The sequence below is a fragment of the Microcaecilia unicolor genome, chromosome 3, assembly GCF_901765095.1.
Source record: "Microcaecilia unicolor chromosome 3, aMicUni1.1, whole genome shotgun sequence".
Lineage (NCBI taxonomy): Eukaryota > Metazoa > Chordata > Amphibia > Gymnophiona > Siphonopidae > Microcaecilia > Microcaecilia unicolor.
Genome location: NC_044033.1, coordinates 414,455,762 through 414,527,850, shown reverse-complemented (window position 1 = coordinate 414,527,850; position 72,089 = coordinate 414,455,762). Strand labels below are relative to the sequence as shown.

Below are 72,089 nucleotides of genomic sequence, written 5' to 3'. Positions count from 1 at the left end.
ACCTATAAGGGTTTCTCTGTTGTTTTTTTTTTATTATTCTAATTGTTACCTCTGGGGTTCACAAACTTTTTCTCAGCACTCTAAATGGGATTAGATAACTAGATACAGTGAGTGGAGTGGAGTGGAATGGGTAGACATGAATCGATTATTTATTCTTTCCAAAAATACTAGAACTAGGGGCACAAAATGAAGCTACAAAGTAATAAATTTAAAACTAATCAGAGAAAATGTTTCTTCACTCAACATGTAATTAAACTCTGGAATTCGTTGCCAGAGAATGTAGTAAAAGCAGTTAGCTTAGAAGGGTTTAAAAAAGGTTTAGATGGCTTCCTAAAGGAAAAGTCCATAGACCATTATTAAAATGGACTTGGGGAAAATCCACTGCTTATTTCTAGGATAAGCAGCATAACATGGATTGTACTTTTTTAGGATCTTGCCAAGTACTTGTGACCTGGATTGGCCACTGTTGGAAACATGATGCTGGTCTTGATGGACCTTTGGGTGAAGGGTGAACATGTACTTAGCACCTGAAATACCTGACATGGTAGATGAATATGATGAGAAATATGAGCACAAATTTAAAAATGAGGTCAAGAAATGGTAACCATCACCTACAAACACATAACAAGAAAAGCACTGTATCAGCTCTGTAATATTTATTTCAAATTCCTCTCATAACGCTGTGCAAAGGTTTTGACTAACCCAAAAGAACCCCTTTTCAATGATTTCATCCCCATGTGTATTCTATTAGGGATTCTGTATTGATATACAGTATAGGTATCATTACACAACTCAAACTTAGCTCCCACATCTGATACCTAGTATTTCAAATACTAAACAAACAGAAGATCAAAACAATTCTCCAAACGGGTGGAACAGTAACAGCTTTTAAGAATATTAAGACAGATTTATGGAGGAATATGATGTCAAAACTAAATTCTGAACTTTGAAGAAATGGAAAAGGAGACAGAAACAGAGAACTTTTGATGGATAGCAAGAAATAGGTTTAACAGTGGTAAATTGCCTCAAGAGAATCAACAATCACAAGCATGAAATTGGAAAATATAGGAGTAGAAAGCGGAGAGGAAAATTGAACACTAGAATGGCATAAAGAGATAGGTTTTCACCCCTGATCCCACAGACTTTATAAAAAACTAAAGAAATTTCCTTTTGATTTTCAACAGAACAAGACATGAAGATAAGTAAGTAAATAGCCTTCTGGTGATTCCCCTCAGAGCAATTAGTATTCCACATTTTTAACACAATAGCCAATAATAACGACCTGTAAAAAATAGAAAACAGTTAGTATTAAACACAGTAAGGTAATCAAATATCACATAATATGAGGCCATAGCGCAATGTATTTCTTTGAACAATAAAATATTCTGATTCCCATGTTAGACTGACATGATGAGTGAAGCATAGCACTTGAAAGTCAGTCACAGATGTACTGCATTACTTGAAAAAAAAAGGTATCACTTTCAACTTGCTCATCGGCCCTCATTTCCACATCGAACAAACAAGAAACCTTTTGTCTGGATGCAGCATACAAATAATCAACAAAAGGGTGCAATTTGCTTTGAAAGTACACATGATTACGAGATGACTACAAATGAAGACAAATCATGAAAGTCCATGAGTGTGTACAGTTTTTAATATACTGATGAAGGGAATAAAATGCTGACAAAAATGAATTGCTAGAGGAATCAGAAGACAGGGGAGTATTAGTGATGTGCAGGTGAAACATTTTAATTTTCTTTACTTTCCTGTGATGTTTACAGAAATGAACATTTTATTTTTTTTAATGTATTTTTATTTTAACTCAAAATTACAATTGCTAATATTGCTTGGAACAAATTGTATAAAAGAAAGTGTAACTAGGTATATACTCACATATGTGCTTAGGCACACACTGTTATGCCAGCCATAGAGCTGGTATAATTGTGTATACCTAAATGCCAGAGATACGTGTATATCTTACAGTATTCTATAAGCAGGGCCACCGCCAGATAGAGCCAGGCCCAGGACAGGGCAGCCACTGCTGCCCCTCCCCTACTTGGGATGCAACCGCCGCCCCCCCCCCCCCCCCACCACCACCACCACTCAGGATGTAGCTGCTCATACCGCCCCTCGCTGTTTCATTTACTTCTTTGTAGGGTGGGAGGAGCTCAATGACCACTGATGGAGTAAGGAGATGTCATTTCTTTATTGCTGTAATGGTCATCAGGTCATTTAGGGCACTTTTTTGTGGCTTATTCGTTAATAAAACAGGTCTAGATCAACACGTCCAACTTATAGCCCTGGATGTTTTTGTTTTGGTCCATAATGGCAAAAAAACGTCCAAGTGTTATGAATGCCAAGATCCTGCCCTTAACATGCCCCTGACATGCCCCCTTGTGATTTGAACGCACTTCTGACAGACTTCATAGAAAACCGTCTAAAATTGGTTTTTAAAATGCCAATTTGGACGTTTTTGTGAGAAAAATGTCCAAATGCAGATTTATGCCACTTTTTCTTTTGAAAAGGAGTCCCTTCAGTAACATAGTATATGATGACAGATAAAGACTCACATGCCCAATTAGGCAGCCAGAGTTGCAACTGCCACTCCATACAGGTTACACTCTGTCATGATCAAATATTGGCATAACAAAAAGGGCAGTCACACAATCATGAAAGAGTGGTTTTATAATTTTGGATAGTCAAATTTATTGTCATTACTTGAATAAACCAGCAATCTAACAATGTTGCAAACTGGCATTTCACTTGCTATGAACCCTTAGGTGACTGACAAAAAATGCACACTTGTTCTTGATCTGTTCCTGCTATACTCGGATCAAAGAAGAGCGACCAAAATGATAAAGGGGATGGAACTCCTCTCGTATGAGGAAAGGCTAAAGAGGTTAGGGCTGTTCAATTTGGAAAAGTGATGGACGAGGGGAGACATGATTGAGGTCTACAAAATCCTGAGTGGTGTAGAACGAGTAGAAGTACATCGATTTTTTACTCGTTCCAAAAGTACAAAAACTAGGGGACACTCGAGGAAATTACATGGAAATACTTTTAAAACAAATAGGACAAAATATTTTTTCACTCAACGAATAGTTAAGCTCTGGAACTCTTTGCCGGAGGAGGTAGTAACAGTAGTTAGCGGATCTGGGTTTTAAAAAGGTTTGGACAAATTCCTGGAGGAAAAGTCCATAGCAACTGCTTGCCCTGGGATTTGTAGTATGGAGTGTTGCCACGATTGGGCTTCTGCCAAGTACTTGTGACCTGGCTTGGCCACTGTTTGGAAAACAGGATACTGAGCTAGATGGACAATTGGTCTGACCCAGTATAGCTACTCTTATGTTCTTATGCCCAGCACTAGTCTTACTTCCCAATTGCTGTGAAAGCCCACTCCTGCCCATCCAAAATCGGGACACAGACCATGAAAGTCTGCCCTCTTTTGCCATATTTGGGATACATACCATAGGGGGCTGATATTCAGACCATGGGAGTTAGCCAGGCTAACTCAGTCCGCAGTGATGCCAGATATTCAATGCCGGGCCATTTCTGTTGACCGGTATTGAATATCCGGTTTAGTTTTGGCCAGTTTGAACTTAACTAGTCAAGCCAATATTTGGCGCTGGCCGGTCAAGTTTGAAGTGGCCTAACTTATACCAGGTATGCACGCAGGCAAACATGGTTGCCAAACTCACACTGGAAATCAGGAGATAGCCAGTTATATCATGTGATATAACCGGCTATCCACTAGTCTCTAACCACAAATTTTCAGCATGTCATGGCTGGCCATGTCCCGCTGAAAATTCACAGATAGCCAGCAAAGTACCATTTAACTGGTCAGATGCCATTCCTGTCCCGTTAAATGGTTTTGAATATCGGGGGGTAGAAGTCCTTCCCTACTACTGGAATTGCCATCTGAGCACTGACAGGTTTTTGGTTTGATTTGTTCCTTTTTCCATATAAGGATCCTTTGTGTTTGTGTATACCTACCTTTAAAATATGCACTATGTAACATATGCACATATCTATAGAAAAGTGCTTAGATGCATATTTATCGTTTATTAGTTTTTTCTATACTGACATTAATTGCGCAACATGTCAAAACAATTCCTTCTAAAACTCCAGTAGCAGAGGATTCCACAAATAAGGCCCAAAATAACTAAAAACCCTCTTTCACATTCCCGTCCGATATTCAGCTCTTTTTAATGTGTCAAAAATGGCCACTGACTAGTTAAATAGCGTTTTGGCGGCTAACTGCAAATATTCAGCAGGACATAACTGGCTATCTCTCACTGAATATTTATGATTAGCACCTACAGCTAAATTGGCTATATCGCACAACTTGTCCAGTTAGGCACATATATTCAGTGGCTAACCGGATACGTTTAGTGCTTAAGTCTTACCACATAAATAGCAGTCCTATCTTTAACCACTAACAAGTTACCTGGCCAGCACTGAATATTAGCTTAACTGGTTAACTTTTTAGCGGCCAAAAAAAACCTCTGGATATTCAATTCTGGCAATCGGATATTCCCCGGCATTGAATATTCAGCACTGCCCACAGCCGGCTGAATATCAGGCCCATTAGCTCTAAGGGGGATGTTATCAGCATGGGCTACCATCAAGATGGATTATTTTACTGTTATCCAGAGTGTGAGGGAGCGAGTAGTATAGGAGCAGGTGTCCCTAGGAACACTCACTCACTGAAGGTACAGGTTAGCCACAGTAGTTGGCGCTAAGAGGATGCAGTTTAGCTGCCTGAAAGCAGGTGGCACTAAACTGCCAAAGCAGGTTCTGAGTCAAAACGGCGGGACACAGAGGGAAGGAAGGTTAAATACCCTGAGAGAGTGTAGAACCAGAGAGGCCTCGAGGCAAGATGTCTCCAAGAGACAGAGCCCAAGTTCAGAGATCTCCTGGACGGAGGCTCCAAGTGAAGGAATTCTCTCTAAAGTGCTGACTGAGTTGCAGTACCTGTGGGGGAGTCCCAGGGAGTGGCCTTAGCTCAGAGGTTTGCATGAGAAGGAACAGAAGACTGCAAAGGTAAAAGAGTGCCTTTATTTTCTGTAAATCTTAATGGGGTTGCGGACCAGGGTTGGAAAGAGTCTGTGACAGGGGAACAACTTCATTGTTTTCTACCAATAAAGTTTTCTTTGATTATACACTGCAAACTGCTTGTGTCTGTGAAATCCTGTAGCCAACCACCAGTCACACTCACATAGGGTTAACAGTAACTAGGGAGCTCATTTTCGAAAGAGAAAAATGTCTAAAAAGTGGCATAAATCAGCATTTGGATGTTTTTCTATGAAGTCCATCAGATGTGTGTTCAAAACACAAAGGGGGCATGTCAGGGGTGGGATTTGGGTGTTTCTAAGACTTGGACATTTTACAGCCATAATGGAACACAACAAAACCGTCCAGGACTAAAACTAAGATGTTTTGAGTTAGACCTGTTTTTATAACGAATAAGGCACAAATGACCAGATGACCACTGGAGGGAATCAGGGGTGACCCCCAATACCTCCCCAATGGTCACTAACCCCCTCCCACTCCCCAAAAATGTGAATAAAAAATATGACTTCCAAGCCTCTATGACAACCTCACATGTTAGAGCCAGGTCTATTAGAGCAGCATGCAGGTCCCTGGAGTAGTGAAGTGGTCAGTGCAGTGCACCATGGCTTGGGGGACTCTACCTTTGTGGTGGAAACCGTGGGCCCTACAAAACTCACCAGAAACCCTACTGTACCCACATATAGGTGCCCCTTTCACCCATAAGGGCTACTGTAGTTGTGTACAGTTGGGGGTAGTGGGTTTTGGGGGGCTCAGCAGACTAAGTAAGGGAGTAACGGTGAGATGTGTTTCTGGGCACATGTTTTGAAGTCCACTGCAGTGCCCTCTAGGATGCCCCATTTATCTCCTGGGATGTCTGAGGGACCAGTGTACTAAAAAAAATCCTGGTTCCTCCTACATCCCAATGGCTTGATTTTGTGACTTGATTTTGTGAACTTGGACTTTTTTTTCTTTTTGAAAATGGACCAAAAAACAAAAAATTCAAATCACAAAACCTTGTTCAAAACAGTATTTTCGGGGAAAAAAGATTAACGTTTTTCTTTTTTGAAAATTACCTCCTTTTCTATTTAGATTTTGGACATTTTTTGCAAAACATCCAAAGTCTGACTTAGACGTCATATCGAAAATGTTCCTGTAGGTCTCATTGCATGTGCTGAAATAGCAGGGGTTAGTGGTAAAAATGGTAACTCATGCTAATAACTTCCCCCCTAATTGTACCTTAGGCATTGTGAGGAATGGATAAAAGAATTTGATCTGAGAACCTCAATGTCCTGCTCTAAAAACCCATTTATTCAAACAAGCCTATCCAAACGATCCAGATTAATCTCATGAACCATCTACCTAACACATACCCCCATGATAACAACATTGACCCAGACTTCATCTCCCACCTTACTCCCCTCTCCATTGCCTTTTTCTACCTACTCATCTCATCTATTATTCTGGTATAATTAACTTTTACCCTCTCTAACAATAGTCTGTATTCCTTTTACTATGTAAGCCGCATTGAACCTGCTTTGAGTGGGAAAGCGTGCGATACAAATGTAATAATAAATAAATGTACCTAATCATTAAAGGGCCATTTTACTAAAGCTTAGTGAGCACCAACAGACATTAGTGTGCACTAAGTTCCACATGGCCCATATGTATAAAATAGGATGTGCAGCATTTAGCGCATACTAAGCTTTAGTAAAAAGTCCCCTAATTTAGCAAAATAACTCAGGTATCCAAGATTAAAACTTTTAAAATCCAACATCAATATTTTAAAAAAGAACCATGATTCCATGGATAACCAGTAAAGCTTGAACAAACTATCAATTTGCCTCACTGCAGTATTTTGCACCACTTGAAGATCGTGAAGGATAGCAGGGCCAGCCTTAAGCAGGGACACCAGAGGCAGCTGCACAGGGCCTTTTGCTCCTAGGGGCCCCACGCTTCACTGAGTCAGCTTTGAAACCAGCATCTGTCTAAAAGTTTAAGCTTCTTCTCCCTTTCCATGTCCATCTTCCTCTCCATCTCATTCTCTCTCCCTCACTCCTCCCCCTTGGTAATTGTGCTCCCACCACACTGCCGGCCAGCCCGTACATCTCCTCCCTCTCACTCCCCCTCGCCCTATGGTTTCACGATTCTGAGAGGAATGGCACTATTTTATTACCTTTCCAGCAAATAAAGAGTTCTATTTAAATAAATAAAATCCCTGACATCTCATTTGGATTCTTAATTCTCAGACAGGGCCCCACAATTGCTAATACTGACCCTGAAGGCTAATTCCTGCAATCCCTTGATAAAAGAGTGTTAAAATAGTCCAAATTTGTAATAGCTAATATTTTGGACTACTTTCCTCAAATCACCCTCTGTCAACTATGGACCCAGCCACCTAATTTTCCTTAGACAGCCAAAAGAAGATATAACTACATTCCTTGCTTTAGCTACGCGTGAATTAATTGATTTCATGTGGATATCCTGTTATGAGTAAACAGTGATGCGGTGTACAGCAGCAGCTTAACTGCGCTGCCTGAAAGATAGCTGGAGATAATATAAACCAAGCCAGTCAGTTCTATCCATATAAATTAATCTAGCATGACATCAGCATTAGCACCTGGTTATTGGCAATTAGTCATCCATTAACTTTTCAGAAGCACAGGTATCAATTATATTTTCTCAACTCCATGGCAGTCATCCAATTAGCAAACCCTCGGCAGTAAAATTTGCTGATACAGCTGAGTAATATAATCAACAGAATCAGCACAATTTTTACATGCTGCTTTTCAGTCTCTCTTCAACCTCTCTCTACTAGCTAATCTTGCCTACTCATCTCCAATGTCTACGTTTGCTGACCTTTCCACTGACGGCACTTATTGCCCTCTCCCTACCAGTTCTGCTCCGTAAGATAGTCATACTGGTTATTTTCAATCAACTGATATTACCACCTGTCAATCTTTCAAATAGTCAAGTAATTCTGTGCTGCAGTTTGATTTCACTGGAGACCATTTTATCAACTAACTGTCAATCTCTTAGTCAGCTCATAGACTCACAGCTACAGAAGCCACTCTCGTCAGTTTGACAGCAGAGCCGCAGAGCGTCTGTAGTGACTTTGACATCCTGCAACAGCTTTGTGGGTTTCAACAGTCCAAAAATAGAGGGCAATGACAAGGGCGCAGAGAAAAGCATAGCTCAGAGCAAAAGCAAGAAAACTTGATCAAATCTAAGAAATAAGCAATAAGACAGTGGTTCCCAAACCTGGTCCTGGAGGCACTCCAGCCAGTCAGGTTTTTAGGATATCCACAATGAATATGCATGAGAGAGATCTGCATGCAGTGGAGGCAGTGCAGACAAATCTCTCTCATGAATATTCATTATGGATATTTTTAAAACCTGACTGACTGGGCTACCTCCAGGACCAGGTTCGGAAACCAGTGCAATAAGAGATAAAAACATTAAAACTAAAAATGAAATCAAAGTTAAAAATCAGAATACATTGTTTTCCAGCAAAGTTCTTGCACCCATAGCCATTTCGGGGGTAATTTTATAAATCTCCCCCCCCCCCCCATGTAAGTCAAGATTTATACATGGAATAGGGCTCTTACAAAATAGTGTGCAGATATAGGTGCCAGTAAAAGGTGGCCCACAGTGTCGTCAGCACGTGGACGCTGCCACTATTCTCCCTGGTTGCACCACTGTGTTTACAAAATGTCTTCCGAGACTACCGTGGGAAGTCTCGGCAGCCTTTTTTGTAAATATGGCGCCACACCAGGCAAATTAGAGGCAGTGGGTGGGCAAGATAGAGGGGATTTATTTCCTGCCCCTGAAGAAGCCACAGCCACTAGACCACCAGGATCCTTCAAGGTGAGGGGGACAGCAGCAACACAGTGGGAGGAAGGCAGCGCAACGGGGGTGGAGGTACTGGTGGCGAAGGCATGATCATGGCAGGGAGCAGCAGCATCATCATCGCGGGGGATGACGGCAGTAGCATGGTGAGGGGTGGGGCGGCAGCATCATGGCAGGGGGTCCCAGAGTTGTCTCAGTGCCGGGGGCCCAGTGTACTCTCAGTCCGCCCCGGCTCGATGGTAGGGCTGATTTGCCGTCTGCAAAAACCAGCGGTAGCCCTATCACTTTCTTGTAAAGGAGAAGATTCTATATTTGGCGCCTAAAAAAAATCAGTGCCGACTAAGCATATTCTATAATCGGCACCTAGGTTTAGGTGCCGATTATAGAATACGCTTTGTTTATATTTCAGTGCCTAAATCTGTGTGCATCTATTTACACCAACTAAAATATGGCATAAATCCCGGCACATAGATTTAGGCGCACTGGGCCATATTCTATAACTAGGCACCTAAATTTCAGAACACCCATAACGCCCACTTCCCTGCCCATATCCACATCTCTTTTTGCCTGCATGCATTAGAAGTTCGGCACACATCTTTACAGAATACACTTAGCGAGTTGTGTGCCTAAATTCTAATCAGTGCCAATTAGTGCTCATTATTGCTTGTTAAGTGCTCATATCAGCGCTCATTAACTTGTTAAGCCAATTAAGTTATGCGTGGTATTACAGAATCTGCACCGATTTCAGCACCTAAATCTAAGTGCACTATATAGAATCCAGGGGAAAAGGGCCCCATACATAGGTAAAAAGTAGAAATAGAAAAAGTGTGCTTGCATTTATGTAGACCACTCCTAGATGTTAACCATGGGTGTAGTTTGGGCTGATATTTATCAATAGAAATCAAACAAAATAAAACATGGAAAAGAAAATAAAATGATACCTTTTTTATTGGACATAACTTAATATATTTCTTGATTAGCTTTCGAAGGTTGCCCTTCTTCGTCAGATCGGAAATAAGCAAATGTGCTAGCTGACAGTGTATATAAGTGAAAACATTCAAGCATTACTATGACAGTCTGACAGGGTGGGAGGATGGGGGTGGGTAGGAGGTATGCATGGGGACATCAAAGCATATCATTGATATTCTAACAGGATGGGTGTGGATAGGTGAGGGGTGGGGTGATCAACAGAGACACCCCACCCCTCACCTATCCACACCCAGGTTAGCACTGGAGCTGTTACTTAGGAGGCAGTAAAGGCTCTTCCATGAAATGGCCACATGGCAAGTCTGCACAGCCATTTTCTTTATTTTAAATCCCGCTATGGTAAAAGGAGCCTCGGTGCATGGCAAATCCAGGCACCAGCACCACCGTAGGGCCCCTTTTACTGCAGCTTGGTAAAAGGGGCCCTTAGTGTTGACACAGCACATTCATTCATTTTTGGCCTTCCCTACCAAGATGGCCACCGAATAGGGGGACGGGGAATCATCGGCTCCCGTGGTCCGCCGGTATTTGGCCGCGGATTGGCTCAGCATCACTGATCCTGCGCCTCTTTTGATCCGGGGTGCCGTGGTGAGCCTGTTAGGCTACGTCCGGTTGCCAGTGTCGGCAAGTTTCCGCCGTCTTCGTGTGCCTGCCGCCGGCCACCAGCGGCTGCCCGCTCGGGTCATTCGTAGCATGCTAGCTTGCAGGAAGTCTTAGCCTGCCTTGCCGGATCCGGATCCTACGGGGAAGCGACAGCTTTCGATCTTGGCGAACTAATGTCCCTACTGCTTTGTATTGATGTTGCCGAGCCCGTCGGCATCTTGGGCCCCGCCTTCGTTGAGTGCCATCAGCTGTGCGGCCGAGCGCTGTCTATCTCCAGCGTGGACCGTTGCAGCTGGGCTGTTGAGCTGTTTGGAACTGCGTCTCCTGGCTGCTGCAGCCATCGTCTGAGCAGCTGGAGTGGATGGTTGACGAGCTGCTTTCGGCGCTTTCTGCAGCCTGCTGTTCGACTCTCATCACATCCTGCCCCACACGGTCCTACTCGTGGCATGCTGCTTCTTTCTCCTGGTCGAGCTGTGATATCTCATCTGCACTCTTTTGGATTGCCTTGCAGGAAGCTGTTCTAGTCGTTTCAGTGCCTGGACTCCACCTTTGAATGGTCGGTCTTGGATAGCCTACTTTTGTATCACCTCATCTTCCTTTCCCTCTTTCTAGCCCTTTCCACTTTTCTTCATCCCTCTTCCGTCTATTCTTCTTTTGAGATTTGTAATTCTCCCAATGTAATTTGGCCTATTCTGCACATTGTAAGCCACTTTGAGTCCGCACGACTGTGGAAAAAAGTGGGGTATAAATGTTCAAACATAAATAAATAAGCCGCGTAAGCGTCAATGCACGCCCAACGAGTGCCAAAATGGAGATACCACCCGACTACCACATGGCTCTTGTGGTGATTTCATTTTTGCCGCATGTCCATACATGTATCTGAAAAACATTTTTTTATTTTCAGGCATGCATAACGGAAGCACGCCAAGTGGCATTTGGCATGCGTAGGTCATTACCACCAGGTTACCACGTGAGCCTTTACCGCTGGGTCAATGGCTGGCGGTAAGGTCTCAGACCCAAAATGGATGCGCAGCAATTTTCATTTTGCCACACATCCATTTTCGGCAAAAATTTTAAAAAGGCCTTTTTTACAGGCGCGCTAAAAACTGGATCTGCATACACCCAAAGCCCGTGCCTACACTACTGCAAGCCATTTTTCAGCGCGCCTTTGTAAAAGGACCCCTCACTGCTTTAATCTTGTTATAATCATAAGTCAGACGCAATCATGTTTCGAGCCAAAGCTCTGCATCAGGACATGGCTATATACTGCTGCAAAATTTCAAAGCATCACAGGAATTCCTTTAAAAAAAAAGTGGTTTCTTTTAGAGAAAGCACACACATTCTCCCTGATTATAAGGGTTATGTTGTCCTGATTACTCCAGGGCAACATAACCTTTATAAAATAAGCACCTTTTCTTGACTTCTCACCTAAGCATCCAGTTATAAAATTATCAATTTTTTATTAGGTAGCCTGGGTTATTTACTCCCTACTGGTTAAACCTAATTGCTGGGGCAATAGTCCAAAAGCATTTGAAAAAAATGAGCAAGAATTTAAAAGAAATGTACCCAATGGAGCACTGGAAGCCAATGTAAGGCAAATGTAAATAAATGTTAATAGAACATAAGTACCTGTGCATCAGCATATTGGGACAGACCAAAGTTTCATCAAGCCCTGCATCCTGTTTCCAGCAGCAACCAATTGAGATCACGAGCACCTGGCAAGATCCCAAGGGCCCTGTTTACTAAGGTGCATTAGTGTTTTTAGCGCACCTACACTTAGCACGCGTGCTAACCATGTAGGCATATTGTTGGTACATACATGGTTAATGCACGTACATGGTTAACTCACATTAAAAATGTTAACGAGCCTATAACGCTGCTAAGTAAACAGGGCCCAAAAGAGTAAAAGATTTTATTGGGGTTATCCCAGGAATAAGAAGTGGATTTTCACATGCCAATCTTAATAATGGCTTAGGAAGTTTTCCTTTAGGAACTTGTCCAATCTTTTTTAAACTCCGATAAGCTAACTGCTTTTACCAGATTCTCTAGCAATAAATTCCACAGTTTAATTACATGTTGAATGAAGAAATATTTTCTCCGATTTGTTTTAATTTTACTACTTAGCAGCTTCATTGCATGCCCCCTAGTCCTTATATTTTTGGAAAGAGTAAACAAGCAATTAATCCTCCATTACCCCAGCTGCAAAAAATGTGATCTATAAGTCAGTTTTCACATCAGGATTCCCATACCTCTGAACCAAGTGGTCAAATTCCCTCCTGAAAATAATCAGATGAGAACCTAATTACTTGAAATTCTGTAAATATCAAAGCCTTTCTGTTTAAGCAATTTCTCATGGATGGTCACAATTAATATCAATTCCTAATCTATAATGTATAATAATTATTTCAATTTTTCAGTTTTACTTTAATTGTTATTATACATGGTTAACTCTCGCCTGATATCTTTGATTGTCCCATAGAGTCCTTATCTACAATATAAATTTTAACATTTAATGTTCAATTGCTTTGTTATCATAACTTTAATGTACATTTTCCACATCTTTTTTTTTGTACTGCTAATTATAATAATCTGTTATCTACATTGAACCTGATCTATTTGGGATAATGTGGGATATAAATGAATGAAATAAAATCAGTATTTTACAGACCTCTATCAAGTCTCCCTTCAGTCATCTCTTCTCCAAGCTGATGAGTCCCAGCATCTTTAGTCTTTCCTCATAGGAAGTCAACCTATCTCCTTTGTCATTTTTTGTTACCCTTCTCTGTACCTTTTCTAATTTTGCTATATCTTTGTTGAGATGTGATGACCAGAATTGTACACAATGTTTGAGGTGCAGTCGCACTATGGAGCAATTCAAAGCCGTTATAATATTCTCAGTTTCGTTCTCCATTTCTTTCCTAATAATTGCTGATATTCTATGTACTTTCTCAGCCACCGCTTTACACTGAGTAGAGGGTTTCAATGTATCATCAGCAATGACACCTAGATTCTTTTCCTGAGTGCTGACTTCTGAATTTCTACTAACTGAATTTCAATTTAGCAAGCCTTTAAAGAGGTCTCCTTAACAGGTGGGCTTAAAAGGGTGGAGGGGCGGTGATTATAGGTACATATCTTGAAGCTGCCTCCTGTAATATCAGCAGTCACTCTCACACTTAGGACTAGATTCTATATATTATGCCTAAAAAATTCAGCACCGAAATGAAATTTGCCTAAGTGTATTCTATAAAGTATGCCTTAATTTAGGCGTACTTTATAGAATAAGCCTAAATTTCTATGTGATAGATAGAATATGCCACGCGCTGCTCCGTGTGACTAAATTTAATTGTGGGCAGTTATGCCAAGTAAAACCTGGTATAAATGCCGATGCCTAAATTATGTGCAGACCGGGTGTATTCTATAACAGCACGCATAGATTTTAGAAACACCCATGACCCATCCATTCCACGCACATGGCCAAGCTCACTTTTCAATTAAACAACTTAGTATTTACATACACCATGTTACAGAATATGCTTAAAACAGTTCTGTGCATAAATTCTAATTAAAGCCAATTAGTGCTGCTAATTGGTTGTTAACATCCAATTAGCAACACTGATTAGCTTGTTAACTAATTAGCTTATGTGAGTTGTTATGGAATATGCTTTGATTTCCACGTGGAAATCTCAGAGTAATATATAGAATCCCGGGGTTAGTGGGACATGTAAAGAATAGAAGATTAGAACATTTTGGAGTATACACCTCTCACACGCAGAAAAGGGGGAAACCCAAGAAGCAGTAGAAATATCAATGTCAATAGAATGTACAAATTTCTGGAGTATGTTAAAACTGAGGAACATAACCTTTGCTACTGGGAGTTAGGAAAAGGAATCAGTCTCTGTATTAGAATACTATGCACGTAAATTTCCAAGCAATCTGATATGGGCTTGATCGTTCTTTGGTCTGTCCCACTGTGGTGCTTTTATGTTCCTATAGCTATTACTTGAATGGTAGAGCTAGTATGGTCAAATATCTTCCCAAGGAAAGTTTGAGAGAAAAGCTGATTAACTGGATTTTAACAAACCAGCTGGGATATACTTACTGGAAATCAGCCTGGATAATTTAATCTCTTGCTACTGGGCACAAAGAAATTATATTAAGGGAACCGCAGAGAACAGTATCTGAAGCCTGAAGGGGGGTCAGAATAGAGTATATTATTAATCCCCAATAGCAAGAGATACATACATTCAAATATTTGAAAGATATTGATATACCAGCAAACCTTTTCCGCAGACAGGAAGGCAATAGAACTAGAGCTCATGAATTGAGGTTGCAGGGGAGCTGACACAGGTATAACATCAGGAAGTATTTTTTCATGGAGAGGGTGGTAGATACCTGGAATACCTTCCTGCGGGAGGTGGTGAAGATGAAAATGGTAACAGAATTCAAAAATGCGTGGGATAATCACAAAGTAATCCTGTATGGAAAGAGAATGGAACCAAACAAGCTTAGAAGTGCTTAGATGGCAACTCCAGTAATTGGGGAAATAAAACCAGTGTTGGGCAGGCTTCTACAGTCTGTGCCTTAACCATGGCTGGATAGATCTGGATGGTCTGGAGTGGAGCTTCTATGGCAGCTCCAGTAATTGAGGAACAAGGCCAGTGCCGGACAGTCTTCTATGATTTGTGCCCTGAAAATGATCAAGGTGAGGTTCCATCTTCCTGGAAGAAGGTAGTAATTAAACCTATTTTGAAGCAAGGCACATTAGATGTTCTGCAGTTGGAAAACTAAAAGCCAGTTTCTAATTTATGTTTATTTAGCAAATTTAATGGAGAGAGTGGTATTGGACCTGCTGGTGTCTTGCATTGAAACCACAAAGGTGCTACATCCTAGACAGGCGGGTTATCGCGAGGGACATAGTACGGAAACTGTTTTGGCAGGTTTTTTGAGTGAGGTACATTTTATTAGAGACTGAATTTGAGTTCAGCATTTGATTTAGTGGATCATGGGCTGTTGCTACGTAGGTTAAGGACTATTGGAATTGGAGGGTTGGTGTTAACTTGGTTTAAGAAATTCTGGTCTGATCATACTTTCAGAGTGATATGTGGGAACAAATACTAAGAGATTAAAAATCTGGATTCTCGAGTGCCCCAAGGTTTGGGAAGCCCAGGCCAAATAAATTCCATCAGAACATGGAATAAGGAACCGACTGAAAAAAATAAGAAACAGCATAAGGAATGTCAAGTCAAATGCAAAGCGCTGATAAGGAAGGCAAAGAGGGACTTTGAATAAAAGATTACGTTGGAGGCAAAAACACATAGTAAAAAAATTTTTAGGTATATTAAAAGCAAGAAGGCGGCAAAAGAATCGGTGGGCCACTAGATGACCAAGGGGTAAAGGGGGCAATCAGGGAAGACAAAGCCATAGCAGAGAGATTAAATGAATTCTTTGCTTCAGTCTTCACTGAGGAAGATTTGGGAGAGATATCAGTGCCAGAAAATGAATAAAATCTCTATAAACCTAGAGGATATAATGGGGCAATTTGACAAATTGAAGAGTAGCAAATCTCCTGGATCAGATAGTATTCATCCCAGAGTACTGACAGAATTGAAAAATGAACTGGCAGAACTATTGTTAGTAACATGTCATTTATCTTTAAAATCGAGTGTGGTACCGGAAGATTGGAGGGTAGCACATGTAAGGCCAATATTTTAAAAAGGCTCCAGAGGGGATCCGGGAAATTAAAGACTGGTAAGCCTGACGTCGGTGCCAGGCAAAATGGTAAAGACTATTATAAAGAACAAAATTACAGAGCATATTCAAAAGCGCAGACTAATGAGACAGAGTCAACATGGATTTAGTGAAGGGAAATATTGCCTCACCAATCTATTACATTTCTTTGAAGGGGTGAACAAATATGTGGATAAAGGCGAGCCGGTTGATATTGTGTATTTGGATTTTCAAAAGGCATTTGACAAAGTACCTAATGAAAGACTCCAGAAGAAATTGGAAAGTCATGGGATAGGAGGTAGTGTTTTTGAAGCATTTGGTAGAGGCTTCTTCATTTTGGGCAATGTGAAGTGCTGCTTGATCTGCCATTTTTTCAAAGCCCTTAACCCTCACTTGAAATGCTGTTAACGATGCAGTGATCATTGCTATTTCCATCTTTAATTTGCATGTCATTTCAAAATGTTTGGATGATAGTCCCCTGAGAGTGCGAAGCTCTTCCAACATGGCGTCTGCCGAGAGATAATTTTTCAGGAGTCAGGGGATCATATTTTAAGCATTTTGCTCCAGCTGGAGTCAAGTTAGGTGGATCATTTTTCGATGGTTTGGTAGCAGCCATTCTCCATGGAAAGTACCGAGTACGAGAATTTGCTCCACTGCAGATTTTCATGCAAGAGGACGTTGTTCTAGAGGAGGACTGAATCAGACATCCATATTGGCTCGGGCTTGCCAGCACCTCCCCTCCCACCCGTAGCACGCTTTCCAATACTATCTTTAGAAGTTTCCAAAAATTTTGTGAGATCTAGACTATCTGGTGAGTTCAAATTATCAAAATCGCCCTCTTCATTAGGTACCCTTATTCCTCTAAGAAGATAACACAAAGACTTTTTTAATGTCTAAATTTGATTATAGAAATGTGGAGACGTATTTTCACAGCACTTAGACTTACAAAGTTCTATAGGTTACTCTGCAGGGTTATCAGCTTCTCAGCTGAAGAGACTTCAGACGCTCCAGAATGCAGCCACACGGTTGTTAGGGAAAGCACATTATAGGGATCATGGTACGCCAATATTTATTAGATATCACTGGCTTCCTATAAAGTAAAATATCAATTTTCAAATAGAGCGCTATTTGAATTGACCCTACCTTACTTGTTTTCATTAGCTATTTCTTATGTTCCTAGTAGATCTTGAAGGTTACTAGGAGACAATAGAATGGTGATTCTGCATATCTTCAGGGCACAGTTGGCGATCACTAGGGACTATGCATTTTTCTGGAGGGTGCCAGCACTTTGGAATGGACTTCCTATTGATTTACGGAAAGTGGAAGCTTTAAAGCATTTTAAAAAGACAATTAAACCTTTTTAATTGTGTATAATCTGTCAAGTTGAGGTGTTTTGATTTAGCCAAATATGCCTGTAGGCTATATATTTTGATATACTATAATGGATATATATATATATTTTTTAATGTGAGAGTGAATTCTTGGGTGACTATCAGGCTTATTTTCGAAAGACAAGGACGCCCATCTTTCGACACAAATCACAAGATGGGCGTCCTTCTCACAGGCTCACCCAAATCGGTATAATGGAAAGCCGATTTTGGGTGTCCCCAACTGCTTTCTGTTGCGGGACGACCAAAGTTCCCAGGGGCATGTCGGAGGCGTAGTGAAGGCGGGACTTGGGCGTGCCTAACACATGGGCATCCTCAACCCATAATGGAAAAAAAGGGCATCCCTGACAAACACTTGGGCTGTCCAAAGAGGTAGTTTTTGCAAATTAAGCGTGAAATTGAGAAGTGCTCCTGGTGGGAATAGGGGATCCCAGCCTGGGAGCATGAAGAGCTGTTCGGAACTAAATGTGGTACCCAGAGAGGTATTTTAAACCAACAAGAAGAAGGTCCAAGTCTCCCGTAAAAACCACAAGGAACAACAAAAAGAACGGAAGATAACCAAGATAGAACAGATACAAATCACAAGGAGTAAGAGCACCAAAAAAGTTTTATTAGGACCCTACATGGTCCGTGTTTCGGCCTACAGGACTTCCTCAGAGAGGTATTTCTTTGGAGGAGAGGAGTGTGGACAGACAGGGAGATCTGATCCAAAAGGAGATCTGCTTGTTGCACAAGTACTGCAGGCACAGCCTTAGATTGTTTCACCTAGAAGGATAGGGATGGACAGAAGGAGCTGTAAATATGTACATATTGTAGGATTATAATTGCATTAAAAAGATACACTATATCCCTACATTTGACTGAATAGAATTTATATCTGATATCAAGTTAGATGACAAATTAAAAATTGACTGTTTATTTCAAAGAGGATTTAAACTGTTGAAGAATCTTTAGTAAAGTTTGTTTGTATACACGTTGGACTGGAGTCTTTTCTTTGAGTGAGAGTGAAAATTATTTACTCCCAGACTGGGAGAGAATACAGAGAGAAAAAGCCCCAGTTCAAAACCCTAAGGTCTTCCAGATTTTTATCCAGTCCCAGCCTACGCCCAGCTCAGTGTGTGAGACCGGAAACATTGCAGTGCTTTTAAGAAGAAATAAAAGATCTGTTTCTTTGTGGCCCTGGTTTCAGATGCCCCTGACCCACAATAATCTAGCTGGTGCCTGGACTGGTGAGACCAGGGATACAAGCGGTTAGCATATCTGGGTTTAAAAAGTCCATAGTCTGTTATTGAGATGGACATGGGGCAAGTCACTGCTTGTCCCGAGATTGGTAGCATGGAATATTGCTACAAATTGGGATTCTGCCAGGTACTTTTGATCTGGATTGGCCACTGTTGGAAGCAGAATACTGGGCTAGATGGACCATTGTTCTGACCCAGTATGGCTATTCTTATATTCTAATGATGTCATATCAAAAATGCCCCTCCCTATTAACATGTGTGTTTTCATGAGCATGCATTCAGCTTGTATGGCGTCCAAAAATTTAAAGTGTGCGTAAATCACAAACTAAGACTGGTACCATTTGTGGGCACCAAAATGTTTTTGAACACATACATGACAAAAAAAACACACACAAGAAAATTGCTAAAACATTATTTGAAATAAAGACTAAACAAACTTTTTTTTGCCAGTACACATCCCTATTAAGTCCTCCCTTGATGGGAATTCACCATAGGCAAGGGGTCAAAATATCAGTGTTCAGGCCCCAGATGTTGGTATGGAAGTAACAGGCCTGTGTTCATTATGGTAGATGGAAAGCCAGTCTGCTCAGTTTATCAGTGTATTGCTGCTAAGAAGTATTCATTTTTGTATTCTACCAATAAATATAGTACAGCAGTAATGCTTTACCACTCTCTGAAGGGTAATACACAGATGAGAGGTTGCATAGTTTGCACTGTAGAAGAACATAGTTGCATTCTAAAACAATGATAAAAGAACACATAGCATAGTGCAGGATTTGCCTGATAGTGTGGGAGGCTGAAAATCAGGAAAAGCTGGTTTGAATCCCACTGCTTCTCCTTGTGATCTTGGGCAAGTCATTTATCCTTTCACTGCTTCAGCTACAAGCTTAGACTGTAAGTCCTGCTGGGACAGGAGAATGCCTTCTGTACCTTGCTATTGAAAAACACATGAGCTAAATCCAATCCTAAAAGAAAAAAAAATTCACAAGTGGTCAAGCTTGAATGGCTAGCAGGTCTCCTTTTGCACATGAAAAATGAAACAACAGGTTTATGTGGTGAAGTTCAATACAAAGTAGCAGGATTTCTTTGTTTGCAAGACGAATTTATGAAGATTTTTTTTTATGTCAGGGATAAAAAAAACTGTGCACTATCATTTGCCATTAAAGCATTGTGTATGTTTCTATGGGCTCCTTTTACTAAGCCGCGGTAAAAAGTGGCTTGCGATAGTGTAGGCACAGGTTTTGGGCGCGCGCAGAAATATGTTTCAGCGCATGTACCAAAAATGCCTTTTTTAAAATGTTTGCCGAAAATGGACGTGCGGCAAAATCAAAATTGCCGCACATCCATTTTGGGTGTCTGACCTTACCACCAGCCACAGACCTAGCGGTAAGGTATCTGCACAGTAACGACCTACGCGCATCAGATGCCACTTGGAACACATCTTGGAGTGGAGGAGTGGCCTAGTGGTTAGGGTGGTGGACTTTGGTCCTAAGGAACTGAGTTCAATTCCCACTTCAGGCACAGGTAGCTCCTTGTGACTCTGGGCAAGTCACTTAACCCTCTATTGCCCCATGTAAGCAACATTGAGCCTGCCATGAGTGGGAAAGCATGGGGTACAAATGTAACAAAAATAAAATCCACTACGCACTCTGAAAATAAAAAGTATTTTCCAGATGCTTGTAGCAGATGTGCACCAAAAATGAAATTAGTGCAAGAGGCACACGGTAGTTGGGTGGTACATTCATTTTGGCACGCATAGAGCCTTATGTGGCTTAGTAAAGGGGGCCCTCTGTTTCTAACCATCACACATGGATAAGGCTTTAGGGGTGTTAAAAAGAGAAAATATATGGGGGTGGCCAATCCAAATAATATAAGAGGAATCCAATTTTATTATAAGAAGATTGTTTTTTTAATTACTTATAATGTCAGCAAATCACTTCTTCCACTCATTCACCTCTTACTCTGTAATATCCAGTTCATGACATTTGAAATTCTATGAGAAAAATTAATAATTAGATTTTAAGTATCATTTTGTTCTTAGAGCAGTAGAAATCAGGTAATTTACACTAGCTATATTTCACTTAAATTATAAAGAGATCGATTTGTTTCAAATTAGTCTCACTCCTCTCTCATTTTCCCACAGTCATCTCAGTACTGGTCAATAGTTCCTTGCTTGGAAGTAATAGCATATAGCTCTTGTCTTCTGATGTAGATGTTTCTTTGTCATTGACTATAGAAACCAGAGGTTACTGCTCAGATATAGCTGTAAAGGGAAGGCTCCTCCATAGCAGCTTACGGGATTTCTGATATTTTGGGGGCTCATTTCAAACCTTTTTGTTATTAAACAATTTAATACTCATAAATTGATTTTGCATATGTTAATTAGCATGTGGCCATTAAGGAGAAAATTGAAATTGTGGCCATTTTACCACTACGAGAAAGTGGCCTCAGCAAACAGGAAACCAATGTGCTAAAAATGGTACAGGCCACTTTTTAGTGCAGCTTAGTAAAAGGGTCGTTCAAACTAAAACATAAAAACACCAAAGAACTGCCTGGGAAAAAGCTTGCTTGAAGCTGAAGAAAAATCATTTGGACATATACTGACTGAGGCTTCATGCCCATTTCTTTCAAAATAGTTGTAGAATTTGTCAAAAAGGGTTGAATGTTGCCTCTGCCTTTTAAAGGACAGCCAACTGTATTATCCATAGCTCAAATGGTAGGGGCAGCATACACATTTACGCAAAAGAACCTATATGTATTTGAAAAACATTCTATGCCATTATTTCATCTATTTCTGTGAAAGGCATTAACCGTTATATAATTATGCATAATTTAGATTTTTTTTTCAGTGCATTATTTTAACATTTGTAGCTCATAATTCCCTGCAGTATATAACTTGATATCTAGCAACAGAATTTAGGCCCCAATGCTCAGAACAAACCATTAGCTTTCAGCCACTGCTTTACCGAAGTTCTGGAATTTTCTGGCCTTTTCTATGCCATTACACCGTGCACAGAAGCAGTGACGAAAGTATTAATATGAGGTCATTAGCATTTTGTACAGTGCTCAGAAAACTAGCACACAGAAAAACCATGCCATAGCAGCTAAAACCTACAGACAGCTCCGGAGATGTTGCTGGGGTCCCTTGCAGACGTTCCTGTCAGTGACTGAGCACTGATTGACTTAGGCACTGACAGGAATGTCAACACGGCAGCACGCCGCAATCCCTTACCCCTAAACACTCCAGAGCCCAAGACTCCCCCGCCCAACCTTAAAAGAAGCCCTGGTGATTCATCAGACTCCTCCCCCCTGAACCTTTAAAAACATCCCTGGTAGTCCGGTGGACCCCCCCCTCCCAACCCTCCCACCTAAACAAATAACCTGGTGGCCCAGGGAGCCAACCAACCTCCCCATAGTAAACACTGGCTTTGGTGGTCTACTGTAATCCCCCCCCCCCCCCCACCCCACTTCCCCAACCTCTCCACATACCTTGAGTTGAAGCCAGGAGGAATGCCTAATCCCTCCTGCCTCTGGGCCCAACCTCATCAAAATGGCAGCACCCAACCACTGCCCAGTGCCTCCTGGGATGCACTGGGAGGGGCTAATTACCATATGAACTCCTTATATGGTACTTAGGCCCCTCCCGGTGTATCCCAGGATGGATCGGGGGGGCTGAAACATCCAAGGCAAAAAAAAGGACGTTTTTATCTAGACCTGTTTTAATCACATCCAGGCTATAAAAAGGTGTCCTGATTAAGCAGCTGGCACTGGAGAGATGAAGGCATGACCCTCCTTCATCTTCCAGTGGTTACTGACCCCCCCCCCCCCCCCACACCCCTTAAGAAGTGAAAGAGATAGTGGTTACCAGGGTGTATGTCAGCTTCAAGTATTATGGCCATTCCTAATAGAGCAGCAAGCAAATGTAAGGAGTAGCCTGGTGGTAAGTGCAGTGGATTTTGAACAATGAGCCTCAGGTATAACTCCCACTTTAACTCTTTTATTTCTGTACAAATAAGTGAGCCCTTCTGACACATAAAAATGACTACTGTGCTTGAATTTATAAGACACCTGTGAGCGTGATGGCTATTGCAGTGAGGTACCTTTAGGTACAGTAGATTTGATCTGTTCCTGGAGGGCTCACAATAACATAAAAAGGATTAAGGTGGGATTTCTACCTGGGCCCCATTGTTTAATGTCCACTGCGTTGCCTATAGGCTGCCTCTCTGCTCTGCAGGGACGTCTGTGTGGCCATTTTGTACAAATGATGGCAAATGTTCTTGTACCTGCTGTTTTGGCGTTCATGTTTTGGGCATTTCATTTTGGAAAATGACTTTTTATTTTGAACATTTTCAGCAGAATGTCCTTCTCATCTATTTTCAAACAGAAAATCCTGAGCAAGTTTTCTGCTCAAAAATGTCTGTGAGATGGATTTTTTTTTTGAACATTTTGAGCAGGACATCCCAATTCTCACATGGATATTCTATCGAAAATGCTCCTCTATGTTTCTATTTAAACATGGGCAAGCCACTTAACCCTCCATTGCCCCAGGTACAAAAACTTAGATTGTGAGCCTGCTGGGGATAGGAAAAGTGCCTACATATAATATATATGTAAAACATTTTGGTTGTACCATAGAAAGGCGGTGTATCAAATCTATGACCCTTTATCCTTTTGCATGTATGTTACCATTACATATTTCTTTGTGTAACTGGTGAATAAGCTTTCTAAAATTACCACTATAATGTACCTGGATTTTCTGAAGACTTTTGGCAAAGCCAGCGTAAAGGACTAAATCCGCCATTTCCAACCCAGTCCTTGGGGCACACTGAGGACTAGATTCTATATATCATGCCTACAAATTCAGCGCCAAAACAAAATTTGCCTAAGCGCATTCTATAAAGTATACCTTAATTTAGGTGTACTTTATAGAATAAGGCTAAATTTCTGCACAGTTTTTAGAATATGGCGAGCACCCATCCACGTGACTACAATTAGTCACGGGCAGTTATGCCAAGTAAAACCTGGTGTAAATGCTGACACCTAAATTAGAAATGTCCATGACCTACCCATTCCGCCTCCCCTTTTCAACTATGCAATTTAGAATGTAAACACACCACATTACAGAATACGCTTAGCACGTACATTCTAATTAATGCCAATTAGTGCTGATAATTGTTTGTTAAAATCCAATTAGCGCTGATTAGCTTGTTAACCAATTAGGTTATGTGCATTGTTATGACATATGCTTCAATTTCCACATGAAAATCTTGGCACGATATATAGAATCCGAGGGTTAGTGCCATCAGGTTTTCAGGATATCCACAATGAATATGCATGAGATAGATTTGCATGAACTGCCTCAATTGCATGCAAATCCAACTCACGAATATTCGTTATGGATACCCTGAAAACTGGATGAGCCTAGCAGGCATATTTTCGAAAGAGAAGGGCGCCCATCTTCCGACACAAATCGGGAGATGGGCGTCGTTCTCTCAGGGGAGGTTGGAGGGATCAGCACACAAGATAAGGGAGCTATGCACCTGGAAGCAATTTCTGAAGTCCACTGCAGTGCCCCCTAGGGTGCTCGGTTAGTGTCCTGGCATGTGACGGGGACCAGTGCACTATGAATGCTGGCTCCTCCCACGACCAAATGGCTTGCAATTGGTCGTTTCTGAGATGGGCATCCTTGGTTTCCATTATCACCAAAAACCGGGGACGACTATCTCTAAGGACGACCTAAGGACGACTATCTCTAAGGTCTACCTAAATGTTGAGATTTGGGCATCCCCGACCGTATTATCGAAACGAAAGATGGACGCCCATCTCATTTCGATAATACGGATTTCCCCGCCCCTTCACAGCCCCAGGAAAACTTGGGCACCCCGTTCGATTATGCCCCTCCACGTGTACCCCGAGGACTAGGTTAGGAAAGGCTGGACTAAATAGGTTATCAAATCTGCGGATGTTGAAGAATGTCAATTAGTTTTTAAAATACATATTGTACATTATGTTAGTTGCAATCTGCTTTGGGACTTAATTTAGTTATAATCAGAGTATCAAGTGTAAATAAAAGGAATAAGGGTGTCCCAGAAAACAACAAGGCAAGCGATCTGCAAAATCCAACGTAGAAAACAAACTAGCAGATCAATATAATGTCCAAACAACTTTATTGAAGATACCGTATGTAAGACAAATGCCCGACACAGGCCGTGTATCTTCATTAAATGAGAGCGGCCTTTTACAGCCGCTCTCATTTAATGAAGATACAGATTAGGTATGTGTTCTCAATTTTATGCTTCCTAATGGTTTTACAACCTAAATTTTCTCTCTTTATGTCTAAGCCAGTGCCCTTTCTTTGCTGGTATTTTACAATATATATGTACTATAGATGTTTATAATTTGTATTTTTTTAATTCATAATGTTGAGGTTTCTGTCATATTTATATATTTTATATATATTTATATGCATATTTATGTGTTAATATTTTTAAATTATATTTTATATTAAATGTTATTATATGTTTATTTTAACACATTTTTACACGTTCATATTAATTTTGAATCCAAAAGAGACTCTCAATGTCTATAATTCATGTCTCTGCTTTACATGTATATTATTATTTATATTGATGTTTTATGCACATTTCTATAGAGATACATATTTTCTATGATGCTCTATGTTTTATAATTTGATATGTTTGTTGTTTATTATAGCCCCTGACGCAGCCCTATTGTTGGGTGAAACACGGCCTGTGTCGGGCATTTGTCTTACATACGGTATCTTCAATAAAAGGAATATGTCACAAAATTATTCAATGTTGTTAAAGAACAGCAGATTGTCAGGGGTTACAGTTGGATGTTGAGAGACCACATGGCAGATAACATTTAATATGGACAAATGCAAAATTATGCACCTATGGAAAATAATTCTAACTACTGGCGTATGATAATGGGTCCCATATTAGCTACCACCCAAGAAAAAGATCTTGGAGTTATTTGGACAATATAAAGGTAATTTTGTAAAGCCTGCCCCATGTGCATGTTTGGAGTCTAGAAAAAAGTACGAAGGGCTCTCGGGAATGGAACAAGCGTGCTTTATTAGTGACCAAACACGGGCCTTGTTTTGGCATAACAAATGCCTGCCTCAGGGGTCAATTCCACCAAACAACACTTAGAGCCCTGTTTACTAAGGCGCATTAGTGCTTTTAACACACCTACTATTAGCACATGCACTAACCTTGTAGGCGCCTATAGGGATATTGTAGGCGCGTACATGGTTAACATGCGTTAAAGATGTTAACGCTCCTATAATGCGGCTTAGTAAACAGGGTCCTAGTTGTAGTTCAGAATATATATGTGGTGGCTCAACACAATAATAGTTCACACTTAGAGACTGGAAATCAGTAACTGGAGAGGAGCTGAACACCAAGAAATTGTGCCATGTGCATGTTTTGCATATGGGAAATAGCAGTTATCAAAATGCGCAAGGATATACATTCCTGCAAGTACATGTGCTGGCAAAAGAGGGTGTACATTTATATGGACTGCTTATAGGTATTCCTCAAGTAGTGTTTGGGCAGAGCTAAAGCAGAGTTTGTTGGTGCATGTGTACTTTGTAAAATATGCATGTGCCTGCACTGTTCTCACAGAAAGTTACAACTGCTTTGGATCAGATATAACCTTGTGGAAGAACATTTTGTGTGCTACTAGGTATTTATTTATTTTTATTTATTTATTTGTAATGCTTATACCCCGCACTTTCCCACTCAATAGCAGGTTCAATGCACCTTACATATTATATCAGATAAACAGAGTAACATAGGGTGGATGTAGCTATAAACTGATGAGTAAAGGGGTGGTCGATTAGGTATGGATAGGTAAGATGGACAAGAAGGGAGGAAGGTAAAGGTAGGGGAAAAAGGAGGAGGGTGTATATTGGGAATGGCGTATTGTTGAGTATGGGAGGATGTATAGGGAGGGGAAGGAAGAGGGATGTGTTAGAAAGCACATTCTAGGTTCAGTATCATTCAAGGAGTCTGTTTTATAACACTACATACACACATTAAGTTGCATTCATAAATAGACACACAATAAGAATGTTTTAGAATTTTTTTGTAGATGCTGTGTTATCAAATTTCAGCGATGGAAGTTCATCTCCTGCACTGCAGGGACAGAACAGATTGTTTTACAGTTTCTTATAGTACTACTACTACTTATCATTTCTATAGCGCTACTAGACGTATGCAGTGCTGTACATATTCTGAACTAGATTCAGTAAATGCTGCCCAAATATGGGTACAAATAAATGTGCGCTGAGTGCTATTCTATAAATGGTGTTCTGAGTTGGATGCCGTTTATAGAATAGCGCTGGGATTCATGCCCAACTTTAGGCATGAGGATTTGCACCAACTTAAACCTGGTGTAAATACGTAAATTTGTTGTGGATCCCCTGAATATGCATCTTTAGTGAATGCCCCTCCCATGGCCAGGCTTAAAGATTTGCTTCACCCCTTTATAGAATAGCACTTAGAAAGATGCTTGTGCAAATCCAAATTGTTGCCAATCATTGACTGTTAGCACCAAGTTTTTGGTACTAATCAGCTGGTTACTCAAATTGTGTGCACTAGTTGGATGTTGTTTATAGAACCTGGGGGGTATATGCTTTCTCTGTCCCTAGCAGGATCACAATCTAAGGTGTCTTTTGTACCTGGGACAATGGAGGGTTAAGTGACTTATCCAGGATCACAAAGCGTTGCAGTAGAAATTGAACCCAGTTCCCCTGGATCTTAGTTTTCTGCACTATCCACTAGGCTACGCCTCCACTAGCCTTGTGAGGCTATTTCATACACAGAAAAGGGTCTTTTTTTTAATGCGCAATCACATTGAGATGAGTATATATACATATACATAAAGATGTATATAGAGGTTATCTCCTTGTAAATCAAACTCAAATATAGAAAATGAGGGGATATCAAATAAAGAGCATCTATGCATCTGACTGTAGGAAAAGACTTCAGTATTGTTATTGAGGAAAAGGCCTTGAGAAGCCCCCAGCCTAAATATTAGCTTCGGGGACTGGACTTCCTCATCATCGGCCAAAAACCTCTTTTCTTTTTAACTTGTCTGGTATAGTAGGTTAATTAGCAAAGCTCCTTAGCTTTCATAAATTGTCTTTTGCTTGTGCAGGTCTTTCTTGCACCACAACCACGACCTACAATGACCGCCGTTTCGGAAACCTGCCTCAGGGTTCTGTGGTCCGCGTGTTAACCTGGTGAGCAGAGAAAAAGAGTTACCTTCTGTATCTATTTATAGAACTATCCCATAAAATATATACATATACCACATGTAGGCATTTGCAGGGACAGAGTTAAGATGTATGCACATGTAATATGAGGGGAAAATCCGCAGATGCGGAAAACTGTATATAAGTGCACACACATTATTCATGTACTTTCCTTTTATATATAAATATATATGTTTAATTTGTACTGTACATTGCTTGATTTTAGACCCCTGAGGCAGGCACTTAGCTGAAACACGGTGCTGTGTCGGGTCCTTTATTATATGTCGGGTTATTATATGTCAATCCCCCCCTGTTGTTTTAGAAAGAGCCCTGCTAGCTACACTACTACTTATGTGTGCACATGTAATACCCCATGGAATGGGTATTACTAGAGTTGATAGATTTTTCCAGATCCCTGAGGGGAGGGAGGTTCCTGCCAGTGGGCTGGAATGTTGGGATGTCCTGGGTGGAAGTCCAGCCCAAGAAAGGAATATTAGAATAAAATGCAGAAAGAAAGTGCCACATAAAGGAGTTAAGCTTCAGATGGACAAGGGAAGTCCAGCCCGGGAGTGGGACCGGGAAAGGAGGGAGCCTACCTGGGAGGCCGGAGTGTAGCCCAGAGAGGTACACTGCTGGAGGAGAGGACAGCCAAAATGGACTGTGCTTGTAATGGAGAGAGTGGAGGAGTAGAGTATAAGATACCTGGAATTTATTCCTGTCACGAAAGGATGGGTAATGGACAGGAGGTTCTGTAAATATCTAAGTGTGAAGCAAGTCAGAAAATGAAGTGAAGTGGATCGTTTCATCTCACCAGTGGGAGAATGGAACTGTAAATATTCAAGAGTTGACATGTTACTACCTGATTGCAAAAGTTACAGTAAATATGGAGTTGCATTTCCGTAAGACCTCTGGAGCTCTGAGTGGTCTTTGGAGAGCAAGGAAAAGAGTGCCTGGACTGAGAGAGAACAGACTCCTTGGTGTTCCCCATAGATTCCCAACACCCTGGATCGCTATTCCGGACCATTGACCCACTCTCAAGTTCGCTGATTGGAAGTTATGACTGTATGAGTGATTTGAGGGGCAAAGGATCAATAGAGCCCCGGTAAGTGTAACCTAGACCATTTTGGTACCCCAGAACCAGATTGAGCAGACAGAAAAAGAGGTGAGACCTGGGTTACATAAAGCAGGTGTCAAATGTGGGACAATTGGTGAAGAAGAGTTGAGCTGTTGACAGGAAGGGGAAATTAAGCATCAGAAGAGTGAGAGCGTGGTCTAAACTGTTTCGTTGTTGCTTTGTGAGCCCGGGTGGGACCTGGAGCTAGCCTGCGGGGGGGGGGCAGGACCACCATATTTAAAGTTGAGCTCTATTGGCGTGGGATGTGGGAATGTATTTTACAAAGGCACAGGGGTGACCTTTTGGACTTTTCACATAGACAACCACTAGTAAACCTATGCTACCTCTAGTAAAACCACACTGCCTTGGATCCTGCAATCCACTGGATTCCAGAAATTGTGTTAGCCTCTGTTATAGCAGTGTTTCAATTAATTTACTCACCATAAAGGTCAGACTAACTGGCTTGTAATTCCCAACTCCTTTATTGTGCCTCATTGATTCTTCCCCTAAGAATAAGTGTCTTATTTAGCAGTTCCCTCTGCATTCTTCTTCGGATCTATGATTTGGTTCCCCGTCATCATTAGCTGGATAAGCATGCAAAGATTTTCTATAGTGAGAGATGTATAATATTGCTTAAGAACATACTATTTTCTCTGCAATTACTTTATGAAAAAGAGTAAGTACAATTTTACACTTTGTTATACACAAGGTTTAATTTGTAGACAAAAACGAATTGGAAAACTGGAGATGGGAGAAGGATAGGTCAGGGCAGGAACAACAAGAGAAGACAGGTTGGATTAGGGACAGTGGTGTGCTGGAGCGGGCTCTCACGGGCTCGCGAGAGCCGTTCGTTAAGTTTTTAAGAATTTTGGGAGCTGGTTGTTAAAGTAGGCCTCCCCATGGCTATTCTAACAACTGACTCCCAAAATGTAGGCTTGGGTCCCCTCCTGAATTCTCTTTTACTTTGCTGGCAGTGATGCTGGCCCCACCAGCCAAGTAAATAGACTGCTGCTGCTCCCTGCTCCTTGTTTCTCTGAGCATCAGGCTGGGACTTTTCATGCAAGCGCAAGAAGGTTCCATCATGCTGCTCAGAGCCAGAAACAAGCAGCAGAGAATGGTGGCAGTCCATTTATTGGCTGGTGGGGCTCGGCAAAGGTATGCCTAGTGTGCCCGCACAAGGGAGGGGAGAGAGAGGCATGTATTCCCCCCTCCACCCAAATTTCAGGGCCGGCTATGTCCGGAGAGAAAGCCCGTTGTTAAAATTTTACCAGCACACCCCTGATTAGGGAGTAATATAACTGTTCTCTGCTCAGCTCCAGGCTCATTCCTCCTCTGCCCCCCCCCCCCCCCAACCCCTAGGTTACCTGGAATGAAAGGCTGATCATACTTGCTGTTCTGGAGTCTGAAAAGAAGTGAAAGAACTATATTTGAGGCTGTTCCCTCAGATATTAGGCTCTGGATACATCTACAAGTATATCTAGAAATAAAACGTGCACAGAGTTCTCCGATGCATAACATGAAATTTCTTCCTAAGCTCCTGCATTGACTTACATAGTTCTGGAAAAATCCACACTTTATTCCCCAATAATAACATATGATGATTATCACAAAAAAAAAGTCGCTGAATCATGTCACAATTCTGAGGAGAACAAAAGCTACTAGCATCAGAATTCTTGACCTCCCTTTCTCCCCCTTCTTGAATATGCCAGTCAAATTAAGACCTTCTACTGAGTAATTAGGCCCATTGTCTCTGATGCATCCCTTCCTCCCCTTCCCAGTAGAAAGATAACCATAGCAGTAAGGAAGAAACCTCCCTCCAGGATTTTCCAAACCTTTTGCTGATGTTTTTTTAAATGATCTAGAGAAATGACCAATGAAACTTGAGCAACCTTCAGCACCCACAATTTCAGGCTCCTAATGCTCATCTCCAAATTTGCAAGCCTTCACTGGTTAGTGTTATCTTGAATTAACCTCATTTGCATAGCCAATTAAAAGGCTGATGGACAAAGTTCCACAGTCCTCCCAAGATAGTTACTGGCTTCTGTCTCATGAGACTTAATTAGCTGCTAATTTTCAGAGGTAACTACCAGCAAGGAAACAGCTTTTTCTAAAGATGCTAGTACTGTATAACTGCTAACCAAAATGATAATGTCAAGCTTAAATAGAGAAATCCAAGCTAAAAGGGCAGCTCTAATGAATTCAGCAGACAGAGAAATGTGGGAGCTCATTCCAGATGATGCTGCCATTAGAAGTACTTTCTTTCCTCCTGGGCAATAACCTACTGACCCTTTAGATGAAACTTCCCCTTCATTGAGTGTCTCCTCTCCCTGCAAGAGAGACAACAGCATCACTGGTGACAAAAGCAGAATTTTATCAATAGTAGGAGACGCAGAGCATATGGCGAGGCTCAATGATGCTTTATTAGCCATTCCAATTCCAATCACAAGTAATATCTCTAGTATTTCTGTATGCTGGCAGCTCAAAAACTCCAGGATCAAGATCTGCCACAGAATCAACTGTGATGAGGGGTTCAAGTGATTTCCTCAACCAACACCTTTGTACATACCCATAAACTGCAACAGAGAAAACAAGGAGAATAGCAGGAAAGAAAATCAATCAGAAGCTTCACCATTCACATCAGCCAAAATGTTGCTTTCTCCCTGACCGGTTTTAATTTAAGTTAAAGGAAAATGTATTTATCCAGTAGAAATGTATACATACCCAAAAGTATCCAAGGGATGTAACAAGAGGCACAAACCTTTGACATTCCCTTCAACAGGACCCATTTCTGCATCAACAATTAAAGACAGGTGTCCAATATGGCCAAATGATGTCACCAATGAGTGGGTAGAGCCAGCATAAGTTTAAAAAGGGCAGGCAGTGCCAAGGGAGGCAAAAGGGCTTGACGAACAGAGGCACGCTTCATTTTCAAACCCCTTCCTCCTTCCTACAAGAACTGGCAAAGTAAAGCTGATGGAAAGTCATACTTTGAGTATAAACTGAGCCACCTTTTTCAGAGAATATTGCTTTGTTTTTTTTCTAAAAAGGTTCTTTTAAGCTTGCCACCATCCAAGCATTTAGTTTTTCAGGAAAATTCTCATGTTTATCCTAAAGATCATGACTTAACATGAAATTTTCCAATTGTCTTCCAGCACCTGGGTAGTACAACTCTATCACAGGGGAAAATCAGGATTGACTAAATTTGACGTTTCCTGGTATATAGATGTTATGGCGAGGATTGAGTTGTAATCTTCACTAAGTTATCTGCATAGAGAGAAGATGTCTTGCTAAAGCCCCAAAAATTAAAATCAGCAAAGTTACTAATAGAGGTAAAATGCTAAAAAATGGTGGAAAAAAATTTTGAAACTAAGAAGATGATATTCAAATATATATATACATTTGCTGATAGGGAACGTATAAATTGTTGTTGTTTTTTTTTTCAGCTGCTATACAGATAACATCAAGTCAAAAATCTATCTGAACAATAAGGGGATAGGTTTGGGGAAGAGCCACTATCTGGATGAGTTGTTCAAAAAGGGCACTTCTATAACAGGGTGCCTCCATTTATGTGAAATAATGTACAGAATACCAACACTTTCTCTGATTAAGTGTACACTTACATATATAACTGGCAGTAAAGCAACTATGCACTATTCTGTACCGGTGCACAAAAGTGGCAAATCCCCGGATTCTATATATGGTGCTAAAAATTGCACATGCAAATTTGGGTGTGTACCCAATTTGTGTGTTCAATTTAAGTGAGTAACGAGTGTATCTCACCTTTTAAAGGCCTGAGGCCTGGATAGGCCATGAACCATCTTTTCTGATCAATAAAAACAACAAACTTTGCCTGACCCAAGTAAAACCAAGCTTCTCCGGGTCCCTAATACAAGTGGATACATACCTGACATCAAAATCCCTTTTGAGAAGTATGAACTCCCCCTCAAATCACAAGTCAGAAACCTTGGAATACAGTTAGATTCAACACTTACTCTGATTTCCCAAATCCAAGCAACCTTCAACAGTTGCTTCTACTATTTGCGACAATAGCCTAATGTAGCTGTTAACTTGTAATCTTCTCAGGAGTGTTGTAGTTGTAATCACATATGCATATATATTTATATATCTATTTTGTGTAATCCTCAGTATTTTTGTAACTTCCATGCGTATTTGCTATTTTTTATTATCTATAATAAATATTTCCACATTGGCGTTATTCCTTCTTTGGGGACAGCACAGCTAGAACCATAGGGCCACATTAAGAGGCCATTTTACTAAGCTGCGGTAGGGCCTACGCGAACGCAGTGCACACCAAAACAAGACTACCACCAGGCTAAACACATCCCCAGCGGTAATTTTGGATTTGGCGTGCACACATTCTGGTGGTAGAAATTATTTTTTATTTTCTACTGCGCGTAGCATTTCCGGCATAATCGGCAGTCGGTGCATGATGAATGGTTACCATGCGTGTAGCATGTGAGACCTTACCACTAGATCAATAGGTGGCGGTAAGGGCTCAGGCCATAAATAGGCGCACACTAGTTTTAATTTTAGCGCACACCCATTTCCTGGCCCATTTTTAAAATGTCCTTTTTCCCAGACATGGTAAAAAATGACCCGGCGTGTGCCAAAAACACGTGCCCACACTACTGCAGGCCACTTTTTACCATGGCTTAGTAAAAGGACCCCTAGGTGCAGTCATTCTTCTTACTTAAGACTCCACAGAAATTATTATAAGTGATTTTCTGTCATTATAATTGCACCTACATGAGCCAATTAGTGCCACTAATTGGATGCTAATAATCAATTATTGCCGTTAACAGCAACAATTTGTATTTGTGTGGGCATCTTGGTAAGCGCTATGCTATCAAGATGCACACGCAAACTTTTTAGCACACAACTGAAAAGGGGGCATGGCCATGGGAGGGGCATGGGCAGGCAAGGGGCGTTCACTAAAAATGCATGCAGTATTATAGAATTCAGGGGATCCGCGCCAAACTTACGAGGATTTATACCAGGTTTCAGTTGGTGTAAATCCTCAAGCCCAAAGCTGGGTGCAGATCCTGGTGCTATGCGCTATTCTATAAATAGTGCAGAACTCAGCGTGCCATTTATAGATTAGCGCTCAGCGCATATTTTTTTGACACCCACATTTGGGCACCATTTACTGAATCTAGTCCATAGTGCATAAATGCAAGGACAGTGGAACATGAGAGAAACATGGGCAATGCCTGCCACTTATAATCTCAACTCACAGAATAGTGTAAGTTACTTGTATCCCTGCTACAAGTACGTAACTGCAGTTATGCCATATGTCTATTGTCTAAATAGTTGGCAAGCTAATAGAGGAGTGGCCTAATGGTTAGTGCAGCAGGCCTGGCAACGTGAATTCAAATCCCAGTGCAGCTCATTGTGACCTTGGGCAAGTCACCTAACCCTCCATTGCCCCAGGTAGAAAAAATTAAGGTGTCCTTTTACTAAGGTGCGCCAAAAAATGGCCTGCGGTAGTGTAGACATGTGTTTTGGGCGTGCACAGAATTATTTTTTAGCGCACCTACAAAAAATGCCTTTTTAAAATTTTTGCCGAAAACAGACGTGAGGAACAATGAAAATTTCAGCGACCATTTTGGGACTGAGACCTTACTGCAAGCCATTGACCTAGCGGTAAGGCTTCACATGGTAACCGGGCGGTGATGGTCTATGAGCATCAAATGCCACTTGATGTGCATAGCTGCCGTGTGCCAGAAAATAAAAAATATTTTTCAGACGCGTGTAGCAGACATATGCCAAAATTGAAATTACTGCAAGGGCCATGCGGTAACTGGGCAGTAACTCCAATTTGGTGCGTGTTGGGCATGCGTATGCACCTATGTGGCTTAGTAAAAGGGCCCCTAAGATTGTGAGCCCTTTAGGGACAAAGTACCTGCATATAATGTGTACAGCACTGAATACATCTAGTAGTACTATAGAAATGATTAATACTAACTAATGCTTTTATACTAGTATTCTATAACAAAATCTGGGTGGTCAGACGTTATTATAGAATAGGCTCTCACTGTGTGGCATCATGACACCTAAAGGAGGTGCCCACTTATAGAAATGCCCCTTTAGCTTCTGTGTGTTAAATAACAGCAACCATAAAGTACATATATTCAGTGTTATTGATCATATATAGCAATGCAATAAATATATTTTAGATGTAGGTGCCAGCATTTAAATTATTACAATCACCATTGTTTCTGAAAATTAACCCCTAAATTTTAAAAAACTGAAGCTAGACCAAATCTGTAAAAGAGCCACGAGGGTCTCAGTGCCTCTGACATCCATAACCAAATTGAATTCCTCAGCAGTGTAAGTCTTCCCGCTCCATTAGACAAAAGGTTAGTAATAAAGATCTAAATGAAAATGTTGACATAACCCACTTCTAGTTCTGCTAGCTGCTCCACTTAAATGTCATATAGTACAGAATGAGGAAAAAAAAGGATATGAACAATTTTAAATTTTAAATGCACTCAGCAATCACTTACCATAATCAGTCGCATTTTCCTTCTAAAAAAAAACTCTTAAATTTCAGCACTCAACATGTAACTTAGATTATGCTGCAATCTGCAGAGTGAAAGATTAGTGTTCCAATCATCAAAGAAACATATTATTAGAATTCATACCTACAGTAAAAAATTAAAATGTATGATGATGAGCTTCAAAAGGAAAAAAGAAGCTCTAATTTTATAAATACCTCTAAGAAGTCATGACTAGAACTGAGAATACTAAGTTATAATTACAATCATAGCACACAGGTTTTGCCTGACACATTTATATATATAAAAAAGTTACAATTATATTTGGTGCAAAAATGATAACTTAGTAGTTAATGAATTATTGGCACAGAAAGACCTGTAGGTTCAAACATTACTTTTCCTCTTACGCTATGTGTGAACTTCAGCAGCCACTGTCCTCTTAGGAGTTCAAAACTTTAATAGCTAAGAAATTGTCATGCTTGAGGTAGGTGAGCCCTTAGGCCACAGTTGAGTTTACGCTACCCACCCAGTCTGAAGACTAGGCATAGCCCAACTGGTGGCAGGCGAGTCTCGCCCTGGCGGAGACAAGTCCAGAGGGTGGCTCTTAGACGAGCCTTTGGGGGCTGGCCTGACAGAGTCAGGGACAGGAGATGGCTCTTAAGAGGGCCCTTGGGGGCTAGCCTGACAGAGTCAGGGCAGGAATCAGCAGGAACCAAGAGACCCAGAGGTCAGGAACCACAAAGATGCGAATAGACACAGGCAGAGACGACAGAGGCCAGACTGGGTTGGGGCAGGAACAAGGTCAGAACAAGGCGGAAGACACAAGCATGCAGGAACAAGATGGAAGACATGGACTAGAACAAGGCTGGGACAGGACAGACTAGGAACAGGACTGTAAACAGACAAAAAGAACAAGGCTGGAGACGGCTGGCAAGGGAACAATCCATCTGACCTGTGGCAGTCCCCAGGATGACAGAAGCGGTAGTGCCAGTAAGCCAAAGTGTCAGGAGAGCAGCTGGATAAACCAGGGGTTGCCGCGGAGCTCAGTCCTGACATCCACCGGTGGCAAAACTGAGCCGAAATACGGGAGGGCATGACCACCACCATGACAGGAATATTCGCCATCAATTAGCAAAACAAAACTGTTTGTATCCTGCATTTGAAAAAGGTTACCAAATAGTCCCACCCAATTAGAAAAAAAAACAATTAAACCTCCTCTATTTGAGATTTTAGAGTAATCTCCTATCTCTAGCATGTAATTCATTATCAGCTTCATTACAATATACAAAATTGCTCTGCTGATATCCATTCCATTCAATAAAGTGGTGTACAATACAATCCACAGACATAAAATCAAATACAATAAAAGCAACAAGTAATAAGAAATTACAAATAGACAGGGTGGTCTGGGTCCCCGGGCACTGAGAGTGGTCTGGGCCCCCTACCCAGCCACTGCCCGACACTCCCCCTGCCGCCCCTGCCACTGTACCTGATGCCCTCCCTGCCCTGGTCCTGCCTGAGGGGTCCTGGTGATCTGGTGGCCTCTGGGGGGGGGCAAGTTCTTTTCTGCTATTCCCCTGCCCGCCGGCGCCGCCATGTTTTCAAAATGGCAGCCGAGACTTCCCACGGTAGTCTCATGAGTCTCGACAGTCTTGTGAGATTTCTGCAGGGAGTCTCAGCTACCATTTTTAAAATACAGTGGTGCCGGGCCGGGGGGGGGGGGGGGGGAATAGCGGCAGCCCAGTGGGCCGGGCAGGAAAAAACATGTTCCTTCCCACTGAGGCCACTAGATCAACAGTGGCGTACCAAGCATTCGGGCATCTAGGCAGAGCCTCTGGGGCCCCTAGAGCCTCTGGGCCCTCAGACACTGCCCAGTTGCCCGAATGGTCAGTCCACCCCTGCAGAGGTCTGAGGCTGAGACTTAGGAAAATATTAATTATTCAACAGTTATAAGTGAAAGAGTAGCCTAATGGTTAGTATAATAGCCTGAGCACTAATGGAACCAGGTTCAATTCCAACTGCAGCTCCTGGTGACTCTCAGCAAATCACTTAACCCTCTCCTGCCCCAGGTGCAAAATAAGTACCTGTACATAAAGTATAAACTGCTTTGAGTATAGCCACAGAAACATGGCATATCAAATCCCATCCCCTTTCCCTTTATGAGACTACTTATGAAAAGCCATGTAAGAGATAGTTCTATAACTTACAACCTCTAGTTTAAGCAGCTCATTGAGTGCCAATTCTGTAACGCACATAAGCATACATAAAACATTTTAATATGCTAGCATAAGCCCATTCTGACGTGCCAAGAGTTAGGCCCGATCGCTTAACCTCCAGGTCAATGGCGGAAGTAAGTGATTTTGCTTAAGGGCGCCATGCAACCCCTGCAATTGCTAGTATTCTGTAAGTTACGGACATCTCTTGGCCCCATGCTCTACCATGTGTACTCCCCCTTGCAGTTACATGTCATAGCACTTACGCCCTACCTTACAGAATAGTGCATAGTGCATTTTCAAGTTAATTAAAAATTTGATATACTGCCTAAGAGTTATCATTCTACGCAGTTTTGGTGCATGCCTACCAATTAAGGTGGCTCTTGCATGCACAAGGTACATATAACTGCATACACACGTTTATAGAATTGCCTTGCAAAGAAATATTTATAGGACAGTGCAAGCATATGAAAGAATGCTTTGTGGTTTGATTAGACCAAAGGGAAACTTTGTAATCTCAGTGCTAAATGACATATCTGGTGCAAAACAAAATCAGCGCATCATCCTCTAACAACATTCTTACAGTAAGGTATGATGGTAGTAGCTTTGCAGCATCAGTGACAAGGAGGCTTGAGGGAAAATAGAGGGTGCAAAGAACAGGCAGATCCTGACAAAAAAATATGTTCTAGTCTGATTCTTCTTTCTTTTTTAATATATAACTTTTTATTTACTTGCAGTCAAAAGCAAAGGCACAAATACATTTTCCACAACAGGTTGATCTGAAGACATCCAATTACACTACAACGAAACAAAAAAAATTTTTTAAAGCAAAAGACACATTACAGAGTATAAAGTGATATGTTTAACCGCTAGTTTCATACCATTCCCAATACTGGTCCAAATAACATTGTAAGCTTTGACTTTGCCTTGAATGAGGTAGTGGCATATTCTGCTAATTTGGTTTTCCTAACCAAGAGGTCTGGTGCCCCCTTCCACTGAAATGCTATAGTAAATTTATTTATCTATTTATTTATTGGGATTTATTAACCGCCTTTATGAAGAGATTCACCCAAGATGGTGTACAGCAGTTACAGTTTAACATAAAACAATTTTGTTAATAGCATAACAATAGTAAAATAGTCAAGAATAAACATAAATACAATAAATAAACACTACAAAACAGTAAATTGAAACCTAATAATAGGACTACTGTGAAATAATATCAAATATTTACTCATTTAACAGCACTGGAATTCAAATGCCAGAGATATAATACAACGTTAGCATAGTACTAATGATACACCTAATAGGCATACATTAGAACATTCAACTAACATAGACATGATGCTAAAGATTTTCTACAATACAGCTGTCATGTCCCCTACCTCAATGCAAGTGGCGTCCTTGGGCTGCGCAGGGTCCCGTCGACACACACACTTGACTGGCACAGCCCTGAGCCATGTGTGTGTAGTTCTTCTCTGGCTGCAGGCTCCTTGATTGCTTTGCTTCCATGCACCTGGCTCTGCTCTCTCTCTCTCTCTCTCTCTCTCTGCCTGGCTTCCAGGCTCCTTGATTGCTTTGCTTCCACCCACCTTGGTCTGCTCTTCCTCTGCCTGGCTTCCCTTGCTTCTCTCCTATTGGTCTTCCGGTTCCTCCTTCCCCCGCTCTTGTCCTATGGCTGTGCCCCTTCTCCCTGCTGATGTCAGATGGCAGCACTTTATCAGCTGAGCTCTCCCTAGACTCCTTGCTTCGGATTCTACTTTGGTAGGTGTTACTTGCTCAGTAGCGTGCTTCTCCTCTACTTTTTCTTCATTGCTGACTTAGCCTGTACCTGGATTACTCTTGTGTCTGCTGCCTGCCTACTGACTCTACCTGTACCTGGATTACCCTCTTGACCTGCTGCCTGCCTACTGACTCTGCCTGTACCTGGATTACTCTCGTGTCTGCTGCCTGCCTATTGACTCTGCCTGTACATGGATTACCCTTTTGACCTGCTGCCTGCCTACTGACTCTGCCTATACCTGGATCACTCTCTTGCCTGCTGCCTATCTGGCCGTCATGTTCATCACCCTGCTTCCTGCTCCATTTCGTAAGCCCTGCAGGCCGCCCGCACCTAGGGGCTCAACCTCTGGGGAACGGTAGTCAGCGCAGGTGAAACCTGGGGTTGTCCGGCCACCAAGCAGAACCTGATCTGAGTACCGGGCTCAGCAGTGCTCTACTTGGTAAAAGAACTCACAGGTCTGACAACAGCTTACCATATAGCTGAGGGACCAAGAGCAGATATATGATGAGAACAAGATACATGGTACAGAGTCAGTTGGGATAATAAAAACTCAAGGACAATTACCTAATCTTCCAAAAACACCTGAAAGCCCATTTTTTTTCAGAAATTTCCTCCCGCTGAACCAACCTAACCAACCAGACTACCAAATCAGCACTACATGAATACGACAATGGACAGAACTAAACTAAGCTTTGTCACCCAATTCATCCCAAACACTTCACATGCCTACCTGAGGCAACTATAAACACATAAAGCCTGTCAAACTCAAGACAACTGTTAATCTCATTCTTCTATATAAATTGTAACCTAGTTCTATACAAACTGTAATCAATTTACTTTGTTCTGTACGAACTGTAACCAATTTTATTCCAGACTCTTGTAAGGCACATTGAACCTACCAACAGGTGGGAAAATGTGGAATACAAATGCAGAAATAAATAAATAAAAATAATTTGATGGTTAGCTAAAATCAAGGCAAGTTCTTTGTATAGTTAAGCAAGAGATAAGGAACTGATCTAAGTTACAGTATGTGTAGCAAGCTAGTCCAGGTGCAGAATGAGTGTATAGTCAGTCACCCTATGTATTAAAGGCTTGGGAGAAGAGCCAGGCTTTCATCTGCTTCCTGAAGTACTACTACTACTACTATTTAGCATTTCTATAGCGCTACAAGGCGTACGCAGCGCTGCACAAACATAGAAGAAAGACAGTCCCTGCTCAAAGAGCTTACAATCTAATAGGTAGAGGTAGTCTCAAGTTATACATAGCCCCTCTGGGAGTAAATTCAAGTGTGTGGGGGCTATGTCTACTCCTGAGCAGGCTTGCTGGTGGGTATCACATTGTACAATTTTATTTTATTTTTTTTTAATGAGGGTACAGATAGTGATGATCTTTGAGAGGACCTTAGAGGCCGTAAAGGTGTGTAAAGGGCTAACTTATTCTTTTAGTACTCTGGCCTATTTTGTCTGGGGACCTTGAAAATCAAACATAGAGTTTTAAATCTAGTTTTGTAAGGTACTGGTAGCCAGTGTATCTTTTGCAGGAAGGGTGTGATGTGGTCCCGCAACTTGCAGCCTTCTATCAGTCATGCTACAGCATTCTGAATTAGTTGGAGCTGATACAAACTCTTTTTGGTTTGGCCAGTGTACAGGGCATTACAGTAATGTAGTCGCGATGTTATCATGGCATGGACCACTGTGGTCAGACTCATCTTTTCAATATATGGAGAGCGATTTCATAGCTGCCGTAGGTGATAAAGACAATTTTTGAAGGTTGTTTGAATTTGTGGGATCAGAGTGAGTGACGAGTCTAGCAGTATCCCAAGACCGGTCTTCATGAAAACAATGTGAACACAACTATTTGTAATGTTTTATTTATATCATTGCCTTCTGATTGACCTTAAAGATATAGCCCAGGTGTACAGTAAACACAGCATGTGATTTCAGCATCAAAAGGATCTCTCCTATTTGTTTCCAAAAATAATGAACCAAATACAACCCTACCAAATATGAATGTAGTCTCCAGTTCCCCACAGGCCCTCTAGCACCTGAGATCAGCGGAACTAATGTAAGAGAACACAGGATAATAGTAAATGTAGTGCAGCAATTTGCACATGAGTTCCTGATTTTTATTACAGATCGACAATCTGGAATTGCAAAGCCAGATCTGCTGCCAGTCCATCTCATCCAGCTCCAGACTGAGGGCACGATTCCAACATGCAATCAGGTTCAGATCTGTATCACACTGTTTAACGCCAAAATGTAGGCAAAGTATAGCTTACTAATCAATTTAGGTAGAGATCTCGGTTTCATTATGATCTTCTCCATGCTAGTCTATGACCTCAGGGATCTAGTCTCACCTACCCCACCTAACACACTCTTACTAATGTATTCGCAATAGGAAGGTAAGTTATTTTGGGTACGTAGCTCATCAAAGGATCTAAAGGAAGTCCTTCCAAATCTCACCCAAACACTGTAAGCTTGCTTGTGTCCATTGATAAGTATCTGCTCGTAATGTAACTGTGGACAACTGCACATTAGCCTCAGGATTCTATAGATGGCGCCTTAATTTCCATGTGGAAATCAAAGTGTATTCTATAACAATGCGCATAACTAGTCAGCACTTTTAATTGGACATTATTAAGCAATTATCAGCACTAATTGACATTAATTTTTACGCACACAACTCGCTAAGTGTATTCTGTAACATGGAATGCTTAAATTCTAAGCTGCATAGTTGAAAAGAGGGCATGGCCATGGGCAGGGCATTTCTAAAATCTATCCACATTATTATAGAATACACCTGCTCTGCGCCTAATTCAGATGTTGGGATTTATACCAAGTAAAACAAGGCATAAATGCTCGCAACTACATTTAGTCACATACTGTAGAGAGGTGCTACTACTACTACTACTACTACTACTACTATTTAGCATTTCTATAGTGCTACAAGGTGTACGCAGCGCTGCACAAACATAGAAGAAAGACAGACCCTGCTCAAAGAGCTTACAATCTAATAGACAAAAAATAAAGTAAGCAAATCAAATCAATTAATGTGTACGGGAAGGAAGAGAGGAGGGTAGGTGGAGGCGAGTGGTTACAAGTGGTTACGAGTCAAAAGCAATGTTAAAGAGGTGGGCTTTCAGTCTAGATTTAAAGGTGGCCAAGGATGGGGCAAGACGTAGGGGCTCAGGAAGTTTATTCCAGGCGTAGGGTGCAGCGAGACAGAAGGCACGAAGTCTGGAGTTGGCAGTAGTGGAGAAGAAAACAGATAAGAAGGATTTATCCAGGGAACGGAGTGCATGGGAAGGGGTGTAGGGAAGGACGAGTGTGGAGAGATACTGGGGAGCAGCAGAGTGAGTACATTTATAGGTTAGTAGAAGTTTGAACAGGATGCGAAAACGGATAGGGAGCCAGTGAAGCGACTTGAGGAGAGGGGTAGTATGAGTAAAGCGACCCTGGCTGAAGATGAGACGGGCAGCAGAGTTTTGAACCGACTGGAGAGGGGAGAGGTGACTAAGTGGGAGGCCAGCAAGAAGCAGATTGCAGTAGTCTAAACGAGAGGTGACAAGGGTATGGATGAGGGTTTTGGTAGAGTGCTCGGAAAGAAAGGGGAGAATTTTACGGATGTTGTAAAGAAAGAAACGACAGGTCTTGGCAATCTGCTGGATATGAGCAGAGAAGGAGAGAGAAAAGTCAAAGATGACCCCAAGGTTTCGAGCTGAGGAGACAGGGAGAATGAGAGAGCCATCAACAGAAATAGAAAATGGGGGGAGCGGGGAGGTGGATTTGGAGGTGCTCGGTGTTATTCTACGTACCACATGGAAATTTAAGCCTATTCTATAAAATTTAGGCGTATTTTACAGAATATGCCTAGGCGTATTTTCTGTGTGAAATTTTCAGGCGCCACATATAGAATCTAGCCCTAGATGCTAAAGGGGGTATAGGTGAAAACTACGTGTCAGGGGTGCAGACTTTTTTCTTTACCACTTTCCAAATGGCATATGGTTTATAGTTTATAGGGTCTTGATATATGCTCTTAATACATTATGTCAGAGCGGTTTACATTAACACTAAAATGAAAGGGAAAGGAACACCAATATTAAAAGCAAAGACCAAAAATCATTCAAACACATATCAGCTTCAATCAAGACCCTTCCATACAGAAACAGAGTAACCCAAGCAATACACACACACACAGATATTCCTTAAAAGCAAATCATCCTGCACAGTCATTTGGCATTACTCTCTCCACTGTACTGAAATTTTAAAGATTATATGCTAACTTAAACAAATAAGCCTTCATCGAAACTCTTAACTTCTTATAATTCACCTCTGCCCGGAGGAGTTAGGCAATGCATTCCACAGAGAAGATGCCACAAAAAAGAAAACGCTAGATCTGGTGGTATGAGACAAGATGGAGCTGGATCTGTCTACTCTACTCAGAATAGGAGATGTGGAGGGGCATAATCGAACGAAAACGTCTATCTCCATGGGCGTTTATCTCCGAGAACGGGTCCGTGAAGGGGCGGACCGAACCGTATTTTCACAAAAAATAGACGTCCATGTTTTATTCGACAATTTGTGAGCTGGGCGTTTTTGTTTTTCTGTGATAATGGAAAATGAAAGTGCCCAGCTCAAAAACGAATAAATGCAAGGCATTTGTTCGTGGGAGGGGCCAGGATTCGTAGTGCACTGGTCCCCCTCACATGCCAGGACACCAACCGGGCACCCTAGGGGGCACTTTTACAAAAACAAAAAAAAAGGTTAAAGAGCTCCCAGGTGCATAGCACCCTTCCCTTGTGTGTTGAGCCCCCCAAATCCCCCTCAAAACCCACTGCCCACAAGTCTACATCATTACTATAGCCCTAAGGGGTGAAGGGGGGCACCTACATGTGGGTACAGTGGGTTTGGGGGGGTTGGGCGATTAAGCATTAAGCAGCACAATTGTAACAGGTAGGGGGGATGGGCCTGGGTCCACCTGCCTGAAGTCCACTGCACCCCCTAACAACTGCTCCAGGGACCTGCATACTGCTGCCAGGGATGTGGGTATGACATTTGATGGTGAAAATAAAAAGTTGTGAAACATCATTTTTTGTGGTGGGAGGGGGTTAGTGACCACTGGGGGAGTCAGGGGAGGTCATCCCCGATTCCCTCTGGGGGTAATCTGGTCATTTAGGGCACTTTTGGGGGCCTTATTCATGAAAAAACAGGGTCCAGGAAAAGTGCCCTAAATTCCAGCTACAAACGCATACTTTTTTTCCATTATTGGCGAAAGGCGCTCATCTCTGTTTGGGTGATAACCATGCCCCAGTCCCGCCTTCACCACACCTCTGACACGCCCCCGTCAACTTTGTACGCTTCTGCGATGGAGTGCAGTTGAAAACATCCAAGTTCGGCTTTCGATTATACCGCGTTATTCGTTTTTGTGAGATAAACGTCCATCTCCCGATTTAGGTCAGAACTTGGGCGTTTTTCTCGTTCGATTATAAGCAGGTTAGGGTTATAATGAAGTAAAGGCTCCAACCCATGGCCCTGTGTTGGTTGAACCTCTATTTACTCTACTTCTGTTCAAAATCTAGCACATATCATGCTCACAGTCCCAGTAGTCTTGCAGCATTGCCCTGGGGAGTAGCAACATGGACAAAGGCAGAGTGGTTTTTCCTCCATAGAAAGGAAGAAATAGAGCCACACAAATCTCAAAAACAGGATCCAGCAAGAAAATACCTGTCTTTCCTTAGTCACCCAGAAAACTCTACCTTTACTAACTACAAGATTTTCTACAGTATCCCATGTATCCCGCTTACCCAATTAACTAGTCACACATAACTTTTCCCTATTGAAAATCTTCCTTGTATTAACTCCCTTTATAGAATAGTGCTTAGTGCCAATTCCCACATCCAAAGTTGATAGTGTGGATAAAGTCCAATGAAATTTAATTATTGCCAATAATTAATTAATGGTAGAAGTGAATCAGTCTAAGAACCCATAGGGGTCATTTACACAGTTTTTCTGAGATACATAGACCTTTAGCCACAAGTTGTTTAAAGAAAGGATATTATTTTTATTTATTAACAGTGGTCAGCATCTTATACCTGGCATTTTTTTAATCTGTAATTTTGGGTAGATCAAGCCCAAAGGGTAGTTCATCATCAAAATAAATGAACAGTCATTCATTTTGCCTACAGCAAGGGTAAGTTGTTCGTGGTCAATTTCTTGAGGGTGCCTGTAAGAAATTTAGGGAAGAATAGTTCATAATATTGAGAAGATCAAAGCTGCTAGCGTTAGCAAATTACTAAATGGCTTGTTATTCTATTAAACTGTATGCACAAATTGGGCATGTGCTCAAATTTGTGTGTGCAATTTTTGGCAGCTTTTAGAGAATTAGATCAGGCAATAATTAGACGGCATCAATGAATCAGAAGAAGATGTTTTTTTCCAAAGAACCAACTGTGCTCTTCCCAACCAGTAGCTTATATCACAATGGCAACTTAAAATATATTTTCAAACTTGTGGATATTAATTCTATAAAGAAGCACCATATTTAAGCACCTATATTTAAGTTTATTTGAGTTTGATATACCACTTTAGCTATCTGGTAGTTCACAATAGTTGTCTGAGAGTTGTCTGAGCTAAGAATGGATCCAGGGAACCTTAGCGGAGATTGGGTAGCAACACCGGTAATTGGGAAGCAAAACCATTACTGGGCAGACTTCTATGGCCTATGCCCTGATCGTGACTGAATAGATATGGATGGGCTAGAGTGTAAATTTTAAGGGACTTCGACATTAGCTTCAGAACTTTTAATACTAGAACAGTGCTGGGCAGACTTCTACGGTCTGTGCCCTGAGAATGGCAAGGACAAATCAAACTCAGGTATACATATAAAGTATCGCATACCATGTAAAATCTTGTTGGGCAAAGTGGATGGACCGTACAGGTCTTTATCTGCCATCATTTACTATGTTACTATGTAATAAAAGCAAATCATAAAAGTAAGAAAGAGAATTCCATAAAATCATAGGAAAGAGCCTTTCAATCACAGGGGAAAGAAAAGAGAGATAGATTCCAGAATTTGATCAGTGCCAAAATGAAAATTGATCAGTGCCAAAATGAAAATCACCTACTTGGAGCCTATTCTGTAAAAAAAAGTAGGCACATGCCAAGAACACACCCATATTCTAGGTGCAATCACTTACCAATCATAGAGCCTAGATGACTAAAGAACAGACATAGATTACAGGACTCTATAATCTACAAGTGTAAATGTACACCCTGCCTACGCTCTGCCCAAACTCCACCCATGTGAATGCTCACCTGCAAACTACATGTCATTGTATTTGGCACCATTTTACACAATAATGCATAGCCAGAATATTGGCATACACATGTGTTTGTGTGCACATACATATGTAAATGCTGGTATTCAGATCAGACATTTTTTGTGCCAAAATCTTTATGGCCTCCTTATAGAATCACCCCTGTAAAGTATAAACCCATGGAGCTCTTGAAAGTGTTATGTTCATTCTATTTGTTTTGTTACATCTGTACCCCGTGCTTTCCCACTCATGGCAGGTTCAATGCGGCTGATATGGGGCAATGGAGGGTTAATTAATTGCCTTTCACTTAAAGCACAGCAAAGCAAAGCAATGCACCAAATGGAATTTATTTATTTACTTATTTATTGCATTTGTATCCCACATTTTCCCACCTCTTTGCAGGCTCAATGTGGCTTACAATACATCATGAGTGGTGGTAATATTTTAGAAAGTAGACATATAGTGTTATAGAAGGATCTTGGGCAACATGATAATGAAAAAACATTATAGTAGTATAGCAAGCAGATATTGTAAGACAGTTCTGTATGTATGTGGAGGAGCTGTGTATATTCACATTGGTTGATCTTTGTGGTATGCCTTGTTAAAGAGATGGGTCTTCAGTAGTTTACGGAAGTTTGCACATCAGCATAGGTAGGGGATAGTGGAATGAACAATGTCAAATATGGAAAGCTTTCAAAGAAAAGTTTACAGTCTTCCTGTGAGTAGGGTTACCATATGGCTCCAGAAAAAGGAGGACGGATTGAGCCAGCCGGGTTTTATTTCCATTGCTTTCAATGGAAGTAATTGAGCCAGCCGGGTTTTACTTCCATTGCTTTAAGCAATGGAAGTAAAACCCGGCTGGCTCAATCCGTCCTCCTTTTTCTGGAGCCATATGGTAACCCTACCTGTGAGGGGGGATTATAGAACACTACCTGTCACCCTTAAGAAAAGTCCCTCTCTAACTAGCCTGGGCCACCTTAAGAGCACTAATACCACCCCAGGAGGAAGTGAGCCATGGAAAAGAGAGATTTAATAATATGAAGAGTTGAAGTATCTTTAAAAGCTAAGTAAAGAGCTGGTTTAAATTGTGCATACATATATATGAATAAAAAAATTTTGTGGGAAGTTTTTGTGCTGATTTGAATGTTTTTGAAGGTTTATAATATTATCAGTGTAATGTTTGAAATACATTTTAAAATGTTTTAAAAAAATTATTTTTGACCTTTCTGTTAGTTTAAGCTTTTATGAATATGAAATTTAGTTATAGCCAGTATTATATAATATGACCTTTTTATAAAATATATTATAAATAATTAAAATAAGCGTTTTAAACATATAATATTAATATATGAAAAAAAATTTTGTCCAAAAGTAAGGAATAATATATTGTAGAGGAATATATTCGAGTTATTCCCCAAGTTTTCCACGTCATCACTGTGGTGAGTTACCATTTTTGTTTTGATTAATTATCGATTTATTTTCAAATTACTATATAATAATATATGAGAATGTTAAAATATTAAATGCAATGTTAAAATATTAAATGCTTTAGGTGTTAATATAGGCTTATATATGTATGCCTGATGAGTCTAAATATTAATCTTTTGTTTTATTCATTATATGTTAAAAAAAAATTTTAAATATATTATTCTATGTTTTGTATTCTATGTAGACCCCTGACGCAGGTGCTAGTCACTGAAACACGGCCCGTGTCGGGTCTTTTTGTCAAGGCTCATTCATTAAAGAACTGTGTTCCATTTTTAAAGGCCCGTGGTGCTGTTTTTTTTGTTTGAAAAATTGATTGAAAAATTGATAAAATTTAAAGTCAATTTAAACTTACTAAAAAGGTGATATACACATATTTGGAGAGGATTATTATAAGTTGTATATTATTTGAGTTATCCTTGGTAGTCCCTATCTATATATTTACTCAGCATTTTAAAACATGCTGACCATCTCCATCGGCTAAATATTGCCCAGTATATTTCTATGGATTTTGTATTGCATTTATTCATCTGAATACTTACCACTGCCCCTTCTCATTTCTTTTAATTAAATATGAGTACTGCCAGTAAACAAACTGAAACTAAATGAACCTCTGATAAATCTAGAAAGTTGCTGGTTTCCTAGCACTGTTCAAACTCCTTCAGTCCATTCTGAGAAGTCAGAATTAAAAATGATTCCTTGTGTGTATTTATTGATGTGCATCACCAGAGGAGAACATTTCAAACACTTTTAAAAGCTTTCTATTTTGCTATCAAGCCCCAGGACTAAACTATGACCTAGTAAAATCAAGGAGGGGGAGGATACTGAGTTTATGTGTGTGGGCTTCAGGCAAGATATATTTGAAGTTGCTTGGTTTACCACTGTCCGACTGCTGTTTACAAATTGCACATTTTTGATATTTTGCATTCCTTCTATCTTCTAGTGGACTTTGATTATTTATCTTGGGAAGTATGCCTATCAGCGTCTTCTCAGACTGAATGAGGATTTTCTTCCCCTCATGAATCTTTTAATGTGATGTTTGTGACTTTTGTTGAGGCTAGCAGCTTTGATCTTCTCAATATTATGAACTATTCTTCCCTAAATTTCTTACAGACACCCTCAAGAAATTAACCACTAACAACTTACTCTTGCCATATGCAAAATTAATGAATGGCTGTTCATTTATTTTGATGATGCTCTGCCATTTGGGTTTGATTCGCCCAAAATTACAGACTTTAAAAAATGCCACTGTCAATAAATAAAAATCATATCCTTTCTTTAAATAAATTTTGGCTAAGGGTCATATATCTCAGAAAAACTATGACCCTTATGGATTTTTAGACTGACTCACTTCTGACCATTATAATGGTCTGTGCACTGTGTTACATTGTTATCTTTATTACAACATGCATTTGTACTTTTTGCATATTCAGAGTCATTTTCATAATGCCATCAATATTTGAAACTGGGTGGAGGAAACAGAATAAGAAGGTCTGACTGTGATGTGAGGATAAAGAAAGATAATGAAGCTGGAAAAACTTGCTTACATAGCAGTCACCAAACGACCTCGTTTGATTGGTTCGAAGCACTTGCATGAACCAATCTAGAAGGATTAAAAGGGACAAAGCTAATTCAGAGCTTCTCAAACTTATCCTGGTTATCCCATAACCAGTATAGATAGATGCCCACTTAATGTACCATGTTATCAGTAATCAAAAATTCATGTGTAATACAGAGCTGTATAAATGATCACTGTTATAGATATATATACACAGATATTTTTTCTATATTATTTCTTCAGACCATCAGAGGTAGAATTGCTTTCACTGGCACTATATCATATGGTGCTTTTCATATGGTAACTTACTTCATACCCTTCTCATCATCGGTATTAAATGTTCATAAATATATATTTTTTTAGACTTTTATAATTTTTTAATTTCTTATTTAAAGAGTAGAAATTCTTTTACTTAGCTTTAGAATCTTGTCTTGTCAGACTGAATAAATAGGGCTGCATACCGACACGTGTTTCGCTGGAAGCGCTTTTTCAAGGTATGCCCCTCAGAAAAGAGCAAAATCAGTCAAACAGCAGACAGCAATATAATTCACCAGTTCTTCTTATATCTACATTGTCGTGGTCAAATACCTTTATGTCTCAATGTAGAGTATCAAAGCTTCAGACCCCGTCAGCCAACATGGCCACGGCTTCTTTCTCTTGCCATTTTAAATTAAAAGTCAGGTGACCACCAACCAATAACAGAGTCTATCAAATTAAAGACTACCATTCAATTTCTCTGTTGAGCCCATTAGGCTCAACAGCACTCAATTTAAAGATCCAGCTTTGCTCCTTGTAGTTTAGAATCTGCTCAATATTACCTCCTTGAATATCTTTAATGACTATGTCAATTATTCACCAATGGAGTGGTGCTTCTTCCGCTTGTGTGGTGATCTTAGATTCGTGCTCAGTTAAACGCACTTCTCCCTACATAGACTTTATCACAAGGGCACTGAATAATATGAACTACATTCCTGTGTGCCAAAATTTTCTGGTTAATATTGGGAGCAATCCAGCTCTCCCCTTCTATCGTCAATGCACACCATTGGCAGGATCCACAGCCTCTATGTTCGGCATTTAATATTCTTATCATTTTATGAGGTTTATATTTAATCAATTCATCCATGTTTTTTCCACTCTGTAGAGCTATCGTTGGGTGATCAGAAAAGCATGGATCCAATTGGAGCTAATGCCAATGTGTATGGATAGCCCGTGTCACTGCACCCGACACTTGAGAATATGGTAAAACACATACGATTTTATTGCTCTGAACGGGACGCTTATATTGCAGTAGTGATGATCAGTGTGCATATCGAGCACGTAAATATGCCTTTCTGACTATCCTCCTTGGGTATCGGCATTGTAGGAATCTCTGAGTTAGATCTTTAGCTTGTCTTTTATATAAATCTAGTGTGGAACAAATTCTATGCATATGTAAAAACTGGCTAATGGGAAGGCTCGCTTTAAGTCTAGTTGGATGAAAACTGTGAAATTGCAGATAGTTATTATGATCTATTTCCTTTCTATATAGCATTACAAAAAAACTTTTGATGTCATCTGAATCTGAAGATCCAGGAAGTTGATTGATTTACTGGAATAATGTAATTCAAATTGCAGATTAGGATCAAGTCGATTCAACCATTGGACAAATTGAAGAAGTTGCTTTTCTGTATCTTTCCATAGGAAAAATATATAGTCTAAGTAACGCATCCAAAGGCAGACTTGTTCAAAGTGAGTCGTTCCATATAACAAGTTTCCTTCAAATTCTGCCATGTATAATGTTGCCACAGCAGGGGCTACTGTAGCACCCATTGCTACTCCATGGATTTGTTCATAAAAAGATCCCTCAAAAAGGAAATAATTTTTGCATATCATGAGGGTAGCCATTTCCATAAGTAAAGCCGTCGGGAGTCTAGAAGGCATATTCTGTTTATTGAGAATTTTCTCAATAAGAAGCAAAGCTGAGTCTTGCGGAGTGTTGGTATATAATGCAGATACATCAAGAGTGGCCATAATGATCGTTTCATTAGTAAATTGATGGGAGAAGGGGGTCGGGGTGGTGTGGGGCTCAGATGAGAGAAGGGGACAGGGTCTGGGTGGGGTGGGGCTCAGATGGGAGAAGGAGACGGGGTCTGGGTGGGGTGGGGTGGGGCTCAGATGGGAGAAGGGGCCTGGAGCTGGAACTGGGGTCTGAGAAGGGGGCAGGAGGGAGAATGGGGCCATGCCTGGGGCAGGTGGGAGAATGGGTCTGGGGCTGAAAAGGGGGGCCCTAATGCAAGGCATATGGATGAAGGGAAACGGGGGGGGGCTGAAAAGGAGGGTAGGTAGGATAAGGGGGCTAGTACTGGAACTGGGGGCTGAAAGTGGGCAGGGGCTGAAACTGTGTGGACTGGGGGCTGAAAAGGGGACCAGAAGAAGTGGCTGGGGGCTAAAGCTCCGGACTGGTGGGAGAAAAGGGCTGGGGCTGAAACAGGGGACTGGTGGGATAGTGGGGCTGAAACTGGGGGCTGAAAAGGAGGGGCATGTGGGAGATGTGGGCTGAGGCTGGAACTAGGGGCAGGTAGGATAATGGGGATAATGGGGCTGGAACTGGGGGCCGAAAAGAAGGGACAGCGAGAGGGAGGGCAGACCCTGGATGGATGGGAGAGGAAGGGCAAATGGTGGATTGAAGGGGCAGAGAGAAAGGGCAGACAGTGGATGGAAGGGATGGCAGAGAGGGCAGACACTGGATGGCAGAGAGAAAGAAAGTGAGGACAGATGGTGGATGGAAGGAAGACGGTGAAAAGAAGATGAGGAAAGCAGAAACCAGAGACAACAAACTGTAAATAAAATATATATTTTTATTTTTTTGCTTTAGGATAAAGTAGTATTATAGATGTGTTAATAAATGTTTATAAATAGAACATGTAAATAAGGTAATCTTTTTATTGGACAAATTTTAATACATTTTGACTAACTTTCGGAGAACAAAACCCCCTTCCTCAGGCCAGGATAGGATACTGTAACAGCACTATACTGTATTGACATGAGGACGGAGGTTTTGGCCTCTGAAAGCTAAATGTATTAGTTCAATAAAATTGTATTGTTTTATTTTCTATATTTGTTTTATTTCTATTTGTTAATTTGTAAAATGGTGATTGATATTTGTTAGTTTTTTTCAAATTTACATCTGCTGTCTTTATATTTTGCACAGTACTAGGGGACATTTTCTGTTTCTGTGGTGTTGCATTGTATGCAGAGTCTGGCATCTTGGGGGTTCAGTTTAATTTTTGTCTAAATATAAAGTTTATGATTACTTATTCTATAGTGGATTAGGGTGTATCTGTGTTTGTGAAAAAGACATGGCTTTCAGATGGCATTGACTGTGCAGGATAGACGATCTGTACTATTCTGCCAGGTTTCATTTTACAATAGGCGAATTGATGTTCTAGTGCTCACTGTAGTGTTTAAGATGCTTTCCGTTTCCTTGTGTGACTTGTAGAAATGACTGCTTATGGTATGCTAGAATTGCTCTAGGTCCTGGGTGTTTTGTATTCTCGGTATGCCTAGTACTGGATTTTGGAGGGAGGTGTTAAAAAATGACCAGCCCCGGGTGTCAACTACCCTAGGTACGCCACTGCTTTGATCGCTGTCGCTGCCTTTTCTCCCCTCGGCTGATGCCAAACTATTGGGGAGGAGGAAGGGCAGGGTTGATGCTGGGCTACAGTTCCAGGCTGGAGATTTTGGGACAGTCCTGCATTTCTGACCATCCCATTGTTATGGGACTTGCAGCACTGATTTCCATGGGCAGAATCAGGCACTGCAAATCCCACACTGATTTGGGTTATAAAGTTTAAATCAGGACTGCACAAAATCTCAAGCCTGGAACTGGGTAATTTGCCATCTCTGTGATTTCTAATTTTTTGTGTTTTATTCTGCAATTTGTAAGGGGTGATCTGTGTTTTTGGCATTTCTGCAATTTCTAATTTTTTTGTCTTTTATTCTGCAGTTGGTAAGGGGTGGTCGGTGTTCTGCATGTGACCGATGTAAAAGATTCTGTGTGCACGTAGTCCGTGTGGGGATCTATATGAGTCTGACTTCTCTGGCTTTTTAAATGGGAATGTCAGTTTCAGAATTTACCTGTTTTATGAATACAGCTTAATCGGGCATTTGCATTTGTTACAAAGCAAAGTTTGAAGGATATGTGCCATCGACATGTTTGCCTTATAGCAGTCATATTTGGTCAAGTTTAAGATATGGGATAAAATCACTATATTTAAAAATGTCGGTGTTCCATGAACCAGGTATGTGGTTTGTGTTAATGCAGGAGAGCTGTTGCACAGACTGTTTACTTAGAAATCCATCATCCAGTGCATTCTAAGGCATTATTAAGGAGTATCCCAAGAAACACTACTCACACCTAGTGCCCACCCATATCAGCTCTGAGCTCACCCAAAATGTCAGGTCTGGCTAAGCTACTGCTTGGGATACTTAGGAGTAAGGAACATTATTTCTTTAGATGTCAAACTGCCTATGCATTGAGCCGTCTGTAACAGGTTCTGTATTTGTACATGAAGATCAGTAGTAGGGTCAGACGATAACAGATGATAATATTTAGCATTGGATAGATGTTTATAAGCTTCTGACAAATATTGATTTTTCTGCTGTATTACTGTCACACTGCCTTTATCTGCTCTAGAAATAATAAGGTCTTGCTGAGAACTAAGCTGTTGTAACGCCCATCGCTGTTTTATAGTTAAATTGGCTTGAATAAGCTGATGAGACAGGGTGTCTTCAAAGACTTTTTCAACTAAGGCCTGTTTCTGGAGAACTCACAATTTAAAAAACAAACAAAAAGTTGAAATAGGATTTGAACCTCAGTCCTTTGGTTTACAGTGCAGTGCACAAACTACTAGGCTACTCCTCAGACCTGCTACCTGCTCTGTTCAGCATACCTATAATACTTGGCTCTGTCAAAAAGCCTGGTATGCCCTTCTAGTTTCACTTTCAGGAAAGTGGAGGGGGAACAGCAACCACTAGGGGATTAAAGAGGGGTCAGGCCTTTAGTCCCTCCAGTGGACAGCTGCTCAGTCAGAGCATCTTTCTGTAACCAGGAGCTTCCTGAAACAGGTCTAAATAAGGACATCCTTATTTTTGACATGGACATTTCTTCATCTTCAGTAATCGCTGCTGGACATCCAGATTTTAAACCTTCCCTAGTTCTGCCCAAAATGCACGTAGAGCATGCCTTCTTGCTATTTGGATATACTGCAGTATTGGATGTCCCTATTCTGCCTTTGCAAAATTGGGATTTGGATGTTTCAATCACATGGATGTCCAATTCGGTCTTTATAAAATTGCCCCTTAAAAGCTGCAGAAATCTCAGTTATAATGAATCCACATTCATTAAACTGAGGGCCCAATTCTATATAAGGCTCAGCGAGTGGCGAGCATTAAATTGTGCATGCAGCCAATTTACATATGCTACTCAATTGAGTAACGAGCCAGTTAGTCATGATAATTAACCTATAACAATCAATGTCCATCACTAATTGGCAATCTTTTTAGGCGTATTCTAAAAAGAGGCGCATGTAAATTCCAAGCTGCATAGCTGAAAAAGGGGTATGGCCATGGGAGGAGTGTAGGCATGTTGGGGCGTCAATCAAATTTGCACGTGTTGTTATCGAATTTGGAGGAATGCATGTACATTTAGGCACGGACATTTATACCAGGTTTTCAGTGAATAAAATGAATAAATGATATACAGAATTTTTTCTGAGTCCCAAATAAGAGTGAATTAGGCCTAAAATGAGAATCCAAATAATGATCACCTATCGCCTCAGCATACCACACTGAATAGAGCACAAAAGCTTTGACTTAGGTGATATATTATGCCTAGAATAGATAAACAAACAAACAAATAAAATCAGGTCAAAGTGATTTAGATTTTTTGAGTCAGAAAAGAAATATTCGAGCTTCACCTAATCCTCTCTGTCTGACTTAGAGGAAAATGTTATTTAGTTTGACCTTCACTATATTAGACTTAGAATGTAAGCGACACATAAAAAGCCTTGCTCATGGGAGTATTTACAAGGGAAGGAAGTGGATTTATGTTGGCAAGAGATATTACTATAATAGCTGAACTTATTTATAGACTTCTTAATCTATAGGGACGGGAAGGAGAATTTTGAATTTAGCTCACACCTATTTCAGTTGTAGCTCAATGCACGTTACATTCAGGTGCAATAATTATTTCCCTTTTCCTAGAGAGTTTACAATCTAACCCCATTGTTTACAAAGCCACGCTAGCAGCTGCCATGCAGCAATGCCAACACAGCCCAAAGTGAATGGGGTGTGTTGGCATTACCGCATCGGCAGCCACTAGTGCAGCTTTGTAAACAGGGGGATAAGTTTGTACCTGAGGCAATGCAGGATTAATGGGGAAATTATAGAAACTAGGCACTAACCTTTACGTGTCTGTTACCTGCATAAATGTTTAGAATACTAATATATACATGCATAAATGCCAGAGTGTAGCTTAAATGTTATTCTTCAATGTCACGTTTGTGGTCGTGACCACCCTCAGACTTACCCTATTTCTGGGAATCAGTGTCTGTGCTGGTTTCTGTCTACTTCTGAGTTGGCTCTGTTTCTGTCTCTGGGTGCTGGCCACTTCCAGCATGGCGCTGATTGCCTCAGTATACTGCACCTGTGGGGGTTTAACCTCTCTGTGCTTCAGTATACTGTTCCTGAGGTAGCTCTGTCTCAGGCTGGGTGGGCTGGCTGCTTCCAGCCTGACACTAATTACCTCAATAGACTACACCTGTGTGGGTTAGGTCTCTCTGGGCTTCTGTATGCTCCTTGCCTGTGGCCTGAAGGGGTGACCTCATCTGTCAGGGCCTTCTTAAGGAACTGGTGTTCTGGTCTTCAGTGCCTTTGCATTGCCAGTGCCTACGCAGTGCCTTAGGTCCCAAGGTTAGTGTGCTGTTTGCACAGTTAGCTTTCCTTGTCTTTTCTTGTGGGCTTCCAGTTCTTCTGTTTTGCTAGTTACTGTCACCTGTGGCCCTTGCCTTCTGGCTCAGGGTATTATTGCTTGTTGGCTTTCTGCCTAGTCTATTCCTTACCTGTGGGCTTCTTGCTTTCCTGCTCTGGGTATTATTGCTCTGTGGGTTTTCAGTCCTTCTGTGTCTATTGTTCTGTGGGCTTCCAGCTCTTCTGTGCCCATTGCTCTGAGGGCCTCCAGTCTATCTGTGTATATCCCTTTTATCTGTGGGCTTCCAGGCCTTCTGGCTGTATTACTGCAGCCTGGGGGTTTCCAGCCTTTCTGTGGCCTTCTAGCCTTTCTGGGTGTATCTCTCTGACCTGTAGGCTTTCAGCCTTTCTGTGTATATTATTCTCTGTGGGCTTCTAGCCTTTCTGTTATCCCTGTGCAGTGGCTCTGCTCCCTGTCTGAGATTGGTTAGCGGCTGATGCTGCAGCCATTTCTCTCCTTTCTATCTGTTAGCTACTGTAACTCCAGTCTAAACCTTCCTCTGGCAAGCGTATCTGTCATTCCCATTCCCTTGAGCTTAGCTTGTATGTAGCTCCTGTATCCTGCTTCTTTAGCCTGAACCCTGCTGTAGGACGTTGTTCCTGGTTTCCTTGTTGCTTGCCTCTTCAGCTCCAGCCCAGCCACTCCAGTCCTGTCTACTTCAGTCTGTCTTAGGGTTGCCTGTCTCCTGTTGGATGGTTTTGCCTGCTGCTGCCACCTCCGTGACAGTGGGCAAGGGCTCACATTTCCCCGAGAGACCTGACATTCAAATACCTGTTTTACTTACATAGGGCCAAATTCTATCAATAGCACCTAAAAATCGGTGCTGAAAATTTAACACTCAGGGCCCCTTTTACAAAACGGCGGTAAACCCAATGCGGGCTTACCGCTCTCTAAAAAGAAAGTACCGCTGACCTGCCGCTGCAGCCCAGCAGTAGTTCCCACCCCCAGCACGTGTCATATCCGGTGGTTTAAAAATATTTTTATTTTTGTAGAGCCAGTGTGTACCCAGCGGTAATTGGGCAGTGCCGTGTGCTGCCTGGTTACCGCCAGGTTATTGCAGGAGCCCTTACTGCCACATCAATGGGTGGCAGTAAGGACTCCCCCCAAAATGGCTGCACAGCAAGTGCTTCACTTGCCGCACAGCCATTTCCTGAAAAAAGAAAAACCTACCTTTTACCTGCTGCGGTAAAAGGGGGCCTCGATGAGCATCAAAAACCAGCACCAAAACCAGTGCAGGCCCCCTTTTACTGCAGCTTCATAAAAGGGGCCCTCAGTGTGAGTGGAGGAGTGGCCTAGTGGTTAGAGCACCAGTCTTGCAATCCAGAGGTGGCCAGTTCAAATCCCACTACTGCTCCTTGTGATCTTGGGCAAGTCACTTAACCCTCCATTCCCTCAGGTACAAACTTAGATTGTGAGCCCTCTTGGGACAGAGAAATATCCACTGTACCTGAATGTAACTCACTTTGAGCTACTATCATAAAAGGTGTGAGCAAAATCTAAATAAATAAATTCTATAAGGGGTTTGAGTCCTTTATAGAATCGTGCTTAGCATATAACTGCTCCTTAATATAGGCACCTACTGTTAGGTGCAATTTTATATGTACAGACATAAAATTTAGGAACGCTCCTAGCCACACTCCCAAATACTTACACACATTAGGATTTACATGCAGAATACAATATGCATGTAAATCCTAATTAAGGCCAATTAGTATTGAAAATTGGTTATCACCAATTATCAGCACTGATTAGCACATTATGCAATTAAGTTATGCATGTTAAATTGGGCAGGCGCCCAATTTAATGTGTATAACTCCAGGTGCCATATATAGGAATTTGGGTGATAGAATGTATTTGCAAGGAGATGTACACAGGGGCAGAGCATGGGCAGGGTTCCCTCTTACTTCCATAATTTACAGAACACTGCAAGTTGTGTTGATTGGGCACTTGAACTTATACCAGCTCTATTGGTAGCATAAGTGCTCTTGCCTAAATGTTATGCTAGTATTGATGTTCCTTTATAGAATAAGGCTCCTACCACACACACCATGGATGCTTAGTTATTGTGAAATTGCCCCCTAAGTGACCTGCTTAAGATCACAAGGAATGGCAGTGGGATTTCAACCTTGGAACCTTTGAATCATGGTGCAACAAGTAATGGAAAATTTGGCATCTAGATATCACTGTAGAAAACCTACTAGAGGAAATTTTCAATAGCACAGTAATCTCCAACTTAGGCTTACCATGCTTTGCCCATCTAAATTTAGGATAATTTTCATTGTTTCCTTTTTCTTCCCCCTGCCCCTTCCCTGCTCACCAGCTTCACTAAACCTGAATCTCAGTCACATTTAGGAAGATCACTCCTTTTCCCACATCCTATCACATCCCTGAAGCCAGGTATTCAATCTATGGTTACCTACATACTGAAAATCTATCTTACATATGCATAATGGCCCTTTTTGAGCAACATCTATTAAATCAAAAAACAGTCCTAAAACAAAAAGCGAGGAGAATGTGTTTCTGTCACTGCATATCAAGGCAACTCTGCTAATAAGATAAATAATATTGTCATACCCAGAAGTATCTCCTGTCCTAGGTAGCACCTCAAGCAGTGACAAACTCATTGGCATTAAAACACGTTTTCAGGGAAAAAAAACTGTCTGCCATAGTGATTTAGTATGCAGGTAAATGATTAAATACAAATATTGCCCACATGATACATTCCACCAGTATATACTTCTGGGCTCAGACTTATCATAAAGCAGTCACACCTTCTTATTTTCAAAGAAATCTAGAGTTGACAAGACATAATCATACTGCAGTCATACAATTCTGTTAAATCCTCTTGCAGGGCTGAAAGACTTTGATAAGAGGGGAGGTCTTTGATGTTCCAGCTTCTGTGCAGGAACATTCTTTTCATTAAGAAATACCGACAGTATTCTCTCTGGAAGCTTTCATTTGATGGGCTAGGTATACCCTATTTGGTCAGTTGTCACTTATATTGCACCAGGTACAAGGTTTGAAACAAAGAGAGGATGATCAGGATAAGCAAAATTTGAAATATAACAGTAAATTGACTTCAGTGGAAAGTGTATTTATGCTATTGAAAACTAATGGGAATTTACTGGTAAAAATAATATTATTATACATATTAAGGGGCCCTTCTACTAAAAGGCATTAAGCACTTACCCCCAAATTCTGTATAGTGCGAGTTGAGTTGCACATGCAAATTAGATTGTATTCTAATTAGTGCATGCAACTTAATTATCTTAGCAAGCCAATCAGCACCGAAAATTGCCACTTAACAAGCAATTATTGACACTAAATGGCATTAACTAGAAGTTGCACGCACAACAGTCTAAGCATATTATATAAAGTGATGCACGTAAATTCTAAGACGCAGATTGGAAAAGAGGATGTGGCCATGGGCGTGGAATGGGTAGGTCATGGGCGTTTCTAAAAACTATGTGCGTTGCTGTAGAATTCACCCGCTCCGCTCCTAACTTAGGTGTAGGTATTTACACCAAGTTTGACTTGGCGTAAATACCCGTGACTAAATTTAGACATACAGATGGGTGCTAGGCATAGTTTATAGAATACGCCTAGGCATATTTTTTTTCGGTGCTGATTTTTAAGGTGCTATATATAGAATCTAGCCCTTGATGGGGAAATCCAGGAATGGTGCCCAAATTTACACATGCAAAATTGCATGTGATACTGAGATGCACGCGCAACTAAATTGGCTGAAGAGCCAATTAGCACCAATAATTGGGTACTAAAACAATTATTGGCACTAATTGGCAACAGTTTGGATCTGCACATGCATCTTGCTACGTGCTATCCTGTAAAGATCTGTGCACAAATCTTGGAGCAGGCAACTCAAAAGGGGGCTTAACCATGGGAAGGTCATGGGCAGGTAAGGGGTGTTCACTAATGATGCACGCCTAACTTACGCACCAGGATGTACACCATGTTTGAGTTGGTGTAAATCTTCATGGCCAAATTTTGGCATGGAAATTGGCACTATTCTATAAATGGTACGTAACTCAGAGTGCCGTTTATAGAATAGCGCTTCTTGCTGATTTTTGGGGGGGCACCAGTAACTGAATCTAGTCCTTAATGCACAGTGAATGCAGGAGAACAGGCTACTGTGTGACCGTATTAAAGGTTTTTCTGTAGTTTGCCTCTTTCCGCATATTAAACCACATGTTACTGAATTTTTCTCTCATGGGTGTGATGTGGGCGGAGAGCGACCATGGAAGTGTCAGCCAGTTTGCGTGGCATACTTATAGCTAACAGAAACAAAAAAAAGGCAAAGATCTGCCACAGAAATAGCAAACCAAAAGAAAAAAAGCAGATCAAAAATACAAAAAAAATGGAACAGGAGGGTAACAGAAGTGGTTTATTACAAGTTACCCGACGTGGCCACGTTTCGCCCTCAGGCTGCGTCAGGGGTACAAAAAACTAGTAGGGGTAAAAAGCAAAGTGAACCTCTAAAAGTAGTCATACAACCACCTTACATAAGTGCTTCCCAAGCTTACTCAGCAGTCTTAGCAATGCTATGTTGACTGGCAGCATTATCATAAAAAATCGATTCACTTCTACTTGTTCTACACCAATCAGGATTTTGTAGACCTCAATCATATCACCCCTCAGCTGTCTCTTTTCCAAGCTGAAGAGCCCTAACCTCTTTAGCCTTTCCTCATATGAGAGGAGATCCATCCCCTTTATCATTTTAGTTGTTCTTCTTTGAACCTGTATCACACCACGGAGCAATACAGAGGCATTATAGTACTCTTGGTCTTATTTACCATCCCTTTCCTAATCATTCCTAGCATCCTGTTTGCTTTTTTGGCCACTGCCACACACATTAGGCAGAGGATTTCAGCATATTGTGTACAATGATACCTAAAACTTCTTCTTGGGTGCTGATTCCCAAGGTGGACCCTAGCATCAGGTAACTATGATTCGGATTATTCTTCCCAATGTGCATCATTTTGCATTTGTCTGCATTAAATTTTATCAGCAAATTGGATGCCCATTCTTCCAATTTCCTAAGGTCTTGCTGAAAATTTTCACAATCCGCATGTATTGTGACAACTTTGAATAGTTTTGTGTTATCTGCAGATTTAATCACCTCACTTGTCATTCTGATTTCCAGAACATTTATTAATATGTTAAATATCATAAGTCCTAGTACAGATCCCTGAGGCTCTCCACTATTCGCCCTCCTCCATTGAGAGAAATGGCCATTTAACCCAACCCTCTGTCTTCTGTCCAATAACCAATTCCTAATCCACAACGGAACATTGCCTCCTATCTCGTGGCTCTAATTTTCTCAGAAGTCTCTCATGAGGAACTTTGTCAAAAACTTTCTGAAAATCTAGATACACTACATCAAGTGGCTCACCTTTTTCCACAAGTTTATTCACGCCTTCAAAAAAATTAAGCAAATTGGTGAGGCAAGACTTCCCTTGGCTGAATCCATGCTGACTCTGTTCCATTAAACCATGTTTATCTATGTGTTCCGTAATTTTATTCTTTATAATAGTTTCCACTATTTTGCCTGGCACTGATCTGTAATTTCCCAGATTACCCCTGGAACCCTTTTTAAAAATCAGCATTACATTGGCCACCCTCCAATCTTCAAGTACTATGGACAATTTTAATGACAGGTTACAGATCATCAATTTCATGTTTGAGTACCTTGAGTTCTTTCAGTACCTTAGGGTGTATGCCATCCAGTCCAGGTGATTTACTAGTCTTTAATTTATTAATTTGACTCAGTACGTCTTCCTGGTTCACAGAGATTTCTTTCAGTTCCTCCACATCATCACCCTTGAAAACCATTTCTGGTATAAGTAGATCTCTTATATCTTCTTCCATAAAGACCGAAACAAAGAATACAATCAGTCTCTCTGGTATGGCCTTGTCCTCCATGAGTGCCCTTTTGCTCCTTCATAATATAATGGTCCCACAGATTCCCTCACAGGCTTTCTGCATCTGATGTATCTGAAAAAGTTGTTACTGTGAGTTTTTTCCTCTGTGACAAGATTCTCTTCATATTCTTTTTTAGCCTTCTTTATCAATGCTTTGCATCTAACTTTCCAGTTCTTATGTTTCTTCTTATTTTCTTCATTTGGGTCCTTTTTTAATTCTTTGAAGGATGTTCTTTTGGCTCTAATAACCTCTTTCATTTCATCTTTTAACCATGCTGGGTAGCCTAGTGGTAAGTGCAGTGGACTATAAACCAGGGGACCCAAGTTCATATCTTGCTTAAACTCTCTCTTTTTTTTTTACCTTTAAATTATGAGCTCTCCAGAAATAGAGATATACCTATTGCACCTAAGAAACCTATAGGGCTAATTAGGTGATTAGCTAATAAACTAACTACTTAATAATTACTTTGTTAGAGTTTGTGTCTCATCTGTTTGTAGTATGATTTTGTCCTAAAGTTGTTCTAAAACAACGAAAAATGTTCTCACAAATGTTTTGCTAGCAATATGAAAGAAGAATGCCACACTATGGAAATATATTACAACTAGTAAAAAAGGCCCGTTTCCGAAACCAATGAAACGGGCGCTAGCATGTGGCTTTTGTGTGTGTGTGTGTGTGTGTATGTGTCACAGAGTTATTACTACTACTACTACTATTTAGCATTTCTATAGCGCTACAAGGCATACGCAGCGCTGCACAAACATAGAAGAAAGACAGTCCCTGCTCAAAGAGCTTACAATCTAATAGACAAAAAAATAAATAAAGTAAGCAAATCAAATTGTTTGTGTGTGTGTGTGTGTGTGTGTGTGTGTGTGTGTGAGAGAGAGAGAGTGTGTGAGGGTGCGGTGTGTGTGCAGGTTGTTGATGTGTGTCTTTTTTTGTTTTGTTTTGTTTTTTGCTTGAGGGTTGGGGGATGTGCTGTGCTGTGCTGTGCTGTCCTTGGTCGCTATTTGCTGCTGGCTGGGTCGCGGGTAATCCTTCCAGCTGGGCCGCAGCTTGTCCTGTTCGCCCACGTCCCAGATGGTGACGGGCATGTTGTTTTCCGGCTCCTCTGACTCCATGTCAAGCGATCCCAAATATAGTCTGTGCTATAGGCCCTCTGGCACTCTTCAGTACTGGCATTAGGCATTAAAAAATTTCTCCCCCCCCCCCGGTCTATTTTTGCACATACCCACAGCAGGAATATTCTTCTCTCGTTCCAGCGGTGGTTCTGTGCTCTCCGTGCTGCTCAGATAATGAGCCATTCTGCTGGTGAATGCTCCTCCCTTATTGTCATGTAGTTTCCTCTGATTGGTCCGTCTTACGTTGCCTAGTATTGCCTGGGAATGGTGTTGTGATGGTCCTTTGTGTTTCAGAATGTTGAGGGTGTTTTTTCTGATTGGTCCATCATGCGAGGGCGGGGCAGAGAGACATGGTCAGTGTTGTGGCTTCACCACAATGAATCCATGAACCCTTCAGGGAGTGACTGAGTGACTTCAGAACGTTGTCTTCAGAACGTTGAGGGTGAGTTTTATTATAGTAGATTATTGGTAATATTGATATCTATCTATATATCTATATCTATATTGTGATTAGTGCACAAGTCTCCATTAGAAGGTAAAATCCCCTCAGACTACAGTACCCAGAACCCCTTTCGGGACAGGATGGGAAGGGCAGGACCAAAAAGCAGGAGTGGAGTCCTAGCAGAGATGGGGGGGAGGAGTAGTTCAGGGAAAGGCTTGCCATTTTGCCCAGCCCCCACTAGAGGGAGTGACAGGGATGAAGCTCAATATCTATGACTGAGAAAGCAGTATGTGATTCCTCCTGGGTGTGGTGAGAAAAGGGAGGAATTTCTGAGGACACTCCAAGAACAAGAGGCCCAGAGAAGCAGCTCTGAGAGGGAAGAAACCATGGATTGTATGGAGGAGGGGAAGGATGTGCCTCTGGAACCCTCAGCAGAGCCTGCAGTTATGGACTGGGAAACTACAGAGCAAGAGAACTCCAGCCATTAAAGGCAGCGTGGGAGGACACAGATGAATGAGTACTGTGTAGTGGGAGGTGTGCTGCCAGCCTTTATTATAGAAGGACTTCTTGTGTGAGCTGGAGAAATGAAAGTAAAAAGATTGCCGCTATTTATGGCTTAATTAATGAACTGACTGAGATAAACAGTTTAAACTGCTTGGGGGTGGGGGGGGGGGGGGGGGGGAATTAGGTGAAGCCTTACCATAGACTTAAAGGCTACAGCTACAGGCTTTAATTACTAAGAATAGATTATTGTCAATTAAATATCAAATTCTGTTTATTACCATAACAGTTACACCCTATTAATATTTTAACATATATCATTAACCACATCATTGTTAAGGTATAACCTCTAACAAATCACATGTCCTCCTAATAAATTATTGTTCACAGCTTCTTGTAATATCCAAAATCATAATCCGAGGAGGAATTTGATATTTATAATCCTTGTGGAGAAATGAACAATGTGTCCATGTCGCTCTGTATTATATTTTTCCTCAAATCACTCGTGATCAAACCGATTACCAATAACTACTGAGGTGCTGAATCATTGCAGTTCAAACAATCTTTATATTTCTCCAATATGTCATCCCAATGAAGATCTTTGTTCAAAATATCTTACAGCTCTACACAGGGCTGTGTTTCGCCATAGGCGTCTTCAGGAGCCGTTCAACTATCACTGCAGTTCAGTGACTTCAGAGTATTCAGAAGATTTTCTCCTAGTAGCATAACTGTTAATTATAACACAGCAACAGCACTATTTACAATCAATATAAGCATGAAATAAACTGTTATGCAACGTAAATATAATTTGATTACACTTACATTCTTTAACTCCTTCATCATTTAAGCACTATACCTCAGATGGAAGACTGTTCAGAATGAACTGCCCTTCCTCATCTTTGAACCATCAATAACGCTGTCACATGCACAATAGGTGCCCTCTAAATTTAAATTCCACCTATCATACTGTGCAACATCATTGTTAGCCACAGTTGTACATAATTACAAATCACATTTCTTAATTACTACACATTAATTCTGTCTACTCTACCTCCTTGTTTAATCCAAAGGGATGAAAGGTTCTCCAGGAAAATATGATGCATTGTTCTATATTTAACAATTTCTGAGTCACATTACCTCCCCTCCCCTTCATGTCAATTTTCACTAAAATTGAAAACTTAAGATCCTGTAATGTGTGGTTTTGCTCCATCCAATGCTGCACTAAGGGTGCTTCCACACTGCGCTGCCTAATATTGCTCAGGTGTTCCCCAATTCTGATTTTTATCTTTCTACCCACAAATTGCAGGGGCAGATGATTACATATATTACTCCTACAGAGTTACAATTAACTTGCCTTTTCAAGAAAGTGTTTTTTTGTAAATGCATACCATTCAATTACAAAACGTAATTTTAAAATACTGGGATATATTAAAAGTACATTCGATATACGATGAATTCCCTAAATTTGCATATTGAAGGAGTAGAAACTTGGGAGAATTAATGTCTGTAAACAATCAAACAGAGCGTCCACTAGCAAGGGAGGTAGGTTTTACTATCCGCTCATCATGTTGTTATTGTAGTCATGCAATTGAGGGGGATGCAATATATAATCAGTATATATATATATATATATATATATATATATATATATATATATATATATATATATATATATATATATATATATATATATATATATATATATATATATATGTACATAAGCACTGCCATGCTGGGAAAAGACCAAAGGTCCATCAAGCCCAGCACTCCGTCTCTGACAGCAGCCAATCCAGGCCCCAAGAACTACTACTACTACTATTTAGCATTTCTATAGCGCTACAAAGCGTACGCAGCGCTGCACAAACATAGAAGAAAGACAGTCCCTGAGGAGGGTAGGTGGAGGCGAGAACCTGGCAAAACCCCTAAATTTAATAACGATCAATGGACTTTTTCTTCAGGAATCCGTCCAGACCCCCTTTAAACTCAGCAAGGCCAGCTGCTGTCACTACCTTCTCCGGCAATGAGTTCCAGAGTCTAACCACGTGCTGAGTAAAGAAAAACTTTCTCCAATTTGTTTTAAACCTACCACATTCTAATTTCATCTTGTGTCCCCTGGTTCTATTATTGTTAGAAAGCGTAAACAAATGCTTCACATCTGTCCGCTCTACCCCTCTCATTATTTTGTACACCTCTATCATATCACCCCTCAGCCGGCTTTTCTCCAGGCTAAAGAGTCCTAGCCTTCTTAACCTCTCCTCATAAGGTAGTCATCCCATCCCTTTTATCATTTTCGTCGCCCTTCTCTGCACCTTCTCCAATTCCTTTATATCTTTTTTGAGATGAGGTGACCAGAACTGAACACAATACTCTAGGTGCGGTCGCACCATGGCACGATATAACAGCATTATAACATCCTCATTTTTGTTTTCCATCCCTTTTCTAATAATACTCAACATTCTGTTTGCCTTCTTAGCCGCCGCAGCACATTGAGCAGAAGATTTCAACGTCCTATCCACGATGACTCCCAGATCCCTTTCTCGGTCCGTAACTCCTAAAGCAGAACCTTGCATGACATAGCCGGCCGTAATTCGGGTTCCTCCTTCCCACGTGCATCACTTTGCACTTGTCAACGTTGAACTTCATCTGCCATTTGGATGCCCGATCCCCCAGTCTCACGAGGTCCTCTTGTAATTTTTCACACTCTTCCCACGACGAGACGACCCTGGATAACTTTGTGTCATCTGCAAATTTAATTACCTCACTAGTTACTCCCATCTCAAGGTCATTTATAAATATGTTAAAAAGCAGCAGTCCCAGCACAGACCCCTGAGGGACCCCACTAACTACCCTTCTCCATCGAGAATAATGACCATTCAACCCTACTCTCTGCTTCCTATCTTTTAACCAGCTCTTAATTCATAATAATACACTGCCTCCAATCCCATGACTCTCCAGTTTCCTTTGGAGTCTTTCATGAGGCACTTTGTCAAACGCCTATATATATATATATATATATATATATATATATATATATATATATATATATATATAGCCTGTGGTCTAGCCATGTAGTCTTAGTACCAAAAGTGGATGGATCCCAGAGATTCTGTATATACTTTCGTTGGGTTAACTCCATATCTAAGTTTGATACCTATCCCATGCCCCGAATAGATGAATTACTGGACAGGCTAGGACAAGCCCAGTACCTAACAACACTTGACCTTACAAAAGAATATTGGCAAATTCCCTTAACCCCGGAGGCCAAACCCAAAACGGCATTCAGTAGACCTATCTGCCAGTTTCAATTTAAGAGAGAATGTCATTTGGCTTGAATGGTGCTGCTGCTTGTTGCCAAAGATTAGCTGACCATATTCTCTGCTGGTATATGACTACATAGAGGCCTATAGGGACGATATTGTAATTTTTAGCCTGGATTGGGAATTGCATGTACCCTGGGTTAGGGCAGTGTTAAAATCCTTCAGGAAAGCAGGGCTTACCCTAAATCTCAAGAAATGTGTGTTTGCAAGTGCTACTGTTGGGTGGGCCTGAGCCCAAAGTAGGTGGGCTCTGGCCCACCCAGGCCCACCTGTGGCTACGCCACAGGTCCAAAGTATATGAGATTTACCATTACTGGCTACTAAAAAGCAACTGCAAAGCTTTTTAGGGCTCATAGGCTATTATAGGAGGTTCATTCCCAGGTTTGCTGAGGTCTCCAGCTCCCTTACTGATATGTTTAAAAAAGTCAACCCCAACCAATTGGTCTGGTTGGAAAAGGGTAGGCAAGACTTTGAGACTCTCCAGAATAGCCTCTGTGAAGAGCCAGAGAACTTCACATAAATATAAATTCTAATAATATAAAGGAAGAAAAAGGCCTCAGAATGCTATAGTAGAATTTATACCTCTTTTGTGTAAAACAATCATAGGCAAAAAAAAAACTTTTATGAGTAAACTCAAGTAAATATAACAAAATTCTTAAGCCCAAAATACTTATCTGAAGAAAGGTATCAAGATTAATACGCTATCCCGGAGGAAATTCCAGATAACATAACACCAGGATAGCATATTGATGCTGCACACTGCTAAGCTAAAATTAAATACAGCTCAAGAAACTAAAGAGCTAACGAGTAGTCAAAAGTCAGCTAGCTATTAAGATGTTTCATTGTATTGTACTAGCATCATTACCATCATATCTATGCTATTTGAATGTTCTAATGAGTGCCTAGGTGTTTCATTTGTATTATACTGAAATTGTGAGTATCACATATCCATGTTGTATGAATGTTCATCAACGCTGACTATGGTGGTATCATTTGTATTCTGCTGACATTTATCATATTTCTTTTATATGATTGTTTTACAGTGCTGTTAAATGTTTGTTATGTAACTTTCTAAGTCTAAGTGCTTTGAAAATATGTCTCTATCTCACGTTAGTCCTATTACCAGGATTCAATTTCCCATCTCCAAATTTACCTCATTGTTAAATTTATGCTTATATTTGGTCATTTTACTATTTATTTTTTTTAATTGTATCCTGCATTATCTAAGCATTCTAAGTGGGTTCCAACCAGACATACAAAATAATTGACTAACTATCAGGCTTATTTTCGAAAGTGATCGCCGGCCATTTCCCGACATAAATCGGGAGATGGCCGGCGATCTCTCAAAAGCGGCGAAATCAGTATAATGGAAAGCGGCTTTTTTGACAGCATTGCTGCTTTCCCGTCACCTCGCCGGTGAAAGTTCAAGGGGGCGTGTCGGCGGTGTAGCGAAAGCAGGACATGGGCGGGCATGGGCGTGGCTACCAGACGGCTGGCTTTCGCGGATAATGGAAAAAAAAAGCGGCGTTAAGCAGTATTTCGCCGGGTTTACTTGGTCCTTTAATTTTCACGACCAAGCCTCAAAAAGGTGCCCCAATTGACCAGATGACCACCGGAGGGAATGGGGGATGACCTCCCCGTAGTCCCCCAGTGGTCACCAACCCCCTCCCACACCAAATAAATGAAACACTTTTTTGCCAGCCTCTATGCCAGCCTGAAATGTCATACTCAGCTCCCTGACAGGAGTATGCAGGTCCCTGGAGCAGTTATTAATGGGTGCAGTGCACTCCAGGCAGGCAAACCCAGATCCATCCCCCCCTACCTGTTACACTTGTGGTGCTAAGTGTTGAGCCCTCCAACCCCCCCCCCCCAAACCCACTGTACCCACATGTAGGTGCCCCCCTTCAGCCATAAGGGCTATGGTAATGGTGTAGAGTTGTGGGGAGTGGGATTTGGGGGATTTAGGGGGCTCAGCACCCAAGGGAATGGAGCTATGCACCTGGGAGCTATTTGTATTTTGTTTTTAAATTTTTAGAAGTGCCCCCTAGGGTGCCCGGTTGGTGTCCTGGCATGTCAGGGGGACCAGTGCACTACAAATGCTGGCTCCTCCCATGACTAAATGCCTTGGATTTCATTGGGTTTGAGATGGCCGGCATTTTTTTCCATTATCGCTGAAAAACAAAACCAGCAATCTCAAACCCGGCGAACTCTGGCATTTGGCCGGGCTAAACCGTATTATCGAAAAAAAAAGATGGCCGGCCGGCTGTTGCACCACCGCCAAAATAGATCGCCAGCGATCTATTTCGCCGGTGACGTTCGATTATGCCCCTCCACGGGACTCATTTTTGAAAAAGAAAAACATCCAAAAAAAACAGCATAACAGGCGGATGAACATTTTTCTAGTAGAAAAAACGTCCAAAGAGTATAATCGAACAAAGGGAAAAAAATGGCCAAGACTGCTAGTTGTTTACAAGAAAATGTTCCCAGAGGGGGCATTTCATAGGTGTGACAAAAAGTATTAACAGAAAAACATAGGTGTTTATAAGAGCTAATCACACAGGAGCGCAGAAATGCAGGGATCTGATTCATATACATAGCTTAATAAATATACAAACATACAAACACATAATCTGTCACACACATACAGCACAAGCTGCGCCATTCAGTGGGTCACTATAGTCCCCATCTGGTATTGGCAGATACCACTATTAACCCTTTACCAATAACCAAACATTTTAAGCATGCAAATCCATGTAATCTGGATCATTTCTTAGCGGAAATTGGGTAGCGACTCCGGTAATTGGGAAACAAAACAGGAGCTTTGCAGACATCTATGGTCTATGCCCTGACCGTGACTGAATAGATAGGGATGGGCTGGAGTATAAATTTTAAGGGACTTCGACGTTAACTTCAGAACTTAGTACAAGAACAGTGCTGGGCAGACGTCTACAGTCTGTGCCCTGAGAAAGGCAAGGACAAATCAAACTCGGGTATACATATAAAGTATCTTGTTGGGCAGACTGAATGAACCGTACAGGTCTTTATCTGCCGTCATTTACTATGTTACTATGTTACTGTGTTTGTTGCTTGCCAACTTATTGTTGACTCAGGCTTCCTTTCACCAAGGCAACTTCTCTCTGTCTCGCAGGAGCTGAAACTATAAACAGACAAAACAAAATAAACAACATAACATAAAAGAGAGAGAGAGAAATCTCTGAGTCTCTGGAGTGGACAATGGTCCATGAAGTTCATGTTTCTTCATATGGTATGTGGATCACTGGTTCAGTGATGTCTCTGATGATGCAGTCCATTGTCTTCTGTAGGAGTCTGGTGTCGAAATTCCCAGGTAGTGCCAAGTTGTCATTGATGATCTCCAAATCTACATCTCCGTTGGCACTTTGGTGACAGGTGTGTACTTGTATGTCCATTTCACTTAGTATCAGCTCTGCTATCTCTGTTGTCAGTACTTCTCCACATAATTCTAGGTGTGGAATAGTGTTATTGGGCTGTGGTGCTAACTTGGCCTTGCAAAAGATCAAGTCCACATGAGATATTCTTTCTGCATCTGTTGCTTGCAAATAGGCTACTACACAGTGCAGGAATGTATGAACATGGTATTTGGTGCTCTCCAAGAGCCTTTAGGGAATCTTTC

At 41.1% G+C, this 72,089-nt stretch overlaps 1 long non-coding RNA gene across 1 annotated transcript; it reads left to right on the top strand.

Moving 5' to 3' along the window:
- Positions 1-23,789: 23,789 nt before the first annotated feature.
- LOC115465177 lies at positions 23,790-42,349 on the top strand. The gene is made up of 3 exons (XR_003941345.1): positions 23,790-23,894; positions 29,525-29,532; positions 42,338-42,349. It is a non-coding gene; the product is annotated as an uncharacterized LOC115465177 (long non-coding RNA).
- Positions 42,350-72,089: the final 29,740 nt, after the last annotated feature.